A 72,089-nucleotide genomic window follows, 5' to 3' on the forward strand; every position below is an offset into this window, starting at 1 on the left:
AACCATTACATCTGAGAAGGATGCTTAGCAAATCGATGAGATGCCCTGAAAACTGCAGTGCCTGCAGCTAGTGATGGTTAACAGAAAGGGCCCAGTTCTTCACCACAATGCTTGACCACAGGTTGTGCAACCAATGCGTCAAAAACTCAACAAATTGTGGTCTGAAATTTTGCCCCATCCGCCATATTCACCTGACCTCTGGCAAATCCACTATCACTTCTTCAAGCATCTCGACAGCTTTGCAGGGAAAATGCTTCCACATCCAGGAGGATGCAGAAAGTGCTTTCCAAGAATTCGTTCTATTATGAACCAAGGAGTTTTATGCTACAGGAATAAACAAACTTACTTCTTGATGGCCGAAATATTTGGTTTTGATGGTTCCTATTTCGATTAATAAAGATTTGTTTGAGCCTAGTTAAAATGATTTAAAATGCATGGTCTGAAACCACAACTACTTTTGCACCAATTGAATACCTTCATTCTATCGAATGATGTAAAATTTTAATTTTATTTTTATAGTCTCTTCAACTTCTTGTTGTACTCTGAGACATAATGGCATAATAATTAATAAATGGCTATTTTTAATAAACTGTGTCTGAATTTTAACACATTCATCTTCTTTCAGAAAAAGTTTTTAAGCCTAGCAATAATATAATATTTAAAAATATATCTCTTTCTGGAACAGAACAAAACTTTGGCACATATACTTTAAATCACATTGAATTACATCAATGACTTTATAATATAAAAGCAGACAGTGAGGAAAAGTCATGAATAGTTTCCTCTAAAGCAATTATCAGGTAACAATGTGAAACCCAAGATTAATTGACAGTATTTTTAGATTCGAATAATTATGTCTTTAAATACATGATGTTTTGTCAACTCTTCCTGTCCTATGATGTCAAATCCAATGGGGAGTATGATATTTTTTATATATAGTCACATATCTTTTCATCCACAGTTCTTGGCTTATAACTCTCATAGTTCTTATTATTTCCTAAGTGACTAAAACAATAAGCATAGATTTTGTTAAAGTATTTGGCCTTTTTTCCCTCCTTCCTGAATACCTTCAGGATGATAAAAGTAAAAGACAGTCTTTTCTTATAAGGTTGGTGTGCTTTAAGCTTCAGAAGCAGGCCTCATAAAACAGCGTCTCCCTCTGAACTTCTTCTGCCCTCCTTTCACCTGCTCCTTTTTTTCCTCAAAGCGGCCCATAGAAACTAAAAATACTCTCTAATCTTCAACAGCCTTTCTGTCTTGGAGCCAGTTATAAAGAAATTTTCTGACCTACCTTGTCTGATTGTAGGTCATGAGACCCTTATTACATAAGGGATCTGGTGCTTTCTGGAGGAAGGAACGCTGAGCAGAGAAGAATCTGAGCAGACAGGCCTTTCTGAGTTCCCCTACTCAGTCTACTAGTATTAGAACATACACTTTGTCCAGTAACATTTCTACACAGTTGTCACAGTTGTCCATACTTCAATTGTGCCTATCCTTGAAGTCTCCATAGAGGATCAGAGGGTGGGGTATGGAGAGCTTCTGCACAGCTGAACTCCTGGAGGTGCCTGGAGGATGGTGCATGCTGAAGAGCTCAAGGAGGCTCTGTGCTCCTTCCCTCCATCCTGAATCCCAGATGAAAAATGCATCTCTTTAACTCTATCTTTTAAAACAGCCTTTGCAATGGTGGTAAACGTAAGTATGTTTTTCTATGAGTTCTGTGAACTGCTCTTACCAATTAATTAAATTAAAAAAAAAAGTTGTGGGAACCCCAATACAACCAGTCAGCCAGAAGCACAAGAAAAATAACCTGGGTTTGTGATTGTTAGTGTAGGTGGGATTCAGTCTTGTGGACTGAGCCCTCAACCTATGTGATTCTGATGCGATCTCCAGTTAGACAGTGTCAAACTGAACTGAATTAGAGGACATCCAGCTGGTGTCCTCTGCAGAACTGATCACTTGCTTGATATTTGGTGAAAATCTTCTATGTTGGGTCATAGAAGTTTTCTGTGTTAATTATAAGGGAGGATCCTTATATCTCTGAATATCTTGTGATAAATTAAATGTATAAAATAGTCTTATTGCCCTGATAGTGTCTATGAAGTGCTTCATGTATTACTAACAATACTATTTTTCATGTATTTCCAAAAAGTTTTCTGTAATATTTTGAAACATCAAATCCTCTGAAAGTAGTAAAACTTTATGTTAAGTCATTATGGAAGATTAATAAGAAAAATTACAATCTTAATTTAAACAAATATTGATATAGATAATGTAACTAGTTGTTAATTATGGTTGATTGTTCTTTGGTTCTGATTAGCTATTGATTGAAAAGTCAAAAATTGTGTGAGAGAATGAATGGATAGGTAAGCCGAAATGACAGCATTTACCTTTATACAAAACAATGTTCCTTTCTTGCTCCTATCATGAAAAATTTAAAGAAGATAATTTATTTTGAAGGTCTATGCTTGCCATTTATTTTAAATTTGTCTCTTTAAAATGGTCTCCTCTGATAAAATAGTATTATTTTATCTTACTAATCAAAAAGCTGAGGCTCAAAAAATCAAGTGGCATGCCTAAACCATAAAATAAGGAGAGCTTAAATTTAAAACTGGATTTGTATTAACTTCAAAATTATTTCTTCTACTACATCATGTTAGCTCTCTGAAAACCATCTCTTGCTGCTCTGTTGACAAGCTTTGAAATATATAAATATTTCACATAGTGTAATCGCAAGTCATAGTACAAAAATACTTATAAAGTTGAATGAGAGAAAGTCAAGTATCACACTCCAAACAGCTAAACTATTCTCTCTGATGTCTTCTTGAAAGAAAAGTATTACTCAAATAATGTTGAAACATTATGTATGAAGCTTGAGGACACATTACAAAAAAAAAAGATGACATGCTTCAGGCATAAGCATTGCTTTGCTATCATCAGTGAAAAACTGACGATAAACAGATAAACTCAGAGTTAGATGTACGGAACTATGTTGTACAAAGTAACTATGCCAAATTTTGGACATACGGAAAATGTTTTCCATGGAACCACCCTGCTCTGAGACGTGTTCAAGCTATAATATGCAGGTAGTTATGACAGAAGTTACTTTTACCAAACCTTCATTTCCACATTGATTTATTCTGCTATTTCAGTTACTTGCTATTACGAAGTTTCTATAAATGTGTGAACCCATAGACTCTCAATTATGATGAATTGACAGGTCTATCATTGTGCCAATATCACATTATTTTAATTATTCTAGCTTTATCGTAAAGCTAAATCATAAATTTTATAGACTAAGTCCCCGTCCACCTTATTCTGTTAATATTTTTTGATAACGACAGTTTCTTTAATATTCTGTATAAACATTTCAATCAGCTTGTAAGTTTTACAAGTAAAAATAGTTTAAAGGCATTTATTACAATTGTATTGAATGTGTGGGTATAATTAAGTGTCTTGAAATTATTAGGGCATGTTACAATTTACGTAAACACTTTATCTCTCAAATAATAAATTATCCTCAATAAATTTTACAGTTTTTTACAAATGGCTTTTATAATATGTGTCAGATATATTTATATGTTCCTTATACTTTTTATTACTCTATTAAGACTTTCAAATAAAATCACAATTTCGAATTGGTTGGTTAGTAAATATAAAACTTGATTTTTGTATATCTCTATCTAGCAACATAAAAATATTTTAAGTACTAATTTTGTAAGGTTATTGCTGATGTAAAATGAAACTGAGGGAAGTATGAGAACATGAGAAGCCAATTTATTCAGCTCCCAGGCGAGGTTCTGTGGTCCAGGAAGGGGCCAGAGAAGTTGCGCCAAGCTGCTTAGGTCATGGGGTTTTATAGGGATGGAAGGCGATTGATTGGCTATTGGGGAAACAAAGCAAAGGCAATTTTATTAGCTGTCAGGAAGGAGGAGTGCCTGAAACTAGTTGCCATTGGTAGGCAGGCGGGACTGGGTAAGTGGGCCTTGATTGGCTGTTGGAGAAACAAAGTGAAAGTAATCTTATTGGCTCTTAAGAAGCAGGAAATGCCTGGAGCTAGTGGTTATGGGTAGGCAGGCTTTCCGGGGTCATACAGAGCCGACAGCTACCAGGAAGGGTCTGATGGGGCTTTTTAAAAAAATTTCCTGCAGGGTTTATCAACAATGGGCTGGGGATTGAATGTATAATTTGGAGCTGAATGTGGGCTGGGGTCTGGTATGCGGAGGCCGGTGCGGAGAAGCCATGCGGCAAGGCCAGATAATGAGCTCGGGTGATGACGTAGTTATCAGACGTGGAGAGAGATGGATGTGTCCATTTAACCCTCTGTGAGGCAGCTGGCCTTACAAATTTGTCTTGAGGTTTTGGGGAAAATTATACCATCAATATACAAATAATAACTTTTTTTCTTCCATTTGGTAAATAAATCTTCTTTCTCGAGGTATCGTGCTACTTGGCCAGGGATTTTGCACACACACACACACACACACATGAAATCATTTTTATATTTTACATTTTTTAATTTTAAGAATGGCACATATTTATTTCATCAAATAATTCATATTATAATTTAAGAGGATTTTTTTTTCTAAATTGTCTGTACAAGTACAATTTTATATGCACATTTTGAAAATCTTATTGTCCAAAAAATGCTTTTAGAAACTAAGTCACTCTAAAAGATCAGTATGCTCTATTTTATGCCAATACATCTTAAAATCTTATTGTTTTCTTGCAGTAGAAAATTTCAAGTTAAGTTATGAAGAAATGTTGATAAATTAAGTTAAAGAGTGTATTGAAAAAATAATATCATCGTACTCAAATTTTTAAAAGTTTTAAAACCAGAGTTTAGCAAGGGAATAATCTTAAACCTCCAATAAATAGAAGTTATAGAGGAATTTGTTTTAAAGAGAGAGTAGTGTCAGTTGAACCAAAAGTTGGTACAAACACACAATACAAAGGCACACACACATAAGTAAAAATTACAGATCAATCTCCCAGGCATAATATATGCAATTTTCTGCAAAAAAAAAATCAGTTTTGTAGTTTTATAGAATAAAGTTTATTTCATAAGTGAAATAATAAAACTGTATGTAATTAATGAACTAAGCTATACCAGTAAACATTGACCAAAAAGGGACAAATTTAACATTATTATTATTATTATTATTATTATTTGAGTAGGTGTCTTGCTTTATTGCCAGGCTGGAGTGCAATGGCAGATCTCAGCTCACCTCAAACTCCACCTCCCGGGTTCAAACGATTCTCCTGCCTCAGCCTCCCTAGCATCTGGGACTACAGGTGCCATCACCACACCCAGCTAATTTTTCTATTCTTAGTGGAGACAGGGTTTCACTATGTTTGCCAGGATGGTCTTCATCTCTTGACCTTGTGATCTGCCCACCTTGGCTTCCCATAGTGCTGGGAAGGCAGGCGTGAGCCACCATGCCTGGTTACATTATTTTAAAAAAACTTATTGTTCCTTTGACATCATGAAACAATTTCAACTCCTTAATGTTACATTTAATTAAAAGGTTTATAACTTGGTCATTTATTTGTCTGTTGATCAATTTGTCAATCAACCTCTGTATTTATTTGCATCATGCTTCTATATAAGAAATAATAAAGTATATAATCTTTCTACATTTTATGTTTTTAACATTATCAATATCAAAGGATAACTTTTCAAAAAGTCTACCTGAAAAAATTTTAAAACTTATTAACAAAAACAGACATTTCAGTAAAAAAAAATAATTGAAGCAGAACCCTAAAATAACAATCAGTGTACATACATACATGCACACTCTCACACACACACACACACACCCCCACACAAGTCAACTGTATTTCTAGATAAATAGACTAATAATATTTTCTGCTAGGAAGGATGAATGCTTTAAGAGAGTGCCAGGGATATGTAATGAATTACATAAGTCCAGGATCTATGAGACACGGCTTTCTCCATAATATCACATAAGCTATAAAAAATATTCTGGTGATTAAAATATAAATGTTTTATTTCATAAACGCCCTCCGCATTAGTTGAGGTGATTCCATGAGCTGCAGTTACAGACATCCTGTATTCTGCTGAATAGAAAGTTCATATGCAACATGGGAAGGAGATATCTGACCAATGCCTGTACTCAATGATGTATAAAATCTCTAATTCACATATTATTTCACAATCTGGTCTTGTGTGATAGCTCATGTAAAAAGGTGTGGTGTTATATATGTTTGTCCCACTTGAGTTTTGTATTATAACTCTAATGAAATACTGCTTCATCCCTCTCCTCTCTCTGCTTTCCTTCTGCTATTCCATCTATGCATATATGAGAACAATGCACCATGTCTCATGTTTCCTATGTTGTTCACATGTACTTCATGTGTAGTTCACATAGAACTTACTCGTAGTTTTGTGTCTTTTCTCACTCTACTTCTATTTGATTAATACCCATTGATATTTAATTTCCAGGTAATTAATCCAACTTTTAGGTAACTATTCAGCTATTAAAATCACTTCAGTGTTTTAAGATTCAATGTTGCCCCTTTTCTAAAATTTTAATTTGATACTTATTTATATATTCAATTTTTCCAGCAAAATTTTTCATTTATCTTTTATTTCCTCTTACCTATCAATGAGTATTGTTGCTTGTCTGACTTCAACTCCAAAATAGGAATTCATTTATACTCTGTTTATGTTGTCAATTAATTTTGTCAGTGCCTTTTGTTGCTGCTTTGTCTTTGTATCCTGTCTTACTGACATTTTATTTTCTTTTTAAACTGGACATTATGTTCAGTGCTGCAGTTTGCAGATGATTGGTTTGGTTCCATCAAGTCTCATGTTGAAATTTTACTCCCAGTGGTGGAGGTCACTCCTGGTAGGAAGCATTTGGGTCTCGGAGGAGATGCTTCATGAATATCTTGGTGCCATGTTTGAGAGTGAGTTCTCATTTTTAGTTCCTGTGAGAACTGTTTGTTGGAAAGAGCCTGACACCTCCTCCTGTATTCCTCTCTCTAGTCATATCATGTTTACAGGCTGGCTCCCTATCATCTTCTCCGTAAGTGGAAGCAGCATGAGGCCACCATCAGAAGCTGAGTAGAATGCCGGTGTCATTCTTCTTCCACAGCCTGGAGAACTGTGAGCCAAACAAACCTCTTTGCTTTATAAATTACCTATGCTCAGGAATTCTTTAGAGCAACACAAAAATGGACTAAAACATTAAGCACGAAAAAAAATTATAGAGGGGAAGTAGTTGATGAGGTGCAAGTAATGTACATCCCAGTTTCGATCTGTGATTATTTACAGTCTGAGTTTCAGCCTTGTGAGAGCTGATGTATTTCCTATTTGCTTTGCTCTCAGGACATAACGTTTCAGAAAACTCAACTGAAACTGAATGTTTAATAGGGCACCTCCTTTTTGCCTGAATCGAAGTTTCAATTTTCATGTCATCAGCGTTGTGAGTCTGCCAATATTTCTGCTTAGGTCTTTAGTGTCTCAGCTGCTGCTTTCAGTGTGAAATATAGTCTTCTCTCCTCTCAAATTTTATTTCACCCTAGGTTCTTGGTGTCTCAAGTTTTGGCTGCCGTGGTGGCTCTTTAATGCCTATTGTTTTTTAAATTTTTGTTTACTTTATCCAGCTTTCACAGTTGTCCTCAGTGGAAATGTTTGTCTGCTGAATCTAATTTATAATAGCGAGAAATGAAAGTTTTATTGTTGTTTTTAACCAACAATAAAACTTTCTTCTTTTTTAAAATCTTTTTATTTTTAGCATTTTCATCATCGTAGAAAGTTCTCTTTGTGTTCTCTTCTGACAATTCCTATCTTCCAGAGGCAACCATTATTTCTTAAATCCTTCAAAATAAAAAAAAATGTAATTGTATTCAACTGGATTTTATGGATGTGACTATTAAATATTTTGTCTGTTAGGATAATGACTCTTTAAAAAAAAAAGAAAATAAAAGTAAATGAAAACTTCTGGATTAGTATTTGATTTTTTTCCTAGCTAAGTTTGCCAGGGATACTGTAAAGATAGTCAAAAAAGTACATTAATTCATAATTTAAATAGTAACAACTCTCTAATATCCGGAAGAAACATATTTCTGTGGCAATGACTGCTATCAAAAAGGTTTTTTTTTTTTTTCCTCCTTTTTTTGAATGCACACATTAATTAGATTTTCCGTCCATCTTGCAGTTAGGTAGAACAACATCAGTGAATTTTAGCTAAAGAGATATGGTTAGACAGATACTTGACTTTTACAGACTTAGTCACTAAATATTCACATACATTCTCTATTGTCATTCATGTGTCAGGTCACGGAGTCCAATGGTGACAATGATAGCAACACAATAAGAGCCATGGACCTTGTATCATTAATTGGAGTGGAATTATTTGACCTGCGTTGGAATATAACAAGTAAGAAGTAAACCTTTACTGGGTTAAGGCACTGACGCTTGGGAATACTTTGGTATAATTGAGCATAGTCTCACTATTCACTTATTAAGTGATAAAGACTGAATATTTTAATCCAACTTATGTAGATTTCCATACTATTTTATATTGATTCTGAGTTGTTAGCCATTCCCTAGAATCATTCTAAGAAAAATAACATTGTGTTAAAATATAAAGTTAAATTCATAAATGTATTAATAAACTGAAATGTGTATTATATGTCTGTTATATCATGGATGCTACTCAAAACACTAGGGATTTAGCATGGTAAAATACAAAGTTCTGTCATGCTGGAATTATCTATTAGTTGGGGATATACTTGGATACATAGTACCAAAATACACTTGGGGAGTCATAGATATTAGAAAATATTCCCTAACTAAGAAACAAATATAAATGATATAAATAATCTGTTTAAATGAATTAAATGTTTTAAAATTATATATTTCAAAATAGAATAACACAACCAAATAGATTCTTTAAAAAATTTGTTGATTACTTTCAACATATTGTTTGACAGAATTTAAATGTCCTGGGACTTATTTTGGTTATTTTCAGTATAAGAGGAAGTTAAAAATACTGTGGCACATTTTCCCTATCCAGTCTATCATCGTTGGGCATTTGGGTTGGTTCCAGGTCTTTGCTATTGTAAACAGTGCTGCAATGAACATTCGTGTGCACGTGTCCTTGTAGTAGAATGATTTATAATCCTTTGGATATATACCCAGTAATGGGATTGCTGGGTCAAATGGGATTTCTATTTTTAGGTCCTTGAGGAATCGCCACACTGTCTTCCACAATGGTTGCAGAAAATCAAACACCGTATATTCTCACTCATAGGCGGGTGTTGAACAATGAGAACACATGGACACAGGGAGGGGAGCACTACACACTGGGGTCCGTTGGGGGAAAATTGGGGAGGGGCAGGGGGGTGGGGAGGTGGGAAGAGATAGCATGGGGAGAAATGACAGATACAGGTGAGGGGATAGAAGGCAGCAAACCACACTGCCATGTGTGTACCTATGCAACAATCTTGCATGTTCATCACATGTACCCCCAAACCTAAAATGCAATAAAAAAAAATATTGTGGCAATATCTTTCTTCTTTTTGAGATTATCATAATCATTGTCAACACTCAAGTACCTCTTTTCTTTGTTTTGTGTTCTGAGAAGGGCCTTAGTTGAACTAAAAAAATCAGGATTCAGATTTTTATCAAAAAATTTTTTAAAAAGCCACAAATCTTTTGTAATTTTACATCTTAAATTCCATCTCTAAATAGCTAGAACTAGAGAGTTTTCTGATAAAGTATTACTTGTTTAGGTAAATTTCCCAAAATATTGAGGTTCTAAGTTTTGAGTTTCAAATGTAGAGTTCCTATATCTGGGTTTCTCTAAATAATATATCAATTATTAAAAATGAAAACTGAAAAGCAGCAGAATAAAATAATTATAATTTATACATTATTTAATGTTCAATGTACCTTTGTGAAGTAGCTTTTAGTTTTCTTTTATAATCTTTGTGAAGTAGCTTTTCATTTTATCCCAAAAGATTTTTTTTATTGGATGATTTAACAAGGTATGCTTTGCTTGAAAAGACAAAGTGACATTAATAGCCAGTCTCCATTTTTCCTTCAAATGAAATCAAGTAAAAGTGTAACAGAGAAACAAGAAAATGTGATTAGGGCTTAGAACTGGCTGTGACTCAAAATAAAATATAATGAAATAAAATAACGCATATACAGACAGAACTTTCAAAAAGATACTTGCTTACTAGCTCTAAGAAATCTGGCTAATTGACATGTTTTCTAGGGACAGACCTTGATCAATGACACTGTAACTGTTACTGGTGTTAGTAATTGTCCGGCATTCTTGAGTGGCCCTCAGACAATGACTGCACAAGTCACTTGTTCCAGAATCTAATCATTTTATCCAAGGAAAGATTTCAATTCAGAATTTTTAGGGGACTGGCAGAAATAATCAAATATACATTGTGGGATATTCCTGTGTCTTGTCTATTTCCTTCATAGCTCAACTTTCCAATATACTTTTTAAATTCCTTACTCTTTCTTACCATTTCCTTCCCAAAGAAATAAATCTGCAATAAACAACTAATATCTTTTTCGGAGATAAAAGTCATACAAGTAAAACCTATTTTACAGTTTTATTGTGGATATTAGAGTTTAAAAAGATTACTTTTTCTTATTGTCATATTCAGATATCAATGCATGAGGTTGGAAGAAAACTTGATTAGTGTTATATTGAAATTATCTTTGTATCAGTTTAAATATTTCTATGAAAATAAAAACAACACTAAGATTTCTAGTGCCTGTTGACTCTTGTCTTATCTCCTGTGGTGTCAAGATTTTATTTTTCACATTTTTTGCAACATCATATATGAACTGATGCTTTTCAACTACAATCTACGAATGATGGTATGAAAAAGATACATTATTGCTGTAGATTTTTACTTTAGAGAGAGTAAGTGGTCAGGAAAGGAAAAGATGTGTCTTACATTGGTTACATCATTTTGACGACATTTAAAATCATGTTAATAACTAGAGATACAATAACCAATTCATAGTTGATAATTTCACAATTTTGGAAAATCTGTCACACAATACAAATCTCTTTTAATTTTGTAAAAAGACATAACAAATGGTATTTTCTAGTAAACATCTCTTTTTCAGAGGCAGGCAAAAATTGACAAACTGATATCTAATGAGCTTCTGAGAAAATAAACCTTGGAACTAGTCTAAATCACCCTATCTTTAGTCCAAATATATGATTCTGTAGTCAGTTGACTAATGTTTCTCATGGTGCTAATAGATTCATACTGATATGATTTGGATTTTATCACAATTCTCTAGTGCTTTTTATCATATTTGTCACATTAGATATTAGTGGTGTGAAAAGGAGAAATATTACAGAAGAACTTTCCGTAGTTGCAATGGAAATAACATTATATCACTTGATGCCACATGCTCTTTACCTACACTGCTGTAAAACTCCAATAGAAAAGAAATAGATTCAGGGAATTAGTATTGATTCTTGGATAGAAGCATCAGGTTGTTGTCATAACGATGAACCATTGCTAAAATCGTGTTTTCGTTAGAAATGATACAGCGAAGCTTCTCACGTCTTTCCGCAGGCACAGCATCTCACTCTGCTTACATGCAAAGCCTTAAAAGAAGGATGCAGTCAATAAACGTTATATCATGTCTGTATACCAATTGTAAATTGGACACAGCTTAGAAAATTGGCCAAACTATTTGTCAGACCCTATGCCTGGTGCACAAGTTGTCAGATTGCTACATTTATCTTGTGCAATCTGCATTGAATAAGTATGTTCTTTTCCCCCCGAAACCCCCAAAATCAATTTGATTATCATATATGGTTATACAATGGCATATGAGCTGATTCATATGAAACGATATGATTCTACTGCAGGAATAATGATATAATAAATGTGGTATATTTTTATGGAAAATAGATTCCCATGCAAAAATACCTCATTTCTTCTATTTGTACACATACAAAAATAAAAAGAAACAATTACTCTAAGTGATTGCTAAATTTTTCTGTAGTCTTCATTTATATGCATTGAAGCACTTTTGATCATATACAAGCTATTTGAAGATACAAAATAACTGTTTTTAAATGAATGCAAATATCTTTGCCATGTCTTTGAGCTATACATTAACTATATATATCTTTGAGCTATACATTAACTTGTCTGATATAAGAATAATACAAGTTAAAGCAGCTTATTTTTCAAAATTAATTATATCTTCCAAAACTGAATTTAGAGGTTAGCTTCTCTGATCTCTGTTATTACTAGTAGTCTAAAAATTCTATCTCTGACTAGAAAAACATTTCAGCTATCTCTCTTAGCAGAAGTTGTTCTGGGGTAATGTGGACACGATCACATTTAGGCTGTCCAAAAAAGCAAATAAACGTTTTGGCAGAGAATATCTCTGTGCTGAAAATTGTGAGTGGCAGTGCTGTTATTGAAAATAAAATAATGTGAAATCTGATTTCACTTGTGTGTCAACTGTGTTTCTATATTTATATCACAATATTGCTTTATTTATTTGTTTATTTTTTGACTAAACCAGTTTAAAATACTTTGGATCTCATTATATTGGAACTTTCTTAGTTTTCACATTTTCATATCATCCAAAAAAATAAATAATTCGGTCTCAGGGTATGCTTTTTTAAATGGTAGTTTGGAATTTAATCAATGGTGAATGTCCAAGTACCATCTTATTTAAATAATGATATATTTAAACAGTTTAAATATTTTGTTGGTATTAGAGATACAATGAATGTTGTATACATTATTATAGAATATTTTTCTTACTTCAGCTTATGCTTAAATATCTCTGTTATCCGCTTCCAAACTACTTACAATCGTTGATTAAGCATGCATGTTTCTCCTTTATGACAGTTTCAACTAATTTATGAAGTGTTTTCTATATCTTCTTCACTTTTCTGTTTCATCAAATAAAACAAGAATAATTAATTATATCATTTTGCTATTTTTCAAAATGCTAGTAATTATTTTATATTGATGAACATTTGAAATGACACAAATATGAAATTTTGTCTTTTTAAAGAATCTCCACAAATGCTTTTAAAAGAGAAAGCTGACTGACAAAAAGAAAAGAAATCAAACTCTTACATATTTAGGTCTGGCATATTGGCAAAGTCTTTTTAGATGAATACTGGAATTTGTATTTTATAAATATAACTTGATAAATATAAAAACGAGGTGAAAAAATGAAAATGACAGATTTGCTGCAAAACTTTTTATAGCAAATATCTTCCCTGTTGTGGAAAAAACAAATTTATCTAAAGACAAATTTTTCCTCATTATTTACCTCCCAATGTATATGTTGAAGTGTTCATTCAATTTACATGTTAAAAGGTTTATTCGACATATAAATATTTATAGATGTAAGAGATAAATAATTTGACTGTAGAACATTTTGATGGCTCCACTCAAATAAGAATGAAACAGCCTTTAGTTTCTTTACATTAAAAAGTGAATTCCTCTGTGATCTGATAAATTAATCACTCTCAGATTAGTGTATTTAATTTCACAAATAATTTCTAATTGTATCTTTTAATTACTGTATAAAAAATATATCAATTTACAGTTGTTTTTATTGAATGCAAGGAAGATGAGAATATATATTTTAAAAAGCTTACTATATATTATAAACATTTTCAGAAATTATGGTTTGGTATGATAAAGTACATTTTTATTGAAAACATTCCTTCTTCTAATATGTCTTTCAAATATGTTATAAAATAATTCCAGGGCATGTTTAAAAAACAAAAACATCATGAACTCAACTTACTTACTGAACTTGAATTCAGAACACTCGCACTGCCCCACAACGTTATGGCCTCTTTGATCTTACTTGAGTATCTTCAATATGCTAATTCTTTGATCTTTTCTATTTAATTGCTTTATGATGTCTTCCCCAGGAAAATGTTAGCTTCTGAAGGTAGACAGTAGGTGTTTGTGTTTTTTTTTTGTTTGTTTTCTTTCATCACTTTATTGCCATCACCTTGTTAGGTACCTGGGGCACAGTGGATAACCATAATGTGTTGCATAAGAAAATAAAAGACTGAGTAGATGAGACAGCCTTTGATGGTCCTTTTGACTAAACAGAATGCAAACATAAAATAAAAGGCTAAGAAATTAAGATTTGGAGAAGAGACCCTTCTTTGTTCTTGTAATTAAGGTTATTTTTCTCAGCTTAGTCATTTAGTGTTACCAAATGTCTTTTTTTCTTTTTTTAATAGAGACAAGGTCTTACTCTGTTGCACAGATGAGAGTGCAGTGGGATGATCACATCTCACTACAGCCTAGAAATCCTAGGTTCAAGCAATTTCCCTGTTTCAGTCTCCTGAGTACTTAGGAGTACAGGCATGCACCAACCACATCTGGAGAATTTTATATATGTTATATATATATATATATATATATATATATATATATATATATATATATAAATGATTGGGGTCTTGCTACATTACCCAAGCTCATCTGGAACACCTGGCTTTAAGCGATGCTCCTGCTTCAGCCTTCCAATTTATGAGATTACAGGCATGATCCACCATACCTGGCCAACTAATTTTCTTAAGATATTGATAGTCTACTCCATGAATAGGATAACCATTTTTCTATCTTACCTATTAAGCTAAAACTTGACGGGTAGGAGTTCTGAGTGTGATTTATTTCAATACCTCCCTCTCCAATCTTCAACTTTTATTATGAATTCCAAAGATAAGATGGTTACCAAAAGAACTTTTTCAAATGAATTTTAAATATTATGTAATTTTGTTCAGTCACTATGCACTAATTGTAAACCTCAGATCTTCTCCTTGGGTGACAAAAATTACTTCTCTTTCTGATTTTGAGGCATAGCCAATACTAAAGGATTGCTTGAGTCAAAATGATACTACCACTGACATAAAATACAACAGTGTTTGGAAGAATTACCTCATCTAGAAAAGACTCACTGAATATTTTATGTCTTGTTTTATAATTAATGTAAATCATTATTATTCTCTTTCTTAAAAGAAAAAAACTGACACATGCTAGTAATCCATATAACTCAGTCCTTAAAAGATTGTATCCAAAAAATGATCCCAAAGGTCCCCTGGTCAAAAAATATACACAAATCTCAAAGGTTCAGTGGTAAGTAGAAATATAAGTTAAATGAAAGCATTTGCATTTTTTTTTCCGGTGAAACAAACTGAATTCCATGTTAAATGTATTCATGGCTTCATGAAAAAAACTATTAATAAACTAAAACCAGAAATCTAATGGTAAGGGTCATGCATTCGTTTCACAGATGATTTATTGTATGCTCATCACCTGTGAGGCATAATTCAAAGCACAGAGAAAGAATGTTGATAAAAATATACACATTTCTTCTTCTCTTCAATCTATGATCAAGGTGAGGAGACAGACAATAGAGAAAAACAAGAAATTAGCATGCAATCTTTAGTACAATGCTGAAACTATAAACAAGGTATATCACCTTTCATAGTTACCCATTTTTGCAGTCAGAGCACCTATAATTTACTGTTAGCAAATTTTCCGTGTACAGAAGTACTAACTACTGTATAGTTTTCATTATTACATTATCTCTGTAGACTTATTCATCTTATATAACTGCAACTTTGTAACTTTGACCTACTTCTCTCCATTTCCTCTCCATCCCACCCTTACTAACCACTGTTCCACTCTCTGTTTCCATGTATTCAACTTCCACATATAAATGAAATCATGCAGTACTTTTCTTTCTGTGTCTGGTTTACGTCCTTCAGCTTCCTTCATGTTACCACAAATGTATCTCCTCTTTCTTTTATAAAGCTGAATAATATTCGTGTGTGTGTGTGTGTGTGTGTGTGTGTGTGTGTATGGGCGTGTGTGTGCACCTCAATTGGTCTACTTATTCATTGATGGATATTTAGATTGCATTCATATCTTGGATATTGTGAATAATGTTGTAATAAACATGGGAGTGCATATATCTCATTAACATTGATTTTATTCCCTTTAGATATATATTTAGAAGTGGGATTTCTGTGTTATATGGTAGTTTTCATTTCTTCAGTAATTTCCATACTATTTTCTTTACTGGTTATATCAATTTAAGTTCTTTCCAGAAGTTTGTATGTACAGGGGCTCTCTTTTCTTCACACCCTCACCAACACTTACCATCTCTTATATTTTGATAATAGCTATCCTAACAAGTATAAAATAGTATCACATTGTGGTTTTGATTTGCCTTTCTCTGATAATTGGTGATGCCAAAAGATATTGACACGTATTTTGGCCACTATTATGTCTTCTTTGAGAAAAATGTTTATTTAGGTAATTTGCTCATTTCTTAGCTCTTTATTTTTGCTATTCAAATGTGTTAGTTTCTTATTTATTAAACCATTTTATCAGATACATTGCTTGCAAACATTTTATCAGTCTGTAGGCTGATCTTCATGTTGATTTTTCCTTTGTTGTGCAGAGGTGTTTAAGTTTGATGTACTCTCACTTGTTCATTTTTGAATTTATTGCCTGAGCTTTTGGTGTGATGTTCAGAAAATCAATTTAAGGGCTAATATTTATCAAGGAGCTTTCCCTCTGTATTTTCTTCTGGAAGATTAATGTTTCTAGGTTTTATGTATAGTTTTTAAATCTATTCTCTGTTGTTGTGTGTGGCATTAGCATCTCATTTTATTATTTTGCAGGTGGATCTTGTTTTCCCAGCACCATTCATTGAAGATACTGCCCTTTTCCCATTGTGTCCTCTCAATAGTCTTGTTGAAAATTAGTTGATTGTATGTGTTTATGTTTATTTCTGTGCTCTCCATTGTGTTCCATTGGTCTACATGTCTGTTTTGATGTCAATACTTGTTGGGAGAAGCAGCAGTGGAGGAAGGGTTTAAAGCAGGCGTCGCCAAACTTTTTACACAAGGGGCCAGTTCACAGTCCCTCAGACCATTGGAGGGCTGCCACATACTGTGCTCCTCTCACTGACCACCAGTGAAAGAGGTGCCCCTTCCTGAGTGGGAGGGGGAGGTGGATAAATGGCCTCAGGGGGCCGCATGCAGCCCACAGGCCGTAGTTTGGGGAAGCCTGGTTTAAAGTGTGCCTAACATAAATTGGTTACATGTATAAAATAAATCAGGAAAAATAAACTGTGGGAGGCCACAGGAGGTCTCAGGGGAAGAAGGCCTTTCCCTGCCTCATGTTTCAGTACAGGGTGACTTAGGCTCTGTTACCATAAACACTGTGCTCAAGGTTGTAAAACCCCTTAAGTAGCACTAAGATGCAATCAGACTTGCAGGCTTTTTGTGAGGCCCAAATTCCACCAGCTGCACATAGATAATAGGCTAAAGATAACCACATGTTCTTGTTTTATGAAACTCCTAAATCGACACTGTTATCAATCTTTAGAATGACACACCAGTTCTGATTCATTGATTCAGTTCCAGCTCACTGATTCACTCCATCATCACGTCACCCTCTCCCCACTATGACTCCACCCCTACCCTATAGAACAAAGTGATTGTAACCAGTAAATAGTGTGGAATACCAGAGCTCAGGGCCTTCACTGCATCCAGTAATAAGTGATGACCCCTGGTGCCATTTTCATTTCTAATCTGTCTTTTTCTCTATCCTTTGTCACCACCAAACTTGGGGTACCCAAGGGTGATGTGGAGGCTGGTTCCCTACGAAACTGTATTGTTTTGATTACTCTATCTTTGTAATACAATTTCATATCATGAAGTATGTTATCCGCAACATTGTTTTTCTTTCTTAAGATTGCTTTTTGTATTCAGGGTATTCGGTGGTTTCATACAAATTTTAAGGTATTTTTTTTTTCTATTTCTATTTAAAAATGCTCTTGGAATTTAGATAGGAATTACACTGTGTATTAGTCTGTTCTCACAGTGCTATGAAGAAATACCAGAGAATGGGTAATTTATAAAGAAAAGAAATTTAATTGACTCACAGTTCCATATGGATGAGGAGGCCTCAGGAAACTTACAATCATGGCAGAAGGCATCTCTTCACAGAACAGTAGGAGAGACAATGAGTGCAAGCAGGGCAAATGCCAGATGCTTATAAAACCGTCACCCCATGAGACTCATTCATTATCATAAAAATAGCATGGGGGAGACCACAACCATGATTCAATTTCCTCCATCTGGTCCTGTAACTGGGTTTGGGGGACACAGCTCCCAGGAGAAAATGTTTCTTCGGGTTCTTCATCTCTCACTCACCCAAGAATGGGAGAGGGGACCACGCCAGATGCAGTGCACTCATGAAGTAAATACTGGTCCCAAAAAGCTTTTGCAGAAAAGTTATTTATTTAGGTAGAGAAAGAGAAAAAGAAGAGAGAAAGCTTCCACAAGAGAGTTTGTGGAAGAGGATCCAAACATGGAGTCCGGCCGGATGTGGGGACAAGGACTTTTAACCTGGGAGGAATTCATACCTACTCCAAGCCCACTGGCCAAAGAAAAGAGTTCCTTTAAACTTCTGCTGGAGTGATTGACCTTTTAGTCCTTTCCCGCACCCGTGAAAATTAAACAGAAACCATTAAATCTCCCAAATGGAGAGAGATGGGAGGAGGCATGGTGCTGGGAGGTTTTTGCCCTTAAAACTACGCCCTGTCGTGGACCTGGAAAGAGAACATATTCCCGCATTTCCCCCTGTGAACAGGAAAGTTCAACTTCTGTTGGAACAAGGGCCTCGATCACTCTTTGGCTACTTCCTGCTGAAATGGGGCATAGAAGGGTCCCTGTAGTTGAGATTTCCTCAAGAAGGGAGGCTTTTAGGGGTACAGGTTGATCCTGAGGTCTACAATAGAGCTCATGAGCCAAGGACATTTGGGACTCCAGCAGGAGAATTATTCGTGACCTTATGATTGTTTAGAGGCCAGGATTTTCCACTCGGCAGGGGGTATTTCAAACACTCTGTTTGGCAGAGGAAGATGAGCTGCTGCTTCTTCAAAGATCAAGTGTCAAATTGGACCCAATTCTCCAAGATACATTTTAATGGGGAATTGAGCTTGGGAAGATTAACACCCAACTGAAATTGAACACAAGGAATACCAGCATTCCCAGTTAATAATTACAGTCACTCGACCTGAGGTGTCCCTCAGGTAAAGATACTGGAAATGGAGCGTCCTCCAGTCAGTACCTTGAAATTTCTGTGTCCAAGATCCGTGATCATCTTTCTCGTGGGGCCTCCCATGTACTGGATTTGAATTACACCTACCAGTGTCGTGGGACACTTACTGTCTGTATGACCTCCAGTGACTACCATAGAGCCATGAAGGGCTGCTGGTTGCGTAGTTCATACCAATGAGTCCATGACGAAGTCAGTGAGGCTCAGGAGATGGGTACCAATATTCCCCAGCAAAAGTTCAAATTACACAGGCCAGATTATAAAACTGCCCCAGAAGGGTAAACTTCTAGGGAGGGGCATACAATTCAAAGAACACAGGCTGAGCATGGCTGAGACCAGAACAATACCCTCAGGACTGAAGCCTCATCCCCCAACCTCGTTTTCCATCATAGAAAAATGCCCTTAGGGTTGTGAGACCTGCAAATAGGTACTGGAGCCCTAGACTTGGTTTAACTATGCTCTTCTAGATAGAAAAGTTCTGCTTTAGAGAAAGAGCCAAACCCAAGCAAGACAAATTATACACCAAACACAAAATTCTACAGCTTTCACCTTTTGAATTTCCCCAGAAGTTTTCCCCAATTCAAGATTGACTCCACCAGGGATTTGAACCAGTAACCTCACTAACCCTAGGCCTTAACCAACTGTGCTAACAGGCCACTTGCATGAAAGCAAGATGGAAAGCTTTCTTAAACCGTATCTGAGTGATAATGCTGCATCCTGAGGCGGTATGGCCGCAGAAAACCCTGACAGAGCTGATAGCCAGCAGCTGTTTTCTTTCTTTCAGCGGGCACCCTGAGACAAAAAAAAAAAACTACTTGCTGCTACGATTTTAAAAGCCGGGCCACCACCCCCATTCGGCAGCCGTTTTAAACACTGCAATGTGCCTGGAGGGGAAGGTTGTCTCACCCCTCCTGGCATCCTGTCCCGCTGTGATGACCCCGCCAGAACAATGCGCACACTTGGGACCCTCCCCCAGCCACCTCCCCTGGCTGCTGCCCACACAGGGACCCCCGGCTGGCCGTTGAACACCCCTGGGGAACCTTTTTACACTGCTGCCTGCAACTCGGGATGTCCGAGAGGCTTTCCAGGCCCCTGCAGCATCCCTGTTTGCCATGATGCTGGGACCATGTGTGTGCCCTGGGCCCCTTTGTTTCAGTGCTGGCTCTGACTGGGGAACACCGGAGAGGCTTGTCAGAATCGTGTGCCAGGCCCCTGGACTCCCTGGTCCCAGGCAGGCTCTGGTTTCTCACAGGCTCAGGCTAGCTCGCCCCCTCCCCACTGTTTTCCTCTGGCCCACAGTGGCAGCGACAGCGGCTGGGCGCACACCCAGTGCAAATTCCCAGGCTGAGCCACGGTTGTCCTGGTCCCATTCTCGCCCCTCCGAAGCAACAGTTTTCTTATGCTGCACTCCTGGCTTCATCTCTTCATGGTCACCAGTATCGTAACTGGGTTTTGGGGCACACAGCTCCCCCAAGAGAATTGTTTTTGTGTTCTTGGTCTCTCGCTCACCCAAGAATGGGAGACGGAACCACGCCAGACGCGTGCACTCGTAAAGTAAATACGAACCCAGAAGCTTTTGCAGAAAAGTGATTTATTTAGGTAGAGAAAGAGAAAAAGGAGAAAAGCAAAAGCTTCCATGAAGAGTGTGGAAGGGAACCCCAGAGGGGAAATCCAGGAGTGAGAAAGACAGCTTCCATGAGAGAGTTCATGGAAAGTTCATGGAAACGGTTTCAAATGTGGAGTCCGGCTGGATGTGGGGACAAGAACTTTTAACCTGGGCGGAATTCCCACCTTCTCCAAGCCTCCTGCACAATGAAAAGAGTTTCCTTAAACTTCTTCTGGAGTGATTGACCTTTTAGTCCTTTTCTGTGCTCTCAAAAATTAAGCAGAGACTGTTAAATCTCCCATATGGAGAGAGATGGGAGGCAGTCATGGCTCTGGGAAGTTCTTGCCCTTAAAACTACGCCCCCTCATGGACATGGAAAGAGAACATATTCCCTCAGCCCCACCCTTGACGTGTGGGAATTATGGGAATTACAATTCCAGGTGAGATTTGGGTGGGGATACAGAACCAAACCATATTGCACTGAATTTGTATATTCTTTTGAGTGTTATGGAAATTTTGATGAGATTAATTTTTCCAACCGGTGAACACTAGAAACTTCCTATTTATTTACAATGTCAATTTCGTTAATGTTGTATTACTTTCAGTGTGCAGATATTTCTCCTCTTTGGTTAAACATAGTCCTAAGATGGCCCTTCAACGTGGCTAAATAGAATTATCTGGCACTTTCTCCTGCGTAACGAAGGACCAAAACAGCAAGGATATAATCACATATCAATATAACATGTAAGAAAGAACAGTGAAATTCAGCAGGGAAGTGACAAGGAAACTCTGAGGTATGGATGGAGAGGGATGCAAAGCAGCTAGCCTAAGTTAGAATGCGTTTGGAGATGAGAAACTCCTCACTGGGGGGAAAAAGTAAGCAAGAAAGCCCTCAAAGTCCACATTACGACCACAGACTTCTGTAATTCTACCCACAAGAGAGCCCCTTGATTTTTTCCAGCTGCGATACTAGTTTAGGGAGCTGACTGGAGCCCCTGCAATGGTACTGTTCCAGCAACGGAGTCCCATAGGCACCCAAGACACAAGAAACTGCAGCACAGTGCGCTTTCAGAGTCTGATTCTCACAAGAACACATACTGCTCTGGGGTCCAAAAGCCCCTGCATCTCTACATCCCTGAAGCACCACTAATATACCTATATAATCAGCCAGAGGGCTACAGCATCATGATGCCAGCTGGACCCAGTAGTGTGGCTGGGTCCCTAATACTCTAGTCCACAGTGTTCTATACCCTGGGTAACTAGCAGGGCACTGCATTAGAGGTGCTGCCCCCAGGGGAAAAAAAAAAATATATATATATATATATATATATATATATATATGTAAAATATGCATTCCCCAAAGCCTGAGAGCCACCTGTCTGAAGCCGCTGCAATTGATAGTAATCCCACACCTTCCAGAAACAGAGCCACCATATAGTTGAACAGGTCTTCAGGGGACTTGACTCTGGCCTGCTGGGGAACCACTGGGGGCCTGTGGATTGATCCCACCAATCCCCACCGTCACAAGTACCTAGGTGCAACATCTGAGGCCCTGGGGATCAATCTGCTTTGCCTGCCACAGCAAGGGCACACTATGGAAGGGCTTGAGGAAAGGCCAGCTCCACCACCACCATTCATGCCAGCTCCTTCATGTGTCATCCAGTAACCTGAGGAGTGACCCTTCTTGCCCAATGCCACTAGTGCCCATATGCACCATGGAAGGCCCAACGACAGGTCGACCACACTTGTTGCCACCACTGTCAGTGTCTGAACATGCCATTCTGGAGCCTGGGAATCAATGGACCTTACTCACCACAGCCGGTTCCTACGAACACAACTGAGAAGCCTGAAAACCATTCTGTCTCATACATATCCTCCACTTGCAATGCCCATGAGTGTCACTAAGGGGCCTGGGGATTTACCAGCCTTGCCTGCCACTGCCGATGCACACACATGCACTCTGGGGGCCCAAGGACTGCCACATTTAGCCTGCTACCACCACCACAAATACCTGAGGTCTGGCCCACCTGACATTTTCATCTCCAGCAAAGCCTTCTCACAGCTTTCACTAACAACTGCAACTTAAGCTAATGAGGAACTTACAGGAATGACTGATGCTGACTATATCCAAATAAATCATATAGAGGTTACACTACTGGACCCACCCAGAACAAAAGCCAAAGTGCCCTACTCAAGCAACACTATAGATATGTCTGTAGGAAAAAGTATTTCCCTATGAAAGCCAATTGTTATACCAGAAATAACCATTAGGTCACAGGAACAAGGAAAGCAAGGAAACATGACACCTCCAAAGGAACAAAATCATTATCTAGTAACAGATTTTGACAATAAAGAAATTTATGTTATGCTTGAAAAAGAATTCAAAATAATGATAGTGAAGAAACAATTTATAAGAGAACACAGATAAACAATACAAAGAAGGCAGAAAAACAATTACGATCTGAAAGATAAATTCAACAAAGAGATTAAGAACAAAACAAATAGAAACCCTAGAACAAAAAATGTAATGAATGAAGTAAAAAAAAAATTAAATCAAGAGCTTCAATAATAGATTAAATTAAGGCCAGGAAAGAGTTTCAAATTGAGGATAGGTCTTTTGATGCAGCCTAATAAGATGAAGTGGAAAAAAGATAAAGAAAATGAAAGGCCTAGGGCAGTGGCTCACACCTGCAATCCCAGCATTTTGGGAGGCTGAGGCGGGTGGATCACCTGAGGTCAGGAGTTCGAGACCAGTCTGACCATCATGGAGAAACCCCATCTCTACTAAAAATACAAAATTAGCCCAGTGTGGTGATGCATGCCTGTGATCCTAGCTACCCAGGAGACTGAGGCAGGAGAATCACTTGAACCTGGGAGCCAGAGGTTGCAGTGAGCTGAGATCACACCATTGCACTCCAGCCTGGGCAACAAGAGCAAAACTATGTCAAAAAAAGAAGGAAGGAAGAAAAGGAGGGAGGGAGGGAGAGAGGGAGGGAGGGGAAAAGAAAAGAAAAAGAAAAAAGAGAAAAATAAATAGGAAAAAGAATGAAGAAAGCCTATTTGTCATATGGTAAACCAAAAAAAGTGACCAAATATTTGTATTATTTAAAATTACCAGACAGAAATAAAAGATATGGGAAAAAAGCAGAGAAAATCTATTTAACAACATAATATAAATCTTTGCAAGTCTTGCAAGAGACCTGGGCTTCCGTAAAAAGGAAGCTGAAATAATCTCTAATATATTCAACTCAAAAAGCTCTTCTCTGAGGCATATTATAGTCAAACTGTCAAAAGTCAAAGACAAAGCAAAAGGGTGAAAAGCTCCTTATGAAACCATCAGATCTTGTGAGAACTTGCTCACTACCACGAGAACAGCATGGGGAAAACAGCCCCCATGATCCAGTCATGTCCCACCAGATCCCTCCCCAGATATGTGGGGATTGATATGGGAATTACAATTCGAGGTGAGATTTGGATAGGGACACAGAGCCAAACTATATCAAGCAATAAATGTCTGTATCCAAAAGGTAGGAGGATTTAAAATAAACAACATAAGGTTGCACCTTAAGGAACTAGAAAATCAAGATCAAAACATTCCCAAAAGTAGTAAAAGAAAAAGATCACAGCAGACCTAAAGAAAATAGACACTATAACAATAGTCCCCCCAAAATGAAATAGTTGATTCTGTGAAAAGGTAAATACAGAAATAAATAAAACCCAGCTATATAACAAGAAAAAAATGAAGAAAAATTAAATACGTAAAATTAGAAATAGAAAAGGAGTCACTACACCTAATAACACATAAATACAAAGGTTTAATATATATATGCTAAAATTTCTAGAGTCATATAGTGAACCAAGATTAACCCAGTAGAAAATAAAATCCTGAACAAACCAATAACCAGTAATGAGATTGAATAAATAATAAGAATTCTTCCAACACAAAAAGCCCGGGATCAGATGGCTTTACTTCTGAATTCTACAGACTTACAAAGGAAAACTAATACCAATTAATATCTAACTATTCCAAATAATTGAAGAAAAGAATTTTTTTTCCAATGATTTCTCCAAAACAAAGAAAAACACAACAAAAAAACACTGTGGACCAATATCCCTGATGAACAGAGATCTAAAAATTTCTAGTCAAATAATAGCAAACCAAATACAATGTATGAAAAAGATAATACACCATCGTTAAGTCCATGATTTATCTCAGGGATTCAAGGAAGGGATCAATATATGCAAATTAATAAATATTGTACGTACCACCTACTGAATGAGGAAGAAAATGAAGTGATATCTCACTTAATGCAAAAAAGCATTTGATAAAAAATAACTTGTTTTTTTGTTTATTTGTTTCTTTTTGTTTTTGTTTTTGAGACAGAGTCTTTCTCTATTGCCCAGGCTGGAGTGCAGTGGTGCAATCTTGGCTCACTGCAACTTCCACCTCCCCTGATCAAGCAATTCTGTTTCAGCCTCCTGAGGAGTTGGAATTACAGGTGCCCATCTCCCCACCCACCTAATTTGTGTATTTTTTTTTAGTAGAGATGGGGTTTCATCTTGGCCAGGCTGGTCTCAGATCCTGACCTCAAGAGATCTACCCACTTTAGCATCCCAAAGTGCTGGGATTACAGGCGTGAGCAACAGCACTCAGCCAAAATAACATTTTTTTATCATTAAAAAAATATTTTATTATATGTATTTAAAATATTTTATTGTATTTTAATTTTTTTATTATGGAAACTTTCAACAAATTAGGGACAGAACATGATACATCAACATGATACAGGCTATATATGACAAACCTACAGCTAACAGTATATTGAATAGGAAAAGCTCAAAGCCTTTCTTCTAAAACTGAAAAATGACAATATTGCCCACTTTCATCACTTTTATTTAACATAGTAATGGCAGTCCTAGCCAGATCAATTAGTCAGGAGAAAGAAAGAAAGTATATCCAGACTTGAAATGTGGAAGTCAAATTGTTTCTCTTTGTAGATGGCATGATCATATACATAGGAAAACCTAAATACTCTGCTGAAAAACTTAGATGTGATGAAAAATTTAGTAATACAGCAGGATACAAAATTAACATACAAAAATTAGGAGTGCTTTTGTACAACAATAAAGAACTAGCTGAAAGAGAAATCAGAAAAGCAGTAACAGCCTGAGATACATAGTGGGACCCTATTTCTATAAAAAAAAATATAAAAAATAAAAAATAAATTACCAAAATGTGGTAATGCATGCCTGTGGAGCCCCCGCTACTCAGGAGGCTGAAGTGGGAGGATTGCTTGAGTCCTGGAGATTGAGACTGCAGTGAGTCATAATTGTACCAGTGCCTGCTAGACTGAGTGATAGAGCAAGACCCTATCTCAAAGCAAAAACAAAGAAAAAAAATTCTAATTACAATGCTGCAAATGAAATAAAATATCTAGAAATAAATTTAACCAAGAATGTGAAAGTCTAAAGGAAAACCTACAAAACACAGGTGAAAGAAACTGAAGAGGACACCAACAAATAGAAAGATATTCCATGCTCATGGATTGGAAGAATTAATATTGTTACAATAATCATAGTGCCCCAAATAATGTAAAGAATCAATGCAATCCCTATTAAAATACCAATAATATTCTTCACAGATATAATTTTTATATCCCCAAATTCACTTGAAACCACAGAAATTCTCAAGTAGCCCAAGAAATAATTAACAACAACAACAACAAAAAAAATCTGGAGGCATCATATTACCTGACTTGAAATTATATTATACAGCTATAGTAACTAAAACAGCATGATATTGGCATGCAAACAGACACATATGCTAATTGAACAGAAAAGAAAATCCGGATATAAATCCACACATTTACAGCCAAATGATTTTTGACAAAGATGCCAAGAACATACATTGGGGCAAAATCCCCCTGTTCACTAAATTGTTTCAGTGAAACTGGATACTCATATGCAGAATAATAGAACTAGACCTCTATCTCTCAACATATACAAATATAAACTCAAAATGGATTGAAGATTTAATCAAAAGACCAGACAATATAACCCTAGTAGAAGAAAACATAGAATACTTCAGGACATTGGTCCAGGCAACAATTTTATGGCTATGACTTCAAAAGAACAAGTAACAAAAACAAAATGAAACAATATTAGACTAAAAAGCTTCCTCACAGCAAAAGAAACAAACGGAATGAAGATACAACTTGTAAACTGGGAGAAAATATTAGTAAGCTATTTCTCTGTCAAAGGACTAAAATCCAAAATATATAAGGAATTCAAACTACTAAATTGCAATAAAACCAAATTATACCATTAACAAGTGGGCAAGAAATCTGAATAAACATTTCTCAAAAGAAAAAATACAAATGGCTAACAGGTATACAAAAATACTCAACATAACCAATCCTCATGGAAATGACCATCAAACCACAATGAGATATCATCTTACCACAATTAGAACGACTATCAAAAAGTCAGAAAATAATGAATGCTGGTGAGTATGAGGACAGAAAGAAATTTCATGCATTGTTAGAGAGAGTTTAAATTAGTATAGCCATTATAGAAAACAGTATGAAAGTTTCTCAAAGCTGAAAGCAGAACCATCATTCATTTCACCAATTTTGCTACTGGATATTTATCCAAAGGGAAGAAGATCTTTATATCAGAAGTTTATGTGGGGAACCAGTCCCCACATCACCTGTGGGTACCCCAAGTTCACTGGTGACAAAGGATTGAGAAAAACACAGATTAATAGTGAAAGTGGGACCAGGGGGCCATCACTTATTACTGGAGGGAGTGAAGTCCCTAGGCTTAGGTTCACCACAGTATTTATTGGTTACAATCACTTTGATCTATAGGATAGGGGTGAAGTGATGGTGGGGAGAGGGCGACTTGATGCTGGAGTGAATCAGTGAGCCAGAACTGAATCAATGAGCTGGAACTGGTGTGTCATTCTAAAGTTTGATTACAGTAGTGGCTTGGGAGTTTCACAAAACAAGAACATGTGGTTATCTTTAGCCTCATATATGTGTAGCTGTTGGAACCCGGGCCTTACAAGGAACCTACAAGTCTGGTTACGTCTTAGTGCTATGAAGGGGTTTTACATCCTTGAGCACAATGTTTATGGTAACAGAGTCTAGGTCACCCTGCCCAGGAACATGATGCATGGAGAAGTTTGCCTCCCCAGAGGCCTCCTGCAGTTCACTGTGGTTAGTTGTTACCAGTTTATATGTTACTCATAACCAATTTATGTAGGCGCTCTGTAAGTCCTTTCTTTGCTGCTTCCCCCAACAGTATTCCTATACCTCCATGTTTATTGTAGCACTACAATCCTGTCATTTGTAGCAATTGGATAAATCTGGAGGTCATTACATTAAGTGAAATAAGACAGTTACAGAAAGACATATATAGCATGTTCTCACTTATATGCAGGAATTAGCAAAGTTGATCTTATATAGGAGGAGATAAATAGATAGTTACCAGAGACTGGGAAGGCAAAAGAGGGAAAGAAATTGATTAATGCTTACAAAAATACAGTTGGAAGAAGTAAGTTCTAGTGTTTGATAGCACAATAGAGCGACTAGAGTTAACAATAATTTAGTATATTTCACTGGAGGAGATTTGAAATGTTCCAGAGCAAATGAATTAATAAACCCTTCAGGTGATGGATATCCTAATCACTATGATTTTATCATTATATATTTTATGCAAGTATCAAATATCACTGTATTTCATAAATATGAATAATTTTATATATCAATTTCAAAAGTTAAAAATATTCTAAGTACTGTTTATTTTTGCTACTATTGTAAATGGGAATGTTTTTTCAAGTTCTCTTTTAGATAGATAATATTGGTTTAAAGAAATGCAACTGATTTTTGTATGTTGACCTTGTATCGTGCTACTCTACTGAATTCATTTATTAGTGCTATTTTTTTTTTTTTTTTGAGACAGAGTTTCGCTCTTGTTGCCCATACTGGAGTGCAATGGCACAGTATCAGCTCACTGCAACCTCTGCCTCCCGAGTTCAAGCAATTCTTCTGCCTCAGCCTCCTGAGTTGCTGGGATTACAGAGGCTTGTCACTATGCCCAGCTAATTTTTTGTATTTTTAGTAGAGACTGGGTTTCACCATGTTGACCACGCTGATCTTGAATACCTGACCTCAGGTGATTCCCCTATTAGCTCTATTTTTTTAGTGGGGACTTAGTAGTTTCTACATATAAGTTCACATCACTTGCAACAAGGATAATTTTACTTCTTTTCTGATTTGGATGGCATTGATTTTTTTTTTAATTGACTGATTAAACCCAGGAGGCAGAGGTTGTGTCAAACTGAGATCGCTCCACTGTACTCCATTCTGAACAACAGAGTGAGACTCTTTCTAAAAAATATATACATGTATATATTTAATAATAGCAATAGTGATTTAATAGATGCTAGAATTCTTGCATCAAATTTAATCAAAGTTATTGGCTTATAGTTTTCTTTTAATATAAATTTAATGACCTGGCTCCTCAATTTCCTGCCTGGGGTGATAAACTATTAATCTTTATTCATCTCTCACTTCAAGAAAACAGGCATTTTAGAGATAACCTGTCTGGGTAGTGTGCAGAACTTGTCTGAGAAGCAAAAGTATATTGAAATAATTAGTCTTGTTTCTGCTTATTCATGAGGTTTCCGAGGTAAGTGACTGGGGCCCAAGTCAATGCTAATGTAGAGAGTCAGTCTGATGTAGTATACCTACTGTGTTCAAGGTGTTTTGTCTTGGAAGAGTCACAAGCTAGGATAAATTTTGACATGCTTAGTAACTATTCTACCTTCTAGTTAGAGGTAAAGGTGGGAAGAATAAGTCATGCTTTGAGAAATTAATGCAAAATAAATAGGAATGTGTTTTAACAGTTTGAAGGTCAGACTCTTGAGTTATAACAGGCTACAAGACTAGACAAAATTTTCCTCTACAATTTAAAGGCTAGGCCCTATTTTTGAAATCTGATGAGAGCCTGATTGAATCCCTTTGCGATCCCGTGAAAGAGCTAGTCCATGGTAACACCAAAGTAAAATTGAACATCAGTGAGGGAGACATTTCCACCCTGACTCCAATATTAGTTCCTGAATAATCTTAGACAAGAAAGAAAAAACAACTTTCTTTATTTTTACTGTAGACTTACTTCAGGATTCAGGAAAATATACTTCCATTATGCTTTACCAAATTTCATGAAAACAGTGTAACAAATTACAACAGAATATAGGTAGGTAGGCACATGGGCTGAGAAGCAACCAGGAATAATCACTTATGCTCTATGTAAATTGCAATATCAGTTTTTACTTAATGGAAGGGTCAGAGCTTATAAATGGGTTAATTTATCCAAACTGTTGAACAATTTTCTATTATATTAAAGGATGCTAAAAGATTAGCTTTGAAAATGGCACCAAGATGAGAAAAAATCTCCAAGTGAATTATCATAAAAAAATTCTCTAAGTTGCTTACCAGAAATTTCAAAGTAGACTTTAATGGCTTCAAATTTACAAGAATGTTTGAGCATCCCTAATACGATACCAGCAACCTTTCGGATTTTGTCAGTGGGGCTTCAAAGAAAATTGCCAGAAAAATACATTACAGCCCTCCTGAAATTTGAAACATACACACACACACACACACACACACACACACATACATATATGTAATTCCTGAGATATAGAAAGATGTGCTTTGTAGTAATGTTTGAGACATAGCTGACATCAAATCAAGAGGCGGTCTAAAGTTACCTGTGATTGGAGAATACAAAGAGACTATTACAGGAGATACATTACGCATTTGTGAGAGGCAATTTAGGTAAACTGTTACATTTTAATCTTATGTTGAACCTGGAAAGGAGAGGTATAAAAACCAACTGCAGCCAGTGAGGACAAATTGAACCTTTATTTGTCTCATGACTTCTAAATTTGTAGGTACAGGTGACCTACTGAATAAACTGGATCCCTTCACTACAGAGCTAAAAATTTACAGAACTAAAAATTAACTATGGGGTTAATAAGATCAGGTCTGCATGCCCTGCTTGCTTTCAGTCTCTGTTTTTGTTGTTGTTGTTGTTGTTGTTGTTGTTGTTGTTGTTGTTTTGTTTTTCTCTGTAGCTGAGGGCTATGGTAACTGAAGGCCTCACCTCCGAACACTGAAACTTAACCTTTACTGGTTCCTTTATAAACACTCATAGGTGACAATGGTGTAGGTTGATTCTGTTGTTTTTCAGAAACTTGGCCCAAGAGTTAAAGTTCTTAAAGAAGGAGATCTCACGGACTATAAAGAAGCTGCAATGCCAGCTACTGGCCCATCAGCACAGTAAGCTGGCAGGTCAGGGACAATATGTGCAAGCTACAACAATGTCCGGCTTACTGAAACGTTCAGAGCATAGTCATGGATGCCATTTCTACTTTGTTATGCAAATGTCAAGAAAAATTCTCCTGTGGCCACCTCTAACCCCAAACCACATAGAATAGGATATTCTTGGAAATTTAATTTGAGATGAAGCTAAATTGATACAGTACAGTAGAAAGCCACCACAGGGCTGCTCTAGGGAGTAATTCAACTCTTTTTTGATGGTTGATCAAAGTGTGCACATCATGGAATATTATCTCCCTTCTCAGTTGTTTTGTTTCTAAGTAACAAATTTCTAGTGCAAGGAGGACTTGCAGAGCTGGAAGGAAACCTACCACACTCCTTTCCCTAAGAGCAAATACATATCTTTGAACCATGTCCTATCTGAAAAATGAGGGGAGTCATTTTTTAAATGCAAATTGATGTCTTATTTATGGGATTGGACACATCCAATTACCAAATTGATGCTGTGTGGTTCACCTTAATGCCACCACAAGACATTATGATAACCTGAGAGTAATAAGAAAAATCATGAAAATGTACATATTTTTTATTAGGAAGCAGGGAAGTATTATTTCCTCTTGAAAAAAAAACGTTGAAGAGCCAGTATAAAGACAAAAATAAAGATTCTTATTACATTTCAGAAATCTGCACCCTTAATGCAAAATTTTTATATTATATAAAAATTAACTGTTATTAATATATTGTCTAACCTAACCATTTGCTTTTTACCCATGTTTATTTTATCAATAACCATCCAGGATTTCCAAACCACTTTAGAATGATATTTCTAAATTCAGAATAAAAAGAATTGCTTCCTTTGTTCTGACTGTAAGTGCTGAGTTTGTCTTTACTGACAAGCACACCAAACAAGTAAGAAGGGTTTTTAAAACCTGCATATTAGATTATCTGTGGTTGGCACAGGGTTATTTAAAATTCCACCTTCCATTTGGAATCTTTTTAGCTTAGGTTATTTCTGTATTTGCAAGCAGTTAGTTGCAGATAACAACAGCAATACTTGAATAAAAATTATAACAAATATTACATACGTAATTATAGAGTCTGCTTTTCTAGTATCAGGTTTATCAAAAATTTAATAAAATATCTAACTTTATCTAAAGCCTCTTGACATTTGAAACATAGACTTTTTTTTAGCATACATTGTTAAACATAACGCCTATAAAATCCTGAGGTTAGAACAGTTATTCTGGCAATGAACATTGATTCTAGGATAAAATTACTTGATAATTGAACCTGGAGAGTTACACTGTAGAGGTTCAGTTAATTACTCGGAGATTTATATTTCCCAAATCCAGATAGCAAGTTCAACTGCCCTGATTTTTGTAATCCTCTGGCCACTTTTTCACTGAGACCTAACATAGTCTTTCCTCATGGCAGGTAATGAAATCTACATTGAATAAATATTCATAGGTATTAAAAGAAAACAATGAATGATGCAATCTGATTTTCAACATGCTCTTCTTTATAAAATGTTTAGAAATAGTAATTTATTCTATACATTAAAAAGTTTTTCATTACTCCACTAAATTTTGTAACCATTCTTTTATTGAATAATATATTCAGTTTGTGGAGAACACAGTAAAATCCAAAGAACATCTAGGTTTCCATTAATAGTAACATATTAAAGTTGATTTCCTGGTTGTGTGCCATGATCATGTAAGGCACTAGCAACAGGAGAAGCTGGGTGAAATGTATATGGGTCATCTCTGTATTATCTTCACAACTTTTCTGTAAACCTAAAATTAAACAGTTTATTGAAAAACAGCATCATTATAATCATAACAAAATCACACTTTTAGTATTTGATTGTTTTTTTGGTAGGAGTTTCTTCACCTTTGTTTAAAAAGAGCAGCTCGTATAACTTATATCAATGTTTTTGTTTACTCTAGAAGTCAGTAATGATGTATCTTGAAGAATATGTAATATATGATAGAAAGTTTATTTAGGCAATCTGTAATATATGATTGAAAGTTTATGTTGAGCCGGGCGCGGTGGCTCAAGCCTGTAATCCCAGCACTTTGGGAGGCTGAGGCGGGTGGATCACAAGGTCGAGAGATCGAGACCATCTTGGTTAACATGGTGAAACCCCGTCTCTACTAAAAATACAAAAAACTAGCTGTGCGTGGTGGCTGGTGCCTGTAATCCCAGCTACTCAGGAGGCTGAGGCAGGAGAATTGCCTGAACCCAGGAGGCGGAGGTTTCGGTGAGCCGAGATTGCGCCATTGCACTCCAGCCTGGGTAACAAGAGTGAAACTCCGTCTCAAAAAAAAAAAAAAAAAAAAAAGAAAGTTTATGTTGAATAAATAGCATGTACACAGAAAATTAGCTTAACCTTTTTTTCTAATACTAAGTATAAAATTACCAGGACTCTGAAATATGCAGTAAAATCCTTGTGGTTTTTATGGCGGAATGCTTGCTTGCTCAAACAGATTAAAGTCAATATTCTGAGATCTCTGTTGAGCAGAGAAAGGATTAACTCACAGGCACATGCATTTGTTAAACAACTCAACTTTCACGGAACTACATCAGTCTTACCCTCACCAACTTCAATTCTATTATTTTCTCAAGGACATCTAAGAGTCTTCAAAGTTATAATACAGTATGTGTACAACCAGCACAAAAGCTCTCTTGGCATCATTTTTAAAGTAAATGTTGATTAATCAAACTCTAATAAGTAAACCCAGGACACATTTCATATATATATATATATATATATATATATATATATATACATATAATATGTATATTTACAAATAAATACACATATTTACTATACTGGAAGTCATAAATAAAACAGTAAAATAAGATTATCTTGAACTAGATTGAAAATAAATAGCTGTGGCTGTTGCTGCAAGTTCAGTAGTGGGGGAAAAATCTTTTCATTTCAGGAAGGAATGTTTAAGTGACATATAACTATTATCCATTTGCAGATACACTAAATGTGCTGCTAATTGATGTCAGATCAGCAGAGAAACTTACGAAGGCTGACTGAACTGTACGCTAGCTCCTGTAGAGAAACATTACATGCCTCCAAGACTTGCTTTCCCTCTGAGAGATACTTGGTGTGATGTTATTAGCAATGAAGTAACCACTGCATACTTCACAAGATTTTTGTCCAAGATACTTTAAGCTTTGTCATTCAGTGTATTGTTTATGACTATTTTTATTTCGCAATATTTTTTTATTTGTTCAATTCTTATTATAATTGTTCAGCTAAGCAAGTTTGCTTCCCCCTCACCCCCAAGCAGCACAGTGCAAAGCTAAATTTCAGCCCATCCAATAAAATTATGGTTTTCAATATTCTTCCAATCTCTAGTTTATATCTCAACTTTGCCTTTTCAACTTCTCAGTTTTAAGTTTTGTTTTCTTATTTTATATATATTTTCCTGATTAGGAATAATCTTAGGCTCTGAATCTTGTTTTAAGAGATTTGCTGGATTTTAATTAAGGTTTAATAAGGTAAACTCAAGAGATTCACCATTTTCCCTGCTTGTGAAAGAATATTTTTCTACATAGTTGTTACATGGCTTCTTTATGTAAATAGAGAATCAATAATGACTAATGAAATGTTAAATATGAAAATAGAGTTATTCTATATACAAAAATCACAGAAATTGTCAATAACCTTTTCCATGTGATGATATGCTTTACTTTTTAGGTGAGAAGTTAGAGTCTTAAGCCTTTCTAAACAAATAGAGTTCATTAAATGAAAAGATTGTCTCCGAAAGCAGTGATGAATTTTTGGAGTAGAAAAATAAAAATAGAAACATCTCCTCTTTGATAATCTTTGATCCTAGTGAAACTATGGGGTTATAAGATCAGGTCTGCATGCCCTGCTTGCTTTCAGTCTCTGTTTTTGTTGTTGTTGTTTTTGTTGTTGTTGTTGTTGTTGTTGTTTTGTTTTTCTCTGTAGCTGAGGGCTATGGTAACTGAAGACCTCACCTCTGAATACTGAAACTTAACATTTACTGGTTCCTTTATAAGTAACACTCATAGTTGACAATGGTGAAGGTTGATTCTGTTGTTTTTCAGAAACTTGGCCAACTCCTGTCTAGTTCAAACTAGTTGAGACCGCTGACACTTCAACTGGGTCTGCATGAGTGCCTAAGAGGTAATACCACCTCTTAGGCGCTCGTGATATCAGAGGACCAAAAACTTTACCCTCAAGATCATGCTAACATTTTAATTTTCTAACATATGCCCTATGAAATGTCATGAACGCTGACTACACTTGTGCAGAATGAACCCGTTACTTCATTTTTCCCCACTGCCAATCACCCTTCCTCACAACTTGGATCACCTCACTTTAACCCATAAATACCACTGAGCTTTATCTTCAAGGAGGTGAATTTGAGAGCTGTTTTTCCACCTCCTCTCTCACTGACCTTGTGCATAAATCTTTTCTCTTTTGCAGAATCCATGTCATAGTGATTGATTTACTGCATATGAGCAGAATGAACTAGGCTGGTATCACTAAGGTCAGCATAAACCTAATCAGCTAGCACTAGAGTTAGGAGTTCTCTTAAAGAGAGAGCTCATGGAGCTGATAGAATTATGCTTCCAATAAACTAATAATAAATGATTGGTGTTACAGCCCAATTATTTTGTTGTGAATTGTTTACTTCCTTTGCTGTTTTTTGTTTTTTTAAATTGTGCGTATTTATGCTGAGGTTGGTATTGAGAAATATGGCTAGATATTTTCAGAAAATCCCTGTGATGGTCTAAAACTCTGATTGTAAGAATAAATAAGACAGTTTACCAAGGAGCTTTATGCCTAAATTTACTACTTTTTGATGTCAGAAATGAGGATTAATTTCACACTGGTCATACCTGATGTTATGTCTTGAGCAGAGATGGGGGAAATCCTCAGATAATAATTTTGTTAATGCTCTGATGTTTCATCCCTGGGAAGTTTTGGTTATTTAAGTTGGTCACATAAATCATTTTATTACATATTCACTTTTAAAAAACACTCAAGTTGAACTTATTGTCCTAACCTAGCACACTCCAAGACATTAAAATAAGTCAATAACCCTTAAAAACTGCTTAGTACATATTTATATCTTTGATATTATTCTAATTGATAATAATAAAAAAGAATATCAGTATTAGACATAAATACTACAAATTCTAAGGCACATCTGGAAAGGGAATAATTTTCTAGATCATTATATTAGTGACTTGATAATCCACTTAAAATGCATTCTAGGTAAAAGAGAGGATGTTGAAGAAAACACATTTCACTAGAATTTAGAAATTATAACTAATATGGACTGGATTGGTTAGAAAAGTATACAAGGATGGAGATGTCTCATATGGTTTTAGTACGATATCCGATACTTGGAAAAATGAGGAGTCCCATTTTCATCACAAGAGAAAGATTAAAAAAATATATGCGCACTATAGGAGGTATTGAGTAAAATGCTTGATTAGCACAGAAGGTTCCAGTTAGGAGCTAATGAACCATAAAACTATGCAAATAGACGTGCCATAGAGAGTTCAAGAAGTTCACTACCTAGATTCTGACCCCAGGCTCCTCTCAGACCTTCAGAATATATGTCAACATAGAAGGAGCATGAATATTAACTTCACAGTGATTCCTTAAGGCCAGTTGACAGAGTAAGAATAGCATTACACATTCTCTCCTGAGAAGCAGAGTATTTAACTACTATTCATGCTATCTTCAGTGTTAAATGTCAGGGCTGGAGGGAATACAGATATTCAAAGGCTTGGTTGAAGAGGAATTCTTTTTGTGTGTAATTTAGTTTGCTGTATTTTACTTGCTTATTATATTCTTTCTTCTGCAGATCACTTTCAGAAATAGGTAACAATGGTTATGAGTAAGAATTCAGAGTGATTGTCAAAATAAAAACTTGGCAGTTATATCTACAAGTTTTCTGATTTCTTCTTACCACCTACTATTAGCTTGAGTACAACTCTCTACAGTATGATATTTTGCCTAATAAAAGTTTATTTTTCTTTATCTTTTCATCCTATGTGTCTCTTAGTAAATCCTGTGGGACATAACTGGTCCCAACATGTAATAGGTCTTTAATTCTGCAAGATGCAATATTAACCAGCTTTTGTTTTCAAATTTGAAGTTTATAAGTAAAGTTGCCAAACAGAAAATATCCCGTTTAGTAGCTTTTAATCATAGAAATATATAAGATAAGACGCGGAGATTTAAAATGCAATGATTGTGAAACGTGTTTTGCTATTTTTGCTGAAACAATGAGTTTTTAAAATCAACTTGAAAATTCTGGGTTGTGAATATCCCTGAAATAATATCCTACAACAATGAAGACTGTTTTATTGACATATATACATTGTACTTTTCTTTTATAGCACTTAAAATAACTGATATTAGATCGAAATTGTGTGTTCATTTGTCTCAGGATATGTCTCATCTAATAAATTAGGAGATCAAGTACTGAGTATGGTTCCTTCATTGTTCTATCTTGAAAATAAAAACAAAACTCACCTTAGGCACATTGAATGCCTGCTGAATGTAAGAATGAATGAGTAAATGAATGATCTGCTGTCATATAACTAAAAGTCTGCTGCAGAACGTAGACAAATGACAAGGTAGGCACACATTTGGTGTTACACACACATACTTTAGCTAGTAGGGACTTCCGTAGGAGTAAAAGGAGAAACAAGGCACACTAACAAATTAAAAGAGACTGCTGAGTAATAGAGCTGACACAGGAGTGTGTTTGTGATGACAGGTATTTTCCCGATTAAGGAGTATCTTTGTAAAAGTCCTCAAGTGAACTTATAAAAAGCACTTTCTAGGACCTGAGAATTGACAAAGAGAGAGTCAAAAAAGGAGGTTAAAAAATTAACTGTATTTAGGCTATCAAGGGACGATTTTATACAGTCTTCCCTTAACCTGGTTGAACTCATGTTGATCTTGCTTGAGAATAATTAGGAAGTTATAGGAAAGCCAGGAGATCATGATGCCACACTGAAAGATGGGGTATTACATGCATCAAACAAATGCATTAAAATAAGAACTGCCAGTGGTCATTCTCTCTCTCTCTCTCTGTGTGTGTGTGTTTGTGTGTGTGTGTGTTCACATACACTTCTAATGGCCTTTAATGGTTAAAACACCACATTTACATAGTAGCAAGTTGAGAATAAGTAATAGGAAGTATATAAAGAAAGCAGATATGCATGTATTTTTTTAAAAATGGAAAAAGATGAAGATGAGAGAATAGGCAGTGGCTGGAGGAAAACATGGGATCAGAGAAAAGCTATTTTGATTTCCATTAATTGGTTTTACAAAAGAGAAGTGAACTGTGCATGTGTAAAATATGATTAGAAAGAGTCCGTAGAGATGGCAGAGGCTGAGCATAAAACAAAGGGAAATTGAGAGGATCATTAAAGGAGAAGCTTTTCATATAAGCAAGTAGAAACAAAATCTAATTAATCATTACTTGAATTTCACTGAACAGCCACCTATTTTATTGTGAAAATACTACATTTTAAAAGAACACGAGTACTGACAGTACATTGGTTAAAAAAGAACATGAGCATGGACAGCTTAGGAGTACCACAATATGTATGTGTGTGTTTGTTATACTTTTATATGGTTTTTATTTTTGTTTTTAAGGTAGAATGGAGGGTAGGCTGCTGAAAGCAGATTGTTAAGTAGGAGAGGTTTACAGTGTAAGGAGATATCTGTGTGGAGCATATGACATTAAATTAACAGAAACAAGTAAAAGATGTGTCATTTGGCTTTTAGACTTTTATTGGTTTGGATATCATGAAATTATAACGAATCCAGTCTAAGTAACTGAGTGATTTTCTTTAACAATTTTTTTGCATGTTAGATATAGGTAAAGAAAAAGAAATAGCTTCATAATTGAAATTGCACCAAAAACGTGGAAAGGCCAGTGTGGTGAGTTGGTTGCAATAAAGAGACCGGCTGGAACACCACAGGGAAAACATTGGATAGAGGGAAACATAATTATTGAAAGTGAGACTGGCAAAAGGGCTGATCATCGCTGAGAAATGGAAATTGGATAAGATAGATGAAATGGGCCGAATGAGAGAAGGCACATAGATGTGATGTTTATGTGACATAATATTTATGTCCATATGTATCCAATTACATCCATATTTGTATCTATTGAATTCAATAGTTATGAGAATAAATGTTTGGAGCCATCATAAAATGATCAAATGGAAATGGGTGAATTTCAGTGTGGAATACTGCATTAGATGGATTGCTCAAGTGGTGGGTGAAGTGACCCAGAATTTGAAAATTGGACCAAGAAAGTGCATTGTGACCTTTTCCTTATACAACCTTGAGGATGGATATTAAAGAAGAGAATGCTGAATACCTTGGATGTGTCAGTCTTTCATGTACTGTTATTGTTGACTACACATAACAGTATTAAGAGATTATTGTCTGCATTATAGATGAAGAAACAGATGATTATTCAAGTGTCCACCATTAAATAAGGAGTTCAAACTTGCACCATGACAATTTGGGTCTTAAATGAATATCCTTTTTTATTGTTCCCATGCCACATTTCAAAATTTAGAGGAGATTAAAGATAAAATGGACACTATTCTTGCTTTCATGGAGTTCACAATTCAGTTTGGGCAGATAATACATATAAAAATATAGGGTATGATTTTTTATTCTAATAAATATTGTATAAAGACATAAAGTTTCTATGCGTGTTTCAAACTTTAATGAAGAGATGTTAGGGTGTACTAGAAATACCTTAAAATTTAGACTCAGAGTACTGGCTAAGCTACCAAGTAGCTCTGTGACCTTTGCCAGGTTAATTATGTGTTCATGTAAAAAGGAATAATAACTTCCGACTTGAAGAATTATTATAAAGATTGTAAAATAATGGGGATTAAGCTTTTATTTTACTGTCTTTGAGGGAATAGGCATCAAGTAAGTGATGGTTCACATTACTGGCATATACTATGAATTATATTCTTAAAAGAAATAGGTTTGTTTTTGTATCAGCACATGTACCAATTGACAATAATGGGAACATAATTTAAAAATACAATTTTGAAATGTTTTATTATTTCAGAATGTATTTTTCTTTTTTAATTTAAATTCAGTGGTATATTGTAAATTTGTTACAAAGGTAAACTTGTGTCATGGAGCTTTGTTGTACAGATTATTTCATCATCCAGGTATTAAGCTTCATACTCATTTGTTATTTTTTCTGATCCTCTCCCTCTTCCCACTCTCTACCCTTCAGTAGGCCCCAGTGTGTGTTGCTTCCCTCTATGTGTCTGTATGTTCTCATTATTTAGCTCCCACTTACAAGTGAAAACGTAGTATTTGGTTTTTTGTTCTTTCATTAGTTTGGTAAGGATAATGGCCTCCAGCTCCATGTAGGTCCCTGCAAAGGACATGATCTTGTTCTTTTTATGACTGCAGAGTATTCCATGGTGTATATGTGTCACATTTTCTTTATCCAATCTATTATTGTTGATAGGCATTTAGGTTGACTACATGTCTTGGCTAGTCTGCATAATGGTGTAATAAACATACCCATGCTTTTGTCTTTATAATAGAATGTCTTCTATTCCTTTGGGTGTATACCCAGTAATGGGACTGCTGGATCGAATAGTATTTCTGTCTTTCAGTCTTTGAGGAATTGCCACACTTTCTTCCACAATGTTTGAACTAATTTACACTTCCACTAACAGTGTATAAGCGTGCCTTTTCTTTGCAACATCGCCAGCATCTGTTAAAATATTTTTTGACTTTTCAGTAATAGCCATTCATTATGTATTTAATTGTCACATTCCTCCTTTTACTATAGTACCTTGTGTAAAATTATAATTTATTGTAACGTCTTTATTGTTTAATTTTAAGTCTAGTATTATATAAATATCAACATAATTAGACTGAATCTAAATAAGACTGCTTAAATATAAAAAATCAAATCAATCTTTGAAAAGTCTATGATAATATTTATAACTTATAGTGCCAGAGGTTAATGCTATAAATTGGTTTAAATGACCATTAATTAATATTTGTGTCAGTTCTGTTAGATCCGACTATCAAGGATGAAAATTACTTTCACCCATCTGAAGACATACCTTTTCATATGTATAACATGCACCCATATACATTTGACAATGTGTATTCAAAACATTTTACATGTGTAGGCTCGTGAAGAAGAGAAAGTAAAGTGGAAATGGTAATTGCCATACTTAGTTAATAAGTTGAGAATAACAACATTAACAGGTTAGTTAAAACTGTTTTACATTACTTTCAAATACTTTTTAAATATAATTAAAATAAGCTAGATTCCAGTACTAATTATGGCTTGGAGGCTTGTTTGTTTTCTTTACATCTCGTGTAAATGATTTTAAACAATATGAAATATGCCTGCTAAGAATATTATATTAAAATCTATATTTATCATTGCTAAAAAATTAGAAAGAAAAAGATGATTTTGTTAACACACCAACATAATCAAGATGAAGTTCTTGTAAAGTAGAATTTTGCAGCATATTATCCTCTATAATTTGATGGAGAACTCAAAAATAGTGTTTTTTTTGACATTTTTATGCATAATTTTTGCTTAGTTAACACAATTGTATCTCACAAGTTAAAAAGAATCATTTGATATAAAAATAATGGTGTTGTTGTCCACAAGGCATTTACTACCTTATAGACTAAACTAGAATAGCAGGATTCAGAGCAAAAATAACAAGAAATGATTGTTTCATGTACTATTTATTTGTTAATTATGAATTCAATTTAGAATTGTTTCTTAGTTGTTGATGCCTAAAGTAATATGCCCATTAGGAAGCATGGGAATCAATCAAAGTTTCTTCTGCCCTTAGAAAGATAATGACCCAAATATGAATATTCAAGAGACACAAGAAATCATTATAGATGCCCTTAACTTGTTTTTCATTTTTAAATCTGAACAAAATGTTTCTTATGCTTAAGAAAAAAAAAATGAAAAATTTGAATGTAATTAATGAATAACATTCTCAATTCTGGCATATTTTTGCTTTATAAACTCTTCATCAGATGAACTGCTAGACAGATGAAAACTCTACTTGGCAAAAGAAATCATTTTACACCTAAGAAGACATATGTTGGTATTGTCCTTTATTGCAGATGAGTTTTTATTGTTAGGAAATTCTGAGTCATATTTGTAGTGCATCTTTTATATAAAATTTTCATATTAAGAGAATATACTTGGTAGTTTTTTTGGATAACAATATTTTCTTATTGTCAATAACTTAAATTAATGTGAGACACAGTATTTTTTAGTTCATTTTGTGGAAACAGCCATATACGTCTAATGTATTACTTTACTCACCTGGAGACAATGAAAAATTAATATTTAGGTAAAAGTCTTTATTATCATTTATTGAGTCATAAAAAGCTATAAAATTATAATTACAAAAACACTGTGAAATCAAAAGCTGTATTGATTTAGATTAAAGAACATATTTGAAAATATCATCTACAAATATTTTAATAATGTGATATTCTCCCCTGTGTAGTATTTGAGTCTTTCATAAATAATAGTAAATTTTGATTAAATAGAAATGAGATCACTTTTTTAATATTTTTAAGTGTAGGAAATCACCTGCAGAAATTTAATATTTTCTTATAAGAATAAGCACTGATAGCCAGGTCCAAAATGCAAGGCAAAATTCAGTTTATTTTAATAAATAAAAATACACTAATGTCTAGATGTAAATATTCTTTTTCTTGATTTTCTACAGCTGCGTTTCCCCCTGAAATTATGCAAAGAGCATTTGTGGATTTAACAGGAGTAAAGTGAGAAGGTAGGGAAATTGCAGCTAAGCAAAAGAACATGTATCTCATTTTCATGAAGTTAAAATATCACCTGACTTTTTCACTGTCATTGTTATTTCAAACAATACCCTAAATTATGGAACTCTTGACACGGACTTTGAAACAAAGGCATTGTATACCACAGACACATCGTGTGAAGTCTCCTATCAGACAAGATGAAAAGCCTGTGCTGTTTCTATTCTCCATTATTTGGTTACGTGTAAATGGTAACATGGGATTTAAATACTCAGCTTATTTTAAGGTTTTTGGATTTGTAAACTATAGAGGCAAAATGCAGTAAGTAGCAAAGGGTAGTGCTTAATGGGTAGGCTCTGAATGCTGATGGCCAGATCGCAAGAAATTTTCAGCTTTTTGGCAGGTTATTTAACCATCTCATACTGTACTTCATCTATCAAATGAGTGCCATCTTACTTGAACATTTTGAGAAGGGTGATAGGGTGGCAAAATTCTGAAGTATGTATTATTCAGAGCATTGCCTGACATATAATAAGCAGTCACTGACAGTGAGTCATTATTTTCTTAATTCACTAACTTTATGTGGAAAGGTAAGTCCCACATCAAATCAGAATTGCATGTGGTTTCAGAACTAACTTTTTTTTCTTCCTTTTTTTACATTTAAGTATTTTCTTGCCAAAAATTGGCAAGAAAAAAGAAAAAAGCTTGGGGGAATTATTTTTTAATTTTATTTATTTATTTATTTGTAATCTTATTTATTTTAGTAGGTTTTTGGCATGCAGGTGGTGTTTGATTACAAAGTCTCCAAAGTCTATTGTATCATTTTTATTCATTTGCCTCCTCATAGCTCAGCCTTAACTTATGAAAGAGAATATAGAATGTTTGATTTTCCATTCCTGAGTTACTTCACTTGGAATAATGGTCTCCAATTCCATCCAGGTTGCTGCAAATGCCATTATTTCATTCCTTTTTATGTCTGAGTAGAATTCCATGGTGTATGTACATACACATGTATATGATACTATATATATGAAAATGCTTTATATATGTACATATATATATATATATATATATATAACATTTTATTTATTCACTCATTGATTGATGGGCACTTGGGCTGACTCCATATTTTTGCAATTGTAAATTGTGCTGCTATAAACATGCATGTGCAAGTATTTTTTTCACATATTAGCATCTTTTCCTCTGGGTATCCTGGTAAATGATACCCAGTAGTATGACTGCTGGATCAAACGGTAGATCTACTTTCAGTTCTTTAAGGAATTTCTGCACTGTTTTCCACAGGGGTATCCTAGTTTCCATTCCCACCAGCAGTGTAAAAATTTTCCCTTCTCACCATATAAATGCCACTGTGTATTATTATTATTTTTGATAATGGCCATTCTTGCAGGAGTAAGGTAGTATTACACTGTGGTTTTGATTTGCATTTCCCTGATAATTCATATGTTTGTTAGCCAACATTTGGGATGGTCAGCCTCCAGGCTGTAACCCTTTATACGAAATAAAGCTCTCTTCTGCTACTGTATGAACATCAGAATTTTTTGTCTAGATAAAGATAGTCTAGGCCATCATTTGTTTTAAATTTAAAGTAGAAAACATGAAAATAATTTAAAAGTTAATAGCAAAGATAGAAAAAAAGTTGATTGCAAAATATAGCATTATTATTATTATTATTACTATTATTATTTTGAGACAGAGTGTCACTCTGTCGCTAGGTGCCAGGCTAGAGTGCAGTGGCACAATCTCAGCTCACTGCAACCTCTGCCTCCCAGGTTCAAGCAATTCTTCTGCCTCAGCCTCCCGAGTATCTGGGACTACAGGCACGTGCCACCACGCCCAGCTAATTTTTGTATTTTTAATAGAGATGGGGTTTCACCATGTTGGCCAGGATGGTCTCAATCTCTTGACCTTGTGATCCACCCGCCTCAGCCTCCCAGAATGCTGGGATTGCAGGTGTGACCCACAGCACCTAGCCCAAAATATAGCATTATTAATCGTAATACAGAATGATTTTCTAAAACTTCTAAGACATAGAGACAAAACAGGAAAAAAGATCAAAGCATAATTTTGTAATATGCTTGTAAAATTTTGGTGTGTCTGTGTGTATGAATTTAACATGTTTTGATAACATTTTATATTAAAAACTAGATGTTCAATGAACTAAAGACCATTTCATCATAATACTAATTCTCTCTTAACAAGAAAATGACAGGAAGCAAATTCCTGTACACTGAAACCAATCTTTTCTACATGATTTGAAATTTTGTTACCTCTATATTGCCTAGCTCAATAATATTTTCAACGTTTTTTGTAAAATATTGTATTCTACTTATTTCTGAATATGTATAGGTGGCATGCTTAAAAGGCATGTGTGTGTGTGTTTGTATACTTATTTTTGAATATGTATAGACATCCTTTTAAAAAGATATGCGTATGTGTGTTTGCATGCTTAAATATATAAGCATACAACTACTGACACTGACTCAACAATGCCAGCCCTTATTTACAATTCTACCTATTTAAATCAAATCAAATCAAAATCAAACTCCTGAGAATGTATGATATAGAACTGCTGTCTTTATCTCTTCCAGCACCCATTAGTTTAAAACCAGGAATCTCTAATAACCAATCAGCAACTTTGGCAAGTCCAAGGATATTTTCTATCTTTCCCTCCTCAACAACTCCATAGAATTTGAATTAGTTATTTAGAGTCAAGAATTTGAGGGCGGACTTTGACACAAAATAGTCTTTAACCGACTTTCTGTGTAACTGTAGAGATATTACACACATTCCTCATGTTAAGAAAAATAATGAATACTACTTAGAGATGTTTTTAAAAATACTGAGATTTTTTTCCGTTTTCTGGGTAACATTAAATTTGCAACATTTAATTAGAGTTGTTATAATTACTGTAATTGTACCAAATCATTCACCTTTGCCATTTTTCCTTTGGCTTTTCTGATGCTGTTTTTTTATCTGACTCATCTTTGAAGTTTTAGTTTTCTTAGAATTTTTCATACCTTCACACTATATATATGCTATACGTTTTCTTACAGCCTTTTCAGATCCACTCTTGACTATTCTCAAATCAGTTCTGTGGCCTAGAGCACTGACTTTAACGGGCACTCTCAACAGTCTCCCTGACACCGTGTCTATTTCTTGGGTTTAACTGGGTCGGGACACTGATGCCTCTGACACACGCCCTGTCAGATCACTCCACGCTTGCTGTGTCTCTCTACCAAAGGTGACAGCTTGATGGGCAGCCCTACCCTAAAGAATCGTCTTTCCTCCTCTCTTAGGTCGAGGGTAGTGAAGCTGCCGTTATTGCTGTGCCTGAGGTCCCTTATTACTTGCAGTTTTCATGCTACCTACTCATTTAAAAATGCCTTCTTTCTTAAACAAGTCTCAATTACTTTTTTTCTATGTGCTGTTTCTTGCCAGAACTCTGACTCATAAGGTAACTGCTACCAGAGTGCTACAGAAAGGGACATCTCTAAAAGTTATATTAGAACAATCACCTGAGAGTGCCATTTATGATCTGCTAAGTTGCCTAATTCCACGCCTAGATTCATAGGTGCCTGGAAGAAAGGAAGTTGAATGCTTGAATTACTGCTTTTTTGTTTTTTGTTTATTTTTTATTTTTTTGAGACAGAGTCTCACTCTGTCACCCAGGCTGGTATGCAGTGGTGCAATCTTGACTCACTGTAACCCCTGCCTCCCGGGTTCAAGCAATTCTCCTGGAATTATAGGTGTGTGCCACCACGCCTGGCCAATTTTCTGTTTTTAGTAGAGATGGGGTTTCACCATGTAGGTCAAGCTGGTCTCGAACTCCTGATCTCATGATCCACCTGCCTGAACCTCCCAAAGTGCTGGGATTACAGTGTGAGGCACCATGCTCAGTCATTACTGCTTTTTAATGGAGAAATAAACTCAAAGGCTTAAACTGAGGAAATTTTTGAAACGGATCTATTGTGTTTCCTGCTACCTCCTAACATAGCCCCTGAAGAACCAGGTGGTTACATTCCTTATCTTTGTTAGGTAACTCATTGGAGAGATAGTCACCAACTTTGCAGGAATAGGAAAGTTGTGGTGGAGGAAGATGAAGGTAAATGAAGAAGTTATGATAATGTTGAGTTCCTTTTTTTTTTTTTTGACAGGGTCTTGCTCCATCACTCAGGCTGGAGTGCAGTAGCACAGTTATGCCTTACTGCATCTTGACATCCTGGGTTCCTGCAGTCCTCTCCCTTCAGCCTCTCAAGCAGCTGGGAAACTTGAGTTCTTAATCTAAATAACAATATTGAGATTAGAATTGAAGACTGGTTTCTATGCTTAACCAGCAAAGACAGAAAAATTTAATTATCAGAGCAAGTAACAGAACCAAACTAAAGTTATTCTCACAGTTTTTTGATTAGCAGGGATTTGAATGATAGCTACTTGATGTTGGGGTCTCTGTGAACCAAGTGGATGAACAGCCTAGTAAGATTCTGCTTTTATATGTATTCAGAAAACTTCTAAGCCTGGAGAAGAGAAAATCGAACAAGACATTATGAATTGCATGTAACCTCCCTTATTCAATCAATTGGACACACAGAAAAGCCTTGCATTATAAAATGGAGTTGGCAAAAATTTAATCCAGGCTTGAAGACAATTAAACGGCATGAGCAAAATTTCAGATCAGTGGTATGCTGCCAATGTTCAACAAATATCTTCTCAGCTACAAGGAGTAGTAAGCCCTGATTAGAAGCATTTGTGGATTCCATAATATGGTACTCCTAACTGGACAATACTTGGAGATAGGAAGAGATGTACCTAATTGGCTGGAGGAAGCCAGTGCAAGCTAGATCCAGCACAAAACTGGATCAGACTCATGTGCTACACACAGACTTTGGCTTTATTGACAATTAAGAGAAGACTAGTTTACAGATTAATGAAGAAATGACTGATAATCAAATAGTCAGGGGATGGAAAACTCTGCCTGTAAATTAAATCTTCTACTTTGTTTACATAAATTAAGTTTTATTGAAATGCAGCCACATTTATTCATTCGTGTATTATCTGTGGCTACTTTTGTGTTTGGAACCACAGAGATGAGTTGTTGTAATAGAACTCATACAGGCAGTGAAGTCTTAAATATTTATTTTCTGACTCATCACAGAAAAAGGTTTGCTAATTCTAAAAATAGGATAAAAACAAAACTTACTACCTTGGTGATGAAATAATCTGTACAACATAACCCCATCCTGGGGTCTACCTACGTAAAAAATCTGCACATGGATCCCTGAACTTAAAACATAAAAAAAAGCTATTTCAAAGACTTGCAGATGTAGCCCAAATGCTTTAACTTGCCACCATAGTCTTGATCAGAGTCTATGGGAAAATGTGTCATAGTGACAGAAATGGAAGTTATGCATGGATTGGCCAAGATTCTGCTATTCTCAAATGTCCAACTGCCTGAAAATACTGGCCAACACCTAACCTCACACAGCACATATTTTTGTAGAAGGTTCAGACTGCAAATGAACTATATAGCCTCCTTTCCTTGATGAATATAGTAGCAATTCGCCCTACAAAATAAATAATAAATAAACAAACACACACAGAGGGAGATGAAGAAAAATGGCTGAATAGAAGCAAATATTATTGGAGGCAAAGAGAGAAATAGACTCTAAACAAATAATAGCTGGAGACTTCAACATCATACTTTGAATATTGGCTAGATCATCCAGACAGAAAATCAACAAAGAAACATCAAGTTTAAGAACATAGGCAAGGGCAAGGACTTCATGACTAAAACACCAAAAGAAATAGCAACAAAAGCCAAAATAGACAAATGGGTTCTCATTAAACTAATGAGCCTCTGCACAGCCAAAGAAACTATGTTTAGACTGAACAGGCAACCTACAGAGTGGGAGGAAATTTGCAATCTACTCATCTGACAAAGAGCTAATACCCAGAATCTACAAATCACTTAAATTTAAAAGAAAGAAAAAATCCCATCAAAAAGTGGGCAAAGGATATGAACAGACACTCCTCAAAAGGAGACATTTATGCAGCCATAAAACATGATAAAAGCTCATCATCACTGATGATTAGAGAAATGCAAATCAAAACCTCAATGAGATATTATCTCACACCACTTAGAATGGTGATCATTAAAAAATCAGGGGACAACAGATGCTGTTGAGCAGGTGTCCCCAAACTACCACCCGCAGGCCACATGTGGCCCCCTGAGGCCATTTATCCAGCCCCCCCACCACACTTCAGGAAGAGGCACCTCTTTCATTGGTGGTCAGTGAGAGGAGCACAGTATGCGGCGGCCCTCCAACGGTCTGAGGGACAGTGAACTGGCCCCCTGTGTAAAAAGTTTGGGGATGCCTGTTGTTGAGGATGTGGAGAAAAAGAAACACTTTTACACTGCTGGTGGGAGTGTAAATTAGTTCAGCCATTGTAGAAGACAGCGTGGCAATTCCTCAAGGATCTCGTACTAGAAATACCATTTGACCCAGCAATCCCATTACTGGGTATATACTCAAAGGATTGCAAATCACTCCATTATAAAGATGCATGCACATGTATGTTTATTGCAGCACTATTCACAATAACGAAGACTTGGAACCAACCTGAATGCCCATCAATGATACACTGGATAAAGAAAATATGGTTAATATACACCATGGAATACTATGCAGCCATAAAAAAGGATGGGTTCATGTCCTTTTCAGGGACATGGATCAAACTGGAAACCATCATTCTCAGCACACTAACACAAGGACAAAAACCAAACACAGCATATTCTCAATTATAAGTGGGAGTTGAACAATAAGAACACATGGAAACTGGGAGGGGAATATCACAAACTATGGCCTGTTGGTGGGTGAGGGGAAAGGGGAGAGATAACATTAGGAGAAATACCTAATGTAGATGTCAGAATAATGGATGCAGCAAACAACCATGGCAACTATATAACTGTGTAACAAACCTGCAAGTTCTGCACATGTACCCCAGAACTTAGAGTATAATAAAATAAAAGAAACATCAAATTTAATCTGTAATATAAACAAAATGAAACTGACAGATATTTATAGAACATTTAATACACATTATTTTCCTCAGCACATGTATCATTCTTAAAAATAGATCATACTTTAGGACATGCAAAAGTCTTAAAAATTCAAAAAATTGAAATTACATCAAGTATCTTTTCAAACCACAAAAGAAAGCTAGAAACAATAAGAGGAATTTTGAAACTATACAAACCTATAGAAATTAAACAATATGCCCCTAAATGACCAATGGGTCAGTGAGAAAATTAAAGGAAAAGTTTTAAAAAAACTCTTGAAACAAAAGAAGATGGAAGCACAACACACTAAAACTTATAAGACACAGCAAAGCAATACTAAGGAAAGTTTATAAGAATAAGCACATGTATCAAAAAAGGTAGAAAAACTGAAAATAAATAACCTAATAATACATTTTAAAGAACTAGAAAAGCAAGAGAAAACCAAACTCAAGTTTAGCAGAAGAAAAGTAATAAAGAAATAAGTGAAGTTGAAATGAAAAAAATACAGAAGATAAAAAGAAGAAAAGGGTTTTTTTTATTATTTATTTATTTTTTTAATAAACAAAGTTGGCAAACCTCTGGCCAGACTAGGAAAATAAGAGAGAAGACACAAATAAATAAAATCAGAGATGAAAAATAAGACATTAGAACCAATCCTGCAGAAAGTCAAAGGATCATTAGAGGCTGCTATAAGCAACTATATTATACTACACTGGAAATCCTAGAAGAAAAGAATACATTTCCAGACACATAAAACCTACCAACATATAACCAAGAAGAAATTCAAAGCCTGAACAGACCAATAACAAGTAATCAAATTGAAATTTTAAAACAGTGCCATGACAAAGAAAAGTCTAGGACTCAATGGCTTCACTGCTAAATTTTACCAAACATTTAAAGAAGAATGAACACCATTTTACTTGAACTATTCTGAAAAATAGAAGAGGAGCTAATACTTCCAAGCTCATCCTATGAGGCCAGTGGCAATATCCCTGATGAACATTGATGCATAAGTCTTCAACAAAATACTATCAAATCAAATTCAACAACACACTGAAGAAATCATTCATTATGACCAAGTGGAATTTATTCCAGAGATGCAAGGATGGTTCAACATATGCAAATCAATCAGTGTGAAACATCATATCAACAGAGTGAAGGATAAAAACCATATATGATCATTTCAATTGACCCTGAAAAGGCATTTGATAAAATTCAAGATTCCTTCTTAATAAGAACACTCAAAAAAGTGGGTAATGGGAGGAACACCACTCAGCTCAATAAAAGGCATATATCATACTCACAGCTAGTCGGATACCCATATTGAATGGGGAAAAAAACTGAAAGCCTTTTCTTTATGACCTAGAACAGGATGAGAATGCCCACTTTCACCACTGCTATTCAACATGGTATTGGACAAGTATTCAACAGGTCCTTGCTAGAGCAATCAGACAAGAGAAATAAATGGCATCCAGATTAGAAAGGAAAAGGTAAAATCATCCTTTTTTTTTGATAATACAGTCCTATATTTGAAAAAGCCTAAAGATTTCATGAAAAAAATTTTAGAACTGATTTTAAAAATTCAATAAAGTTATAGGATATAAGACTCAACATACAAAAATCTTTAGTATTTTGATATGCCAACAGTCTGAAAAATTGTTTCAGAACAATCTGAAAAATAAATTAAAAAATAACATCATTTACAATAGTTATGAATAAAATAAAATAAAATACCTAGAAATAAACTTAACCAAATAAGTGAAACATCTCTATAATGAAAACTATAAAACACTGATGCAGGAAATTGAAGAGAGCACAGAAAAATTTAAAGATATTCTATTTTGATAGATTGGAAGAATCAATATTGTTAAAATATCCATATTATCCAAAGAAATGTACAGATTCAATGCAATCCATATTAAAATACCAATGATGTCCTTTACAGAAATAGCAAAACTAATCATAAAATTAATATAAAACCACAAAGATCCAGAATAGCCAAAACCATTGTGAGAAAAAAGAACAGAATTGGAGGAATCACATTACCTGACTTCAAAATATACTACAAAGCTATAGTAATCAAAACAACCTGAAAATGGCATAAAGACAGGCATGCAGACCAATGGAAAAGAGTAGAAAACAATAAATAAATCCATAAATCTGGTTTCAAACTCCTGGTCTCAAGTGATTCACTAACCTCAGCCTCACAAAATGTTGGCATTACATATGTGAGCCACCATGCCCTGCTTACTTTTCTTGTTTATTGTAGCTCTGTTCTCAATAGCTACCATGCAAAAGCAACCTGAGTATTCATCAACAGATGAATGGATAAAGAAAATGTGGTACGTATACTCAATGGAGCACTCTTCAGCCATAAAAAGAATGAGATCCTGTTAACTGCAACAACATGGATTCAACCGGAGGACATTATGTTAAGTGAAATAAACCAGGTACAGAAAAACTTCAAGTGTTCTCATTTATTTGCGGGAGCTAAAAATGAAAACAATTGAACTCATGAAAATAGAGTGTAGAATGATGGTTACCAGAAGCTGGGAACAGTAGCTTGGGTGTGAAGGAGTGGGAATGGTTAATGGGAACAAAAATATAATCAGAAAGAAGTTATAAGAGCTAGTATTTGATAGCACAGCAAAGTGACTACAGCCAATAATAATTTATTGTTCATTTCAAAATAACTAAAAGAGTATAACTGTATTGTTTGTGACACAAATAAGGGAAGTGATTGGTTCCACATTATCCTGATGTGATTATCATACATTGTATGCTCTTATCAAAATATCTCATGTACATCATAAATATTTACATTACCATGTACTCACAAAAATATGTTTTTGTTTTAACTAGACACATTACTTTGGACGCAGGTTTGCCTTTTTTGCCTTCAATGTTTCTCATTATTTTTGGAATTGTAGAATACAAACATTCTTCCTTTACAGAGCAAGTAGTGTGACAATGTACTCAAACATAGGAGTTTAACATTCTTAATGCTCCAAAACCATAGGGCAGCTGACTTGATAGGAGGCCACAATGTCTTGTGGAGGTTTCTATTATAGTAACAGTTGGAAGACACCTGAAAACTTTTGCTTAATGCCTTAAATCAAAAGCCAATATATGACTTCACATCCCTAGTCAGAGTCCAGAGGTAAGAATGGCAGGATGAATTCGAGAGGAGTCCTTCTCTTTATGACACCGAATGTCCCATTGAATAAATGTTTTCTCCCTTTTTTCATAATCTTTGGTTCAGTAGTTGTAAAGGTTTTAGTTACTAAGAGAGGAATGTTTCTACTAGTACCCATATGTTGATTTTTCTGTTAAATTATAAATTAAGGCTATTTTCTGACCTCCAACAACAGAAAGAAACATGGTTAGCACAGTGATAGACCCTGATTCCCAAGAGGAATTTTTATTGTTTATATATAGAGGCAGTAAAAAAGAACATGTGTGGGATCGAAATTATTGAGTGAAACACTCCTTGAGAGTCACTAGTGTAGACTGGTTAAAGTACAGAAATCCAATGAACACAGATCACTATGGTCTCAGATTTCACATAAATAAAGAATTGGGTTAGGTATTCATATATTCAGTTATCCTAAGGGCTGGAAGAATTTAAGACACAATGCCAATGAAGGAAGTTGTTATTATTATATCAACTTAGATTTAGTGTTCTGATACAGAAACAAAGACTATGAAGAGTGTGTTTTATTTTACTTAAATATCTATTTTTCCCCAGTAGCTTATTTGAGTCACTGATCATGATTAACACTAAGATTGAAGAATGAGTATAATGAGTATGACTGAATTGATACTACCATGCAACATTTTAATAGTTAATCTGACTCTGTGCATGCTGTGTGTCGGGAGACAGAATGTTTTGCCTGGCCCAGAATCAAATTCACCTGTGCAAGAGGATTTCTCTCTGAATCTTCATAAAAGGAGCCCTACTCCTTTTCTTTATTTCCATTCTGTTGAGTGTCAGTGAAACTAACTTTTCTGGACTTCACCAATGAGCTCTTTGTCCTCCGGCACCTAGAGGAGGTTATACAATAGAATTATCGGCAGAATATCAGAAAGAGGGAGGAGAATATATTTGGTCTAAAAACTCCTGCAATCCTTTGCATTCCAGATCACCAAGTATTTGGAAGCCCAATTTCATAATATCACCAGATTCTCTAAATATTTTCCTCCTTCCTGTATAACTATTTTTAAAACCCTGCTTTTGTTATTTGCTCTATTGCCTTGTTATTCAAGATATTTCAAAGGGTTAGTAAAGAAAAAAATAAATAAAAGATAGTTTAACATAAATTGTGCAGCTATTCTGTTTTAAATGCTGTGGAAATCCATATGAAGGCATCATTGGCATAACGTTCATAGTTTCTATCATTATTCATCTCACCAGCTATTGCAAAAGACAGACTTCAGAAAATAAAATACTTTAAATATGACTATGTGAAGGGTTAATTATTTAGAATAACAGTCGGATCTAGAGACCTTGTTATGAAGTCATTGCAACAGTCCCAGCAAGAATTGATGCGTAGAAAGACAAGCATGCCTGATGACTTTGGTATTGTTTTTTTAATGTCCTAGCTAGTGCAAGAAGATAAAAGGTGAACAATATTGAAAATGTGATTGCACTATTATTTTCTAGTGATAGACTTGGCTCCTCGGTATATTCAAGAAATTCAACCAAGTAAATATTAAAATTGAATTCAGTAAATAAGTCAGTTACTATCTGAATAACTTTCCTTTGTGCTAAAAACAAAGAGGCTTTGCAGTTAGAATATGCTATTCACCACAGCAAACATGAATTTAATACAAAAATGGGGATCTGGACTACTGGCGGGGGCTGGTTTAGATTCAAAGGCCTTGTAGAAACAAGATATTGTGGGCTTCCTTAAGAAAAGCCGGAGTGAGGATATCATATGTTTTACATAGAGTCAGTGACAAATCTGTGAGAATCAACTTGGCTGAATGAGAAGAAATACAATATATTTTGAATAGAAAATTTTCTAGTGCAAATAATAAGCTAATCTCAAATGATTTTATAAATGTAATCATATTTAGTTTAAAATATGAATAAAATCTTTAACCCACTTCAGTCACTTTCTAAATAGTACATAGCCTTTAGAGCTACATGGATTTAGGTTGAAATATCAATTGAGCTATGTGCCCTTGAGCATTTGGCTAAATTCTCTGATTCAGTTTCCTTCATGGTCCAATAGTTTCTTTTAGTTAATTATGGAGTGTAAAATGTAAATGAGATCACTATTATAAAATATTTAGTATAAGGTTTGGCATTCAGAAATTGCTTTCTAAATGTTGATTTTGCCTTGTCCGTCATAGGATCCATGAATGAGAGACCTAACAGTTCACCAGGGCTTGTGCTTCTTCTCATTGTGCTGTCTCTCAGAGGTAGCTGCTCAGCCAGAGATTATATTCCCAGTGCTTTCATGCAGCTGGTTAAGACGATATTACTAATTCTTGCCAATGATATATAGATGTATTGGTCTGTTTTCACACTGCTAATAAAGACATACCCAAGACTGGGTAATTTATAATGGAAAGAGCTTTAATTGACTCACAGTTCTACATGGGTGAGGAGGCTTCACAATCATGTCACAGGGAAAGAAACAGCAAAGTCACATTTTGCATGGTGGCAGGCAAGAGAGTGCTTGGGCAGAGAAACTCTTCTTTATAAAACCATCAGACCTTGTGATATTTATTCACTATCACAGGGACAGCACGGGAAAGACCTGCCCTCGTGATTCAATTACCTCCCACCGGGTCCCTCCTATGACACATGGGAATTGTAGGAGCTAAAATTGAAGATGATATTTGGGTGGGGACATGGCCAAACCCTATCAATAGATCTAAGTCATATGCCTCTTGAGAACAGGAATACTAAAAATCACTGTTCCAGACTTTCAGTTTCAGCTCTGACATGGAAAGTGTTGCACCTGGTTTTGCAGCAAGGGAAGAAATGAACAAACCAAGATTCATCTCTTTTCTTGAATATGTTCAAGAATTTAGGTCACAGGACACACTGTGGCCACAACATTTGGAGACACATAAATACAGATAATGACAGTCAGAATACGCTTGCTGGGAACAGATGCTGGAACTACAAACTGGTGTGAACACTTGAATAGTAGCTTTGATGAATTGCTGGAGGTAAAGTGTAGACTATTGTGAGAATAAGAAACTCTAGGTGCCCCCCAAATTTCTGTGGGTTTATTTCCAGTAACCCCAGAACAGCTTGTGAAATTATCATGAAATACTCTTACGTTTTGTCAGGATCAGAGGAAAAATGGTAATTTCTAGTTTATCCGGAGAATTCCCGAAAACAAAGTCCTAATCAGCAAGAAAAAAAATAAATAAATAAACACCTTTCCTAGAGCTTTATTTCTGTTGGTGAAAGAGAAAATACCCAAGTTCGGCCTTAATGTCTCACTTACAATGTGAGGAAGGAGGTTGTAGGTCACAGCAGAGGTACAACAGGCCATCTAAAATACCATAGTTCAATCATGAAATTACAGAATGCTTTCTATTTCCCACATCACCAATCAACAGGGAATCAACTGAAAGATGCAAAGGCACAACCCCCCATGTAAGCAGGAGTTCCTAGGGAAGCCCAAAGACAACAGGGGAGACCAACTCAAGGACACTAGATGAATTCAAAGCTCTTGACAGCTACAGCTACAGCAAACATTAAACACTGATTTAATCCTCCTAGCTGGAAAAACGTAAAGCCTCATGTTAAAAGCCCTTACCTACGCTGTTATTACCAAATATATTATTTTAGACATTTGACAAAAATTTATAAGGCATCCTAAAAGACAACAACAATAACAAAAAAAAAGTCTGAAGAAGCAAAGAAAAGATCAGAACTCAGTTTCTACCAGCATATTTTTTAACGAAAATTTAAGAAAACCATGATCAATATGTTAAGAATTTTAGTGAAAAAAAGAATACAACATGTAAAAACATGTGTGATGTTAGTAGTGTTGAGACAATTAAAAAAAGCTATAGATTGAGAAAAAATTCTTGTGAAACACATATGTAATAAAAGGCTTATATCCAAAACTAACAACAAATCCTTAAAAGTAAACAACTAAATAAACCTATAAAGACATGGTCAAAAAATCTGAACAGATATAGAACAAAGAAGGCATATTAGATGGCAAATAAATCTACAAAAATATATACATTGTGACATTTTATTGGGAAAATGCAAATTAAAACAACAATGAAATACCACTACATACACAACAGAATGGCTAAAATTAAAAAACAAAAACAAAAACAAAACCAGACTTTGACAATTTCAGGTGAGTATGGAAAACATTAATAACTCAGTTCTTGTGGGTGAGATTACAAGGCCACTTCAGAAAACAGTTTGACAGTTTCTTACAAAGTCAGTATAGCTTTACCATATGATCCATTAAATGGACTCCTTGGTATTTATCCAACTTATTTTAAAACCTATGTCTATACAAAAACCTGCATGTGAATATTTTATAGCAGTCTATTCATAATTGCACAAAACTAAAAGTGATCGAGATGTCCTTCAATAGATAAAGAGACAAACAAACTATGATTCATCCATACAATGGGATATTATTCAGTAATAAAATAACTGAACTCTTAAGTCAAAAAAAGACATCAATGAATCTTAGAAGCAATGAAAAGATTAGTGGCAGTCAGGGCTTTGGGGAAAGGAAGAGGAGGAGGGATTGAATATATAAAGCATTGGAGAGTTTTAAAATGGAGAAACTATTCTGCAGGATAATGTAAATGCATATAAATGACACTATATATTTGTCAAAATTCATAGAATGTTACAGCACATTGAGTGAATTTTAATAATAAAAATAGCAAAAAAAAATCGTTTAGGAAGAATAGAGCACAGATTGTGACAAAATTATCCAACTTATAATATTATAAGTATACAAAACAGCCTCAATGTGAAAAGATGGGGAGGAAGGTGCAGACCTAAGAAAATAATAAATTCTGTGTGAATAAAAGCAAAATCACAGATATAAACACTGTGATCTAGTTGACAACGATATTTCTTAATTGGGTCCTGGTTAACAGTTCTAGTACTGCCATATGTGTGTACTGAAATTGAACAGTTAAATAAATGGAGGGCAGCCACATTTCTCATGGAAGGAGTGGAAGTTTACAGATAAGCACCATGAGGAGGCCAGAAAGTTGCATGTGGTGAAGGATTAGAATTGGGGACATCCTGCCCTGAAGGAGAGAGAACATAAAATCCCTTTTCATCAATGTGAGCTGCACAAAGTTACTTCCTCCCAAAGAACACAAAATAGAAAGGAACAAGAAAAAAACATTTTACAGTGAAGAAACCCAGGACCACTACCTCAGCTAGGTGATCAGAGTCAATATAAATGGTGATAAGTAGTGCTGATAATAGATAATCTTGATATATTGTGATAAAATGGCATTTTACCTCTGTGTCTTCCCATCTGAAAGCACATAACCTCTGTCTGACAAGAAAAGAATAATAGATATTGCAATGAGGAAATATTCTATAAATTATCTGACCACCAAAGATCATCAGAAACAAGGAAATTCTGAAAACCAACGACATCCAATAATAGCTTAAAGAAGCATACCAATTAATGTAATTTGATATCCTGTGTGGGATCACAGAATAGAAAAAGAGCATTATAGGTATGGACTTTAGTTAATAATACTTTATCAATATTTGTGCAATAGTTGTAATAAATACAATAATATAAGGCATTAATAGAGGAAGATATGTGGAAGGTGCATGGGAATTATATGTATGATTGTCTCAATTTTCTGCAAATATAAAACTATTCTTAAAATGTGTTTTAAAAAGAAAAATAGTGTAAAGAGGATGTGTCTAATCCATGTGCTCAACTCCATCAGCAGAGAGGGAAAGAAAGCAGAGATCTTTGAAGCAGAGAAAGTAGAAAGCAGAGATCTTTGAAAGATTAAGAAACCACAAGATAAAAGGAATCTTAGTACCAGTCACTATGCAGTCATCCTATAGATGTGTAATGACACATTGTACTGCTATCTGAGTATGAAACAAACATCTATTATGTTAAGTCATAAAAAATTAGAGATTTATATATTCCAGCAAGTAAAACCACCGTAAGACATACAATCTTTCTGGGATGTTGACTCTCAAGTATTTGGTTTTCTAGATGAACAGTTTTAAACAATTACAGACAATAAAGGGGAAGATATCCAATAACTGGCTAAATGTACAGGTATGTAAAAGATAAAAACTATAATTTTGTGATTCCACTGATCTTTCAAAAAACGAAATTTAGCTGTTTTTAAAACATTTTGCTCATCTCTGGGGATATAGCGTTGGAAAAACACAGTATCTTACTATTAGTGCAGCAAAGTTATTAAGAAGGATAATAAAAGAGGAAAGAGGTGGTCATGTTTGAGAAGAGAACAGGGCCCTGAGCAAATCCAAGTGTAGGGTTATCTGCTGAGACCAAAAAAGTACTACAGAATGGAACCTGAAGTTTTATCGTGTTATTTCTTCCTCAAATTTCCTGTATCTATTTTAAACTACAATAATAATGATAAGGGATAGAGCTTCTAAACAGTATCAGGAATATTTAAGTATTTATTTCCTTGAGATTTTTAGCAATGTGTATAACTTCCAAAAGAAAGAGAAATGTTGATTGGTAGTTTGTGAGGGGAAAAAAAGAAAATGATAGTAATTTATCTTTAAATTATATCCTATGTGTGTCTCTGATAACATAGGCTTTTAATATCTGTATTTCAATAGTGAAATAGTTTAATGCCTACTATGAAAATGTTTTTAAAATTATTTTAAATAGGTATCTTTGAGGGAAAAAATAATGGACAATTGGAAATAATTTTTGCACAACTCTTTTTGTCTACTAATAGGCAAACAATTTCCTCTAATTAGAGCCATTTTTCATATTGGATGAACATATAAATATAAAAAACAATGTATCCATCATATTTAATTAATTGGTAAAGGTTAGTATTTTGAGGACATTACTTAGCATTATACTTAGAAAATTAGAATGCGACCAACAAATAGTTGGAAAATTAAATAACAGCATATGTTAGCCTATGAATAAAATTTTGAGATATGATGAGATGGTTGATTAATATTTGGTAAATTAACTTTAATCTTCTTTCTGCATGAGCTTTCCTTTCTGACATGTGTCACTACATAGAAAGTATTGCATGTTTATAGAAGTCAATTTTTTGTACAGTTTTTACTTAATATGTTGAGAAGTTTTAAAATGAGAATTCACAAAAAAAAAGTTCATGTAATTGTTAAAATGAAACATTCAAGTATATTTTAAGTTTCTTAACTTGTTCTAAGAAAGAGTAAAAACACTGACTGATTTTTTTTAATTGCCTTTAGGAGCTGTACTTTAGACAATACATCTGAATAAGTTCAGTTAAAATTTCAAGAAAAAGAGAATGACCTTACACAATCAAGAAAATGAATAATTTTAAAAATTTATAAGCTGAAATATGACAGTAATTTTCTCAAGCAGTCAGCCACATTGCCCTTTTATATTACTAGGACCATTGAATTATGAATGCTGGCTGAATAAAAAACCCGAGGGTGACAATAGAGCCACATTTTGTCATTTGCACTTACAGAATGTCCATTGCTCCAGCTGGATTTCCAAACCTTAACATTATTGCTTTCTGCTCAGGACTCTAGAAAATACCTGAGGAATACTTCAGGAATGGGGAAGATGAAATACTAATTGCTAGTTATACTAATAAGTCTAAAGCATGCAGACTCTTTGGTCCTTTGAGCTGTGCAAGTAAGTCAAACGCAGCAAACTTTCTCAGTCCTAACCTAGCTGAATATGTAGAAGCAAAAAAATAAAAATGAAAAGTCAGTTTTCAAGTACATAACATCTCAGCTGCAGGAATTATGAGTGGGAAGAACAGGTGTTCTGAGAGATTCTACAGTTCTTCGGTTGCTAAGGAAACCACTTTCATCAGTTCAGAAAGGCTGATAACCTGGACTTTTCCTGCCAAATTGCTATCAACAAAGGTTGGGACTGATATAAACATGTCTACGCAAATGAAAAGGACATTGGTGATTTTTAAAATAATGATAAGGTTGCAAGATGACTGTTAAAATCGTTGTATATTAAACAAGAATAGTTGCATAATTGATATAATTTGAAACAGATTAATCTGAATACACAATCCCAAATTCAAGTAAAAAAATAGAAGTTAATTTTATTATCTTAGTGGAAACAGTGTTAATGCAATTAATGACATATGTGTTTTAGTAATTAAATAATAAAGTTCAGGTTATGTTTTAATGTAAAGTTAATTATATAAAACAGAAATGAGTCATAGGTAATTTTATAATATTAGACATTTATGCATTAATCAGTTATTTTTTCATGATAATTTCCAAGTTGTGTATAAGACAAATGAATACTTATGAATAACATGATATGATCTGTATTACAAGGGGCAAAATATGAGTATTATTAAATCAGTCCTACTCAAATATTTTATGCAAGTAATTAGTATAAAAAGTACTACAATCATCATTTTAAACTGTTGAATTATTTCTTGTAAGAAGTATTGTTTTTATAGCACTGAATAAATTATAAATCTAAGGAATTAGAAAAGCAGCAACCAAGAATGAAAAAAAAAACCTCTCTACTTTCCATTGTTTGATTAGTGCAAGACTAGAAATATTGTTTTCATTTACATAAGATCTTTTTATATTTCATCTCATTAGAAGTAATTAGAATTATAATTCACAAACAAATACTAAAAATTGTAATTTTCAGTAAGATTAATTTTGTGATTATTCTTTAAAATATCAAAGAACATCAAAATTTAGTATTTGGAATCTAGTAGCAAAGCATTATATCATATTTATAATCTATTTTAAAATCTTAAATTATCAATTAAATTTGCTTTTTCTAATATTTAAAAATAAAAAAATAGGTAGAAAATAGATACTGCATTTCTCACTTTTTGCCACTTTCATTATAAAGTTATTTGTTTTAGAAACAGTATATAATTTTGGCAAAATCTGACAAACTGGTACATCTGCAGATGATAAAATTTGATTTTTATAAAGTATTAAGTTTTCCATAGATATATGTTTCTTGTTACCATGGAAATTTAATAATCATTAGAGCTGATTTTTATTTATCTTCTTGTGTGGAATCAAATAATGCATATAGTGCTGTCTTTAAAAAACTCTAAAATTAACTCACTGATTATCTGCTCTATGAAATTAACAATCTCTTGTTTTACTATTATAAAAGTTATTCAAAGAAAGGGACTTCTGAGAGTACTTAGGATTAAGTGGACATTTAATAAAAATTTGTTGATTAGAATTTATTGTTCTTTTTTTATTGATATTTGTTCTAGTAACTATGAGATAGAAACCCCACATATTATATGAGTGGTCCTCAAACTGGAAAAAGTGTTTGCACAAAGGCTTTCTAGGGTGTATATAAGCATTGACACTTACAGAAAGCCAACAACTATAGCCAATTATTGCAAATACTCCATATTACAAAAAGAAAACTCTGTCTTAGGTACCTTTTGACATTCTTCCCTTTTCATGTGTCCAAATAAGATCATTTCTCCCACTCAAATTGTTACCATAGCATTTTCATTTTGTTTAAAAATATCCTTCATTCCATAAAATATTGATGCTTTGTTCCTCTGACTGCTCCATGTTTGGTCATTAGAAAATCCTTCAGCTTGGCTCCTGGAGTCTTTCAACATGCTTTTCTTCATTTTTTTTCCTTTTATTTTTTGTAATCATTTTCTTACTTTCTGAAACCCAGAAATGTCTCTGGCACCTCTTCCTGCCCTCCCTAGCCCTAGATTCAACCACAACTACAAAGACCCTGGTTTCTTCATCGGACAGTCATGTTTGGAAATCAAGGTAAAATATTAACATTAGATGAGAGAAGTTGAGAAATATAAGTAAACTCTGTAATGTTTTACACTTTTTGTAAGCCTAAAATTATTTTAAAACTTTAAAAAGCTTAAAAATATTGATGCTGACTGTAAAGAACAATTATTTAAAATTAGAGATCAAATAACAGCATTACTGCCTGAACTTCTGCATCTATTGGAGCATAAACAGTTGCAGGTAAGGATAATTTGTTTCCTGAAAAAAAAAAAAAAAATGTACCTTTGAGTTTGTATTTGCTATCATATTTTAGACACCGAGAAAATTGTGTTTATTTAAATATTTATTAGTAGATTATGTATTCATTGATTTCTATAGATTACCTATAGAAAATATAACTAAATTGTGACATTTTATTAAAAATAGTACATTAACTACTTTTGTATCTATTAGCAAATTTATTTCAGCATTCCTTTGAATGGTAATAAAGTTAACATTGCTCTACTTATCCTTTGGACTAGCATCATCTTTAGACTAGTTCTCTTATTAAGGAGTTAGATAATTTTCATTATGTGCTCATTCCTATTTTTTGTTTTATAAGAGTCAAAATTTTAACATTAAAAATTCTCTATTCATATAATGAGTCTTTCACTAATCAAGGCATTATAAAACCATAGAAAGACTTATCTTTTTCTTTGTATACATATTTTAAATAAAGGCGAAACAATCATTAAACATGCAGGATTTCTACCTTTCTTGATACAATCTAAATTCAAATATATTCAGACTGGAACAAGAATGCAAAAATTTTGAAATAAATTTACTTGCCTTTTTCACTCCCTAGTCATTGATAAATAATGCCCTGTATCTAATGATGAGTTCTTGGAGCCACTTGATAATAGCTTCTGTAAAAAACATTGAAGAAATGTAGTTTTATGTTATATATACCCTGTACCTTGTCTGCCCAACTTAGAAGCAGATTGAAAAAGTACAATGGCTGTCATGGATAGATTATTAACAAAATTTATTTTAATAAAAACTTTATCAATACTCTTTCCCAAATTTCCTCTCCTGAGAAATGATTAAAACTCAGAAATGCTATATATTCTCTTTCAGTGTAGTATGTCTAATAAAATGAACTTTGCAGCATTCATTTATTTTTGTTTCTGTCTTTTCTGGAGTTCTGGAGAATCAATACATGATAATCTCTAAAGATTCTATTGAAATCTAATCAATATATTCTCAGTGCCATCAGTGCAAAAGAACTTGCTAAGAAGATTCTAGAGACTTGTTCTCTGATAGTGAAAGTGAGGAAATGTGAAGTGAAAGTCATATATTTGTTTGTAAATTACAACATGGAATTCCCAAATGCTTAATTAATTTTATCTCTTTGGAAATAGAAACTTGCTGAAGACTCGTTTCATTATCATATGTGAAATCTCTTATCCTATAAGAAACACTGACATGTTTTTAAGAACACTATCATCTATCTTTCTGCTTACTGCATTCATTGTCTGCTATGAGTTTAAAGGGAATATTAATATATAGAAAGAAGATAAACATAAGATTGATGATTCATTCATGGATAATCCCAAAGGACTGATGGTTTCAGAAGATGTCTCTGGATCAGTATTCTTTGTATAAACTCTGCCTTGGATCAACTTTTCAGAATCATACAGATACTTTATTTAGTTTTATTGTTTATATCCATGAGAACAGTTTTGTTTTTTTCTGGCCAGACATGGAGGATTCATTGGCTACTCAATTTGTGATGACTTATCTTTGGCCAGATTGTGGAGATACAAGGTTTGCACAAGTATAATTTTTCTATTTTATTTTGCAATCCTCATATACATATATTTCTCATCGTTATAATGATCATTTGGGAAAATTTTTATTCTTCATTTGCGAGAGGATTTGAAAAGGAAAAAGGAATAAAAACCTTATGGGAAGATTATCTGTCTCCACTTTAAAAGAAATATTGTAATGATTAACATGGGCAATGCCCCTTTCTTTCATTTCTGTATTTGGAGTATATTTTTGTACTTTTGTATTTTGTTAATCATACAGCAGATAAAATTTTCAAAAACAGAAACTATCCTTTAAACCAATTGTGATTTCTTTCTTTCTGTGTATGTCAAAATAGGTCTTTCTACAAATAAGCACTCTCCCTTGCCTGCAAAGGAAGGATAATTAGTTTTGCCTAGTGGTAATGTTGTATATGTCTGAAATCAGTTCCAGGTTCCTCTTATTTATTTTTTATTTTTTTTTTGCAATTTTTCTCTCATTTTGCCTTCTATTAAGAAATTTGGGAGATGAACTGGCAACAAAATGATTTTTCTATTATCTTATGCACAAGCTAGGAATGTCTAGTGTAGACAAAAATATTTTCTTAAAAAATTAAAAAGTAAATAATTTCTCATCTTTTTTACTTACTAAAACTGTAGTTCAGAAGAATAATTTTAATAAAGAAACTGTTAATGGCCTTCCTTCCTAGGTAAGAACAAAAACTAGACCAAACTTTTAGCATGAATTAAATAATGTTAAGAACTTTGTACATAAAGCTACAGGGTTTTATTTATTTTAAATGAGTTTAGATAGTATTTCCAAGAGACAACATTTTCAACAAACTAGAATTATATTATTTTAATTATAAAAATATTGTGTCTTCACACTAATTGTATTGTCATTTAAACTGATGTTAGCATACTATTTTCATTTATTGTATTATAAACATATGTAGTAAATCAGAAGTAAAAATTTTATAATTATGTATATCCAAACACACAAACAACATATACACATACACATACCAACATATTAAGATTGCCAGCATATTAAGAATAAACCAAAGATAATAAATAGTAAAAAATCATTAAAAAATGTTTGATGTTATACTATAAATATTAATTATTAAAAAGTTTAGAGTAAAATGAGTCCTACTTGCCTAGGTTTATCTTGCCTTCAAATAATATATTTAAAAATATAGTAAATTATATTTTAAAAAGTTAATTTAATGTTAACAACCCATCAGTGTCAGTTGGTTTAAAATAAAAATTGAGCAAAGTATTTTCTCGGTATGTAATTAATTTTTATTTTATTTGGCTTAGTAAAACATAAGGATGATTTATGAATAATATATTACAAATTATTACATGGAGAAATTTAAAATTTAAAATTCATATTTATTTCTAAAAAATTTCCAAGGTTATTTTTGCCCAAATCTAGCAAGTCATTTATTACTAAATGTTTTCTCAAATCTTCAAGCATTTGATGTACTTCTAAATCATACATACCAAAAATTCCTTATTTAAAGAAATAACTTGCTAATTACTATTTTTACTTATTGCTATTTACTTTTAAAATTAACCAGTATATACTTCTTGCCTTTAGGTATGATTTTTGTTTCTTATTGCCTGCTCTGACAATTGTTCTCAATTACGTCTATAACAAATTAATTTCCAAACTCAGAATAATCAAATATTGATTGACTATTCATCCCAACGGAAACAGAGTAAACCCACTACAGCTTGCGCCTCTTACGGATAAATTATAACTAAAGTCTCTGAACAAAATTTAAATAACTCCGTAAGAAACTTGGAAAGTAAGCAGAGGTCAAAAGAGAGGGAAAGAAATGAAAAACTTGAAGTAACGTATTTAAAAGTGAATTTCCTGGTTGTTTTTTTGTTTGCATAGTGGTTTTGTTTTACTTTTTATTTCCCCAGTTATGGACCCCAAGATGAGCCTCTAGCAGAGGTTTGTTGGAAAGCAAAAACCGTAAAAGGAATTCATTCATTCTGCCAAAAGAATTGGGAAATGAGCCCCTGGAATCTGGATAGTGTAGGGAGAATCATTTCTTTTCTTTTAAATTTAAATTACGTTTGGCTTTCCTGGAAACCAAACCAGTTTATACATAAGCTCCTTGAGTTTTTGAAAGGCAAGATAGAGGAAATAATTAGATTTGCACAAAATTTTAATTAACTCAAATCTATTGTGATTCTCTTTCATTTTTCAAACTTAAGAAAAACTATCAATATATTTAAATGATTGCAATTATTAAGAACATAGTTATGTTCAGGTGCAATACAGAGAGTTCATTTGGATGTCTGCAAAGCTTATTACTACCAGAAAATTGTCTCATTAGCCGAAGCCACTAAACCTTATAAAGGTACCTGTCTGACCCCAGAAGCTCCCATGGCTTTTCCTTTAGTTGTGACTTCATATTCACAGAAGAGTTCCTCTCATTGAGAAATTTTAACCTTAAACCAAATACGTTAGGGGATACTAGGAAGTGTAGTTTCGTGCTTTAGATGGAACCAATTATGATTCTATATTTAAATTATTAAAATTAGAGTAGTAAAACGTATCAGCACCTCACTAATGAAAGCCTTTTTACAAAAGGTGATTTCTTGTCATTTGGAGTTTAACATGCATAAGCTGCTGCTGACTTCCTTAAAAATAATTCAAGACAATTCACTTTTTAGAGTAAGTTTTTTCAATGTGGGTATTTATTACACCCCAAATAAAGATATTATGTAACAATATTATAAAACTGAGGGTCCATACATATGACTAAAGAAAACATTCAGGTTTCTTGAAAACATTTCTCGAATCTTTTGTACTCAAGTTCATTTAAATTACAGTTTTAAAATTTTAATAATTATATTATTAATAGTAAACCATATATATGGAGAAAGGGAGAGAGAGAGATGATATAATTCAAAATTTTGTGTGTGTGTGTTTCTCTCTCTAATCCAAAATTGAATTCTCAGCTACAAGAATTCTCCCATACATATGGAGAGAGAGAGAGAGAGAGATAAAATCATCCAAAATTGAACTCTCAGGTACATGAATTAATAGCCCTCCCAAATTATTTGTTTATATTTAATGGTATATTTACATACACTTAACAATTTTTAAATGTAGTAATACAGTTTGAATATCTGTCAGTACAAGTAGATCTACCAAAATTTTTAAAGGTCAAAGATATTTAGTATTTTATTATTATTATACTCTAATCCTTTATTGGAAAGATATTAAGTTGATTTATTCTTTTTAAAAATACTGCAAAGTACGTATTGATAAATACACATCTGCATATTTTGTTTACATTTTATGAATTCTTGATAAATAAAGCCTTAGATTTAACAAAGTTTCAATGCAGGTATATGGAATGTAAAATGTAAACATCTTCCTAAAAATAATGCATAATAATGCATTTTACCTTGTATTTTATGAGGATAAAAAAGGTTGTGGAAAAACATAATTGTTACACACACACACACAGCGAATTCCAACATTTTCACTGTACTTTCTTGATGTCAAATCATCAAATCATCTTTACATATGTTAACTCACAATAATTCTGTAAAATAAGCATGCTATCTTTCTCTTCAATTGTAAGGAATAGGACAGGCACAGAGAGAAAGAAAACCTAGCACTAGTATTGGTGGTATTAATAATAGTAGTTATTGTGGCAGTCGCTAACAATTATTGAGTACTTATTATAGGCGTTTAAATAAATTTATACAACCAACAAAAATATGAGACTGTTTACAGAGAAATAATTAAGATCCTATCCTAAACAGGTTTTTATATGCTATCCTTTAGGATACGGATTAATTATCATATATTACTGTTCAGCATTACTATCCAGATAAGATAAATATTTATTTATTAATTTAATCAATATTTGCTAAACAACTATTATACATGTAACTATTTTTGCTTGGAGCTTTTAAAATTCCTTCTCTTCATTCTATGTAAAGATACCTATTAAGAAGGTGAATTAAAATTATACATCAGTTGAATTGCCTCCATGCAGATTATACACAAGTTTAGAAGTCTATGTGTCTTTGTATTACCCATTTTAGTTTTTTATTTATAATACTTATATTAATTATGTATAGTATTATGCATATATATGCAGTTTAGTAAATAATGTAACAACTACAACAATTCATTATCATCAGTGCTTTGTATTATTTCTCTCTTTGAAATATGTAAAGCTATGGGGGACAAGATAATTTGCTCAGTTCAGCTTTTTTTAAATCAGTCTTACTATAATTATTTATAGTGATATATACAATCTACTTCAGTTAAATTCCAGTTCTTTAATTCTTCTAGTCTTGAAAAGAAAAAAGACCCACTTCGTTATCTATATTGTAAGCACATTAGAATACTTGTGTTAATAGTTAAAGTCAGTCTAAGGAAAATACATAGTAACATGAATTTTATGACTCATACAAATTTATCACATGGGGTTAGATTTTCTTAAAAGCAAATGGCAAAAATATTTTACTTTAAATATCATTAATTAAAAGAGAAAAAGCTAGACACCAAAATATTTATGACACAAAAATGTGACAAATTGATATATGACAATCTGATGTGTAAAAGAAGGTTTAGGCAGGTACAGGAGGTATTTTGACCCATATGACTGTGTAATAAAGCCAGACATTTATTAAAATTATTTTAACTTTAAGAGAAGTACTATATTTAAGATACATATTCTTTATTTCACCTTAATTTAATTCAAATATATTCTTAGGTATTACTATTTACCAAACACTTAGCATTATTTGGTATATTAGAAAATTATATCTATTTGAGATGCTTAAGTATAGCAAAAAATATAATGATGTGGGAAAATTAAGGTAACTTTAAGGCAGTGGTATAAGTTTTATTTTTAATCAGTATGGGTACATAATAGTTGTATATATTTATGGGGTACATTTGATGCTTTGATACAGATATATAATGTATAATGATCAAATGAGGGTATTAGGGGCATCCATCCCCTCGAACATTTATGATTCCTTTTGTTAGCAACATTCCAGTTCCATTTTTTTATTTTAAAATATACAATTAATTATTGCAAGTTAAAGTTATCCTATTATGCTACAGAATACTAGATCTTACTGAGTCTAACTCTATTTTGACCCCTCTGTTACTCTTTTTAGCCTCTGGAAACCACTCTCTACTTCTGTAAGTTCTTTTTCCTTTTTTTTTTTTTTTTTTTTTTTTTTAACCTACCAAGTATGAGTGAGAACATGCAATATTTATTTTTTCGGTGCGTGACTTATTTCACTTAACATAATGTCCTCCCGATTTATCCATACTGTTGTAAATGACAGTGTAGGGGTTTGGGGGTTCAGAGAAGCCCTCAGTTCCCCTGAGAGGATGTTTCACCGGGTTCTTGGTCTATCATTCACCCAAGAATGGGAGAGGAGACCACAGCACAGTGTGTTCCTAAAGTAAATACCGGACTCAAAAAGTTTTTGCAGAAAAGTGATTTATTTACGCCGAGAGAGAAAAAGGAGGAGAGAGAAAGAAACAACTAGCTCTCACACTCTGAGAGAAAGAAAAGCCGCTCTCACACTGAGTGAGAAGAGTTCCCAGAGGGGGAAAATCAGAGAAGGAAAGCTCTTCTCACAGTGAGTGAGAGAATCCAGAAAGATAGAATCCAGGAGAGGAAAGACAGCTTCCACACTGGCTGGAAGGGGACCCCAGAGGGGAAATCTACTGGGAGGGAGACAGGGACTTTTAACCTGAGAGGAATTCCCACCTTCTCCAAGTTCTCTGGTCAATGAAAGAAGTTCTCTTAAACTTATGCTGGAGTGATTGACTTTTGACCCTTTCCGGTGCCTATGAAAATTAAAACAGAAACCATTAAATCTCTGGGATGGAGAGACATGGGAGGGGGACATGGCACTGGGAAGTTCTTGCCCTTAAAACTACACCCCCTTGTGGACCCAGAAAGAGAACACGTTCCCTCCACAGGATTTATTTATTTATTTATTTTTTATAAAGGATTATACATCATTCTACTATAAGGACACATGCACACGAATGTTCATTGCAGCACAGTTTACAATAGCAAAGACCTGGAACCAACCCAAATGCCCATTGATGATAGACTGGACAGGGAAAATGTGGTACATATACACCATGGAATATTACGCAGCCATCAAAAACGATGAGTTCGTGTCCTTTGTAGGGACATGGATGAACCTGGAAACCATCATTCTCAGCAAACTGACACAAGAGCAGAAAATCAAACACCACATGTTCTCACTCATAGGCGGGTGTTGAACAATGAGAACACCTGGACACGGGGAGGAGAGCACTACACACTGGGGTCCATTGGGGGGAAATGGGGGAGGGACAAGGGGTGGGGAGGTGGGGAGAGATAGCATGGGGAGAAATATCAGATATAGGTGATGAGGAGGAAGGCAGCAAATCACACTGCCATGTGTGTACCTATGCAAGAATTTTGCATGTCCTTCACATGTACTCCAAAACATAAAATGCAATTAAAAAAAAAAGAAAGAAATGCAGAGGGAAGAAAAAAAAGCAAAAACAAAAGCATGATATATATATATATATATATATATACCATGGAATACTATTCAACCATAAAAAAGAATTAAATAATGGCATGTGTGGCAACCTGGATGGAATTAGAGACCATTATTCTAAGTGAAGTATCTCAGGAATGGAAAACCAAACATCATGTTTTCTCATTCATAAGTGGGAGCTAAGCTATGAGGATGCAAAGGCATAAGAATGATACAATGAACTTTGAGGACTTCGGGGGGAAAGGGTGGGAGAAGGTTGAGAGATAAAATACTACACATTGGGTACAGTGTACACTGCTCAGGTGATGGGTGTACCTAAATCTCAGAAATCACCACAAAAGAATTTATTCATGTAACCAAACACCTATCGAAAATTTAATAAAAAAAATTTTAAAAAATATTCCATTGCCTATATGTACTGCATTTTTAGCCCATTTATCCATTGATGGATGCTTAGTTGATTCTGTATCTTTACTACTGTCAATAGTGCTGTGATAAACATACAAGTGCAAGTATCACATACGTTACATAATGATTTCCTTTCTTTTGGAAATATGCCAAGCAGTGAGATAGCTGGATTATGTGGTAGTTCTATATTTAGTCTTTTGAGGAGCCTGAGTATTATGTCCCCAGTGGCTGTACTAATTTACTTTCTCACTGCAGTGTATGATCTTTTTTCCTTTCTCCACATTTTCACCGTCATTCATTACAGCCTATCTTTTGGATCGAGCTATTTTATTTGTGGTATGATAGTATCTCATCGTAGTT

This window comes from Saimiri boliviensis, chromosome 1, assembly GCF_048565385.1.
Source record: "Saimiri boliviensis isolate mSaiBol1 chromosome 1, mSaiBol1.pri, whole genome shotgun sequence".
NCBI lineage: Eukaryota > Metazoa > Chordata > Mammalia > Primates > Cebidae > Saimiri > Saimiri boliviensis.